We start from the raw sequence: 71,526 nt of genomic DNA on the forward strand, positions 1-71,526 counted from the left end.
AACTCTGCCATACAATGCGGTTGTCTGTGCCGAATATGATGAAGTTGCCGGACTCTGACATGACTGCATATTCTATGCGGGCACCAGAGGTACTGTTGGACATCCAGACGGTGGTGTCCCCATCAAAGAGGACAAGGTTTCCGGTGATGTCGAACTCCAGGATTGCTTTGTTGGTGACCGGAGAATTTCTATATTGGATTGAGATCAGAAAATGAAATTTGTTGCTTAAGTACTGATCATGGGATCATATTACCTGCGAAAGCCTTAGTAAAGACTAGTGATGGAGAATTGGATTGTGAACTTTTCTTTTCACGTTACATAGCCAGTAATTAACCATGCCCACTACACTCTATGATACATATTCATAGAGCGTGCAACACAAAATTGTCGGAGGATACTTGCTTTCTTAGTTAATGCAAAGCAAAAGCCAGTGATCGTTATAAGACTAATTAATTTATTACGTTAAAGACTGCTGAGAAGTCTTTTAATAAACTTTATTTTAGTGGAAAAAGGGATTGAGAGCTTTTAATATAGTGAGAAAAAGTAAATTACTTTGGCCGGCCATACGACTATTGGTTTTTGATCATCATGTGCAACATCATACTGTTTATAATAGACATTTATTTCTTCTAGTACTACTGCATGCTTTAGAATAAAAATATAGTATAATAGGTGAGCATTGCGGTTTTAGGACGACAGTGGGATCGATATAATTAAGATCATTAACTAAGCCAATACTAGGCTTACGTACATGCACAAAGAAAAAAAAACAGTACCCGATTTAGTGTGGTGTTTGAACTAAGTTACGTACCTAGCTGACCAAACTAATGTTCGATCTCCCGGAAGCTCCGCAAACCAAATACCAACTTGAAGTCGATCATCACGTCCATCGGCCGGAGTAAACCCAAAAACGAACGTGCCATTATCGGAAACCCAGCTTTGATTCTGACTAGCCAGCAGCCTTGAACCCAAACCAATCTGGCTAGCCATGCAAGCACCAAAACTAGCTAGAAACAAGTAGAACATGATCAAAGAAGAAGAAAAAGAAGCCATGGTCATGATATCTAATAGCCAAAGGTCGTACTTGCCTGCAGTGGTATCGATATCTATATAGCTATATATGTCTTTTGTATGGGCAAAAGATAATGAAATAAGAGGAGCAAGAGTTGGTGTGGGCCGGAAAGAACTAAGAAGTATGGATACTGAATTATAACACGTGTACAGAGGTGGGTGAGCTAAACATTGAAAAAAGTGGCATCTAAGTATTGGTCGGCTGAGAGAGATAATTGGAATTTCTTTGTTGTGGCACGTGTTTATTGATCTGTGGTCTTCAAATTAATGGACTATGGAGTATGGGTGAGTGAGGAGCCGAAAGGCCACATGACGTTCTCTGCTAAATTATTTGCATGATCGATATTCAGATATTCACACTTTCGTATGGTGGAGACTCACGACTTTGTACAAACAGGCATCACTTTATGGCCGGAGATTGGAATATCTGCCTATTACTGTATACTGTTTGTTTGTTTGTTTTTTTTTTTTTTCTTCTTCGCATATTCTATTATTGTACATCAACAGTATGATAAACAGTAACAAATAATACCTTTGGTGCTGCAATCATGCGTAGAAAATGCCAATGTGCGACGTAATACCGCAATCGTGCGTAGAGAATGAGAGAAAGGAATTATAAAGAAAAAATGAAAAAAAATATTGATTTTTGAGTTTTAAATGAACAATAAAGAAGATGTTTTTTTTTTCTTCGTATGTTTTTATTGCATATCCTATTACTGTTTATTATATCATATACTAAAAATCAATTTTAATTTATAAAATACTAATTTTTCATCATTAAATAAATGTTGAAATTTTACTGAATATTTTTAAGAGAAAAAAACTATCTAATTATTTTGAATTTTTAATTATATGTGTACTGTTCATCAACAGTAATGAGCAGTAAATCCGCTGTTTTTTTTTTTTTTTTTTTCCGCATATCCTATTAATGTTCATCAACAGTATGCTCATGAACAGTAAATATATATATATATATATATTTTTTTTTATGTTAATGCCAATGTGCGACCTAATACCGCAATCATACGTAGGGAATGAGAGAGAGGAATAAAGAAAAAGTGGAAAAAAAATATTAATTTTTTAATTTTAAATGAACAATAAAGAAGCTGATTTTTTTTTCTTTGCATGTTTTTTTTTTGCATATCCTGTTACTGTTTATTATATCATACACTAAAAAAAAACTTTAATTTATAAAATACTAATTTTTCATCATTAAATAAATGATGAAACTTTACTGTACATTTTTAAGAGAAAAAAACTATCTAATTAATTTGAATTTTTAATATAATTTAAATTTCATAATAAATGATGAATATAAATAAATAATAATTTTATTCTTATACATTAGACTATTTTAATATTTGAAATTACACTTTATTTTTTTCTTCAATTTGACAGATGTGGCAAACGTGCTTTTTTTTATCAATTAGAAAATCTTACGCCATACAGGATTTTACACAAGTACCACTAATTTCAAAGTAACCAAGCCCATTATAGAGATCAGCACAATCACTGAATCAAATAAATAGCAAAAATAGAAAAAAAAAATAAAAAAATATGAACTAATTAATTACTGTCTTCTGGCCGATCTGACGCTTCTGTCATTACTGACCTTACTATACTAGGATGCCAATTAACCTTTTATATATGTGTGCGTATATATATATATCTCTTTATATTTAAAAGTGTGTATCGTCTGATGAACAGTAATGAACAAGGATAAACAGTATTCTTAGTTTACGCTTCCCTTTTTCGTCCATCTCTACATTCTCACAGCAATCCTCTTTACAAAATCACCACAAAATATCACAAAAATTATTACAAGAGAACTGCTACCGAAAAAGTAGTCCGAAAATATGTCCTGAATGTGTATTTCACTTTTTTATTTTTTTTATGTATTTTTTTAATCATCATAAACATTTAAAAAAAAATAAAAAATTCACAACATCATTAAAAAACAATTCCTTAATCACTAGGTAAAAAAAAAAAAAGGGAGAGAGGGAGAAAAAGAAAGCGAGACGAAAATGAAATTTTTTAAGATTTAAATCTAACCCTTCATCATAACTCTCCAAATTTGATCAAATGGTAAAAATTTAAATACTGATTTAAATTAATTTAAAATAGATAATTAACATATAAATATCATATCATAAATAAATTATCAAATTTAATTTATAAAATACTAATATTTCATCATTAAATAAATGATAAAATTTTGTTAAATATTTTTTAAAAAGTATAACTATATAAATAATTAGAGTTTTAACATAATTTAAATATGATAATATTCTTAATTAACTAAAGAAAACTGTTACAACTAACGAAAAAGTAGCCCGAAAATATGTCTTGAATGTGTATTTCATTTTTTTATTTTTATTTTTTATTTTTCATGTATTTTTTAATCATCATAAACATTTTTAAAAAAATAAAAAATTTACAACATCATTAAAAAAATATTTCCTCAATCTCTAAATAAAAAAAAAATAAAAAAGAAAATTAGGCAAACATCCCTTGGACGTTACCTACTGCTAGTGTGTATATATATATATATATATATATATATATATATATATATATATATATGGTGCCAAGTACTTGAGCTTAAAGATCATATCGTATGTTTATATATACATACATATATATATATATAAATATACACATATATATATATATATATCAATTAACATGACATGACTTGGATTGCTTAATCTGAAACTGTTATAATTTAGCTGAGGGTAAAGTCTAATTGGTGTCATGATTCACGCTGATCATGATATATATGCATAATGTTAACTGGACTAGTAGTTATAAAGGATTGTTTTTGTGTCATGAATTGGAGAGGGGAAGAGGTTAGCCAACTTTCGGACTTCTAAGCGTAAATGAACTTCTTGATCAGATGATTCCATAAAAAAAAACTTCTTGATCAGATGATGATGCATCATGTTCTTGCGTGTATTGGCTGCATGCCAGCACTACATATATCAGAGACGGCCTCATCTTCAGTACTTTGACATTAACAACGAACATGCTCATCAAAGTTGACAAAATACAATGATCGAAGTCGAAAGCTGCCGAGTTCACATGCATCTGTGAATTACTATTTTCAACATTTATATAAATATATATATATATATAAATATATATATATCTATATATATCCACTTGGTAAGGTAGACGCGCGGCCTTCTCTAAGTGGACGGCCAGCAGGTAAAATCACCTGTTGAATTTCAAGCACTTGCAATGTATATATGATTACGATCGAGCCGGGACCATAAACTTAAAGCATATTAATTCGAATTTGACTTTTAGATCATACGGGCTCTACAATATTATATTTGCTTTGCATTTCAAGGGGCATCATTCAATTTCAAGCAGAAAATCCTAGCTAGCTAGCCCATGATCATATTCAAATTGATCATGACCATGCAGAAGTGCTACAAGATCGATGAAACTTCAAGTTGTGAAGAAAAAAAAAAAGCATCAAAATCGTTGTCAAGAATATACCACATGCGTCCCATCAATATGAAATTATTTTCATTGCTATATATATATATATAATAAGTACATGCATAAATCTATCATCATTTAATAGATTCTTGTTAATGATTACAAGGTGAAGGCGCCTCCTCCCCCCTCCTTCCTCATTCACACGTGATTTTGTCTATCAAGATTTTTTTTACTTAATTTTATTTTACTTTCTTCAAAATCGAAAAAAACAAATCTATAATTTTCCGATAACTCCCAAGAGACACGCGCTGCATAAGCAGATTCAAAGACAAAATTGTTCAGAGGAAAGTTATGGTTTTACGAAAATCATCGCGCTTGGTTCTCACGAGTCGCCCAAATCTGTGCGTGGTCCTCATGTATCACCCCTTCCGGCGTCTCTTCTCGACACACTAGTCAGATCACCGGATTTGCTACCACCAGACCTTTCAGATCTTACCTTTATGGTTGAAAAGAGACAAGTGTGTTGCCTTAATGGGTGTCACAGATTCTGAAATTTATTGAAGTTGGTTCAGACTGTAATTCATCCTTTTTTTGCATATATCTTACTATTTTTCTTTTTGATTTCCTTATTGTTAATTAAAAAAAAAAATTCGTCTCTCGAACTTTTGTCTGTAGAGGTTGAGTCCTCTCTTTCTATAAAGAGTGAGGTTGAGTCCCTATTTAGGTATAGAGGTTGCTTCGACGTTTGTCTGTAAAGAGTATTAGCAATAGTGAAGACCAAACTCGTCATAAAAAGAAATAGTATATTGGTAGAGCTCCAAATGCATTATGATGTCATGTTTGATATGAGAACATCACAGAATGTATCCGGTCATAGATGTAAGTTTCTCTGATGAATGAATGGTGACATTTTTCCTTAAAAAAATATTATTGTTAATGAGATTCAATTCTTTTTGGTGCTTTTGGCAAGTGATTTAATTACCAATATATATCTTTATATATTATGCTGCGTGGAAATTAAGTACTATATATATACACTCACACATAAGAATAATACTAATATGTCTCTTCATTTTGACTGTTTATGTATTTAATTTTTTTTATTTATTGATTAAGAAAGTAACTATTAGTGTATTGATTAGGTTTTTGGGCATTTTCTTTTTATAGATTAGGTTTTTGAGTGTACATCGGCTTTGATGGATTTTGAAAGAATTTTCATCTCATGATTTTTCTCCATTTTTTTTTTCTCTCATGAACATAGGAAAAGTGCTCGAAGAGTTACGAGCTTTTGTTTTTAACGAATTTGACTCATCTGAAGGAGCTAGCGTCAACCACAATGTAAATGACAGCGTGATCTAAAAAGAGAGAGAGATGTGAGAGATCTGGGCTGAAATGGGATTCCATCGTCCTCTGCTTGTTCTTACTCTTTCTTCTTATTTTTTTTTGGTCCCACCGCCACAGCCGTGCTCGCAAATCCGTCCGCGAATTCACCTGTACCAAAGCTAAAATCTGAAATTTAGGTTGTGTTTGGATGTTGAGTTGAGTTGAGTTAAGATGATAAAATATTGTTAGAAAATTATTTTTTAATATTATTATTATTTTAGGATTTGAAAAAGTTGAATTGTTTATTATATTTTGTATTGGAATTTGAAAAAGTTGTAATGATGATTTGAGATGAGTTGAGATGAGTTTGTTAACCAAACTCACCTTAGAGTAGGTTTGAGGGGTGAGATGAAAATTTTGTATTTTGTTTTGAAGTTTAAAATATTAAGTTTTAATATTATTATTGTTTTGAAATTTGAAAAAAGTGTATTGAGATTTGAAAAAGTTGAATTGTTTATTATATTTTATATAGAGATTTGAAAAATGTGTAATAATGAGATGAGATGAGATGTGAATTTTATATTTTATTTTATGTGCCCCAAACCTGCCCTTAGTGTAGTGCGGAGAGAATAATTATTTTTATATATTTTATTGATGTAATTGATTAAAATAATTATTTTATATTTAAAAAAATGACGTAATTAAACATATTAGTGAAATTCGTAACGAGTATGCAAAAATTACTGCATTCAAAGTTCTTTATTATAAATATTGTTGAGAAGTTTTTAACTTTTGTTAAAATACACATTTTGTTTTCTAATTAACATGGATTTTGTAATGTATTAATGTGCATTCTAAACTATAAAATTAATACATCGTGTAAGGGAATTTTTTCCTCACTCTTAAACTCACTAGGTGCTCAGTCGAGAGTAATGAGTTTTGGCCCGATATACAGCCCCAAGGTCCAAATTTGCCCACGAAACAACTCGTCTGTAAGGGAAAGTAAGCAATACTGACTGATGGGATGGATAGGTCTGATGCCGCTCGGCCGCATCTTGCTCATGGGAACTTGTACAGAGCTGAATGGGAAAGACAGAAAACCTTTATTTTTTGATAAAGGAACATCGACGAACGGCCAATTAGACCCGCAGAATAAAAAAATCAGGAAGTCTCTACTGGATTTAGCATCGGAGACTCCCGGCCCCAAGGCTACCCTCTCCTAGCTTCTTTCTTTTTCGTTTTCGCAGACTCAATTTTAAAGACCTAAGTTGTTGAAACCTGATCCAAGATGTACGAAACATAATGTTAACACATTGTTTCACTCAATTATTTCCCACTATCAAATTGTAATTCTCATCTAACACTAGCTATTAAAATAATTACAAATAGGTGATGTGCCATAATATTTGACAATTAAATCCACAAATAGTGCTCATTATAATTTTTTAATATTTTGAAGAATACAATATGTTTTTTTAACTAATATGTCAATTCTATTTCTCCCACATTAAAATTACTATATAATTTTTTTGGGAATTTTAGTACATTTCTTCTACACAGAGTAATGATATCCCATATATTCCATAATATGACTGTAATGTTTAGAGACAATTTTTTTTTTTCCTATTAAGTGATGTGAATGTTACTCTATGTTTTATGAAATATAATTATGGGTTATGCAAGTGACATGCATTTATTTTGAAAAAAGAGTAAAATTTATTATTAAAAAAATTAATTTTTTTTATGTAAATTTCATATTTATTTATTTTTTTTAAAAAAAAAATGCGTGACACTTGTGCTCTCTATTCCTGTCAGGGTAATTATACCCTTATAAATTTTTTTTATTCCTGCATGCTTTACTATCTAGCTTTTTTTTTTTTGTTATTTGAATCTAGATTAATTAAAAATCTCATAACATGATATTCTTGCATAATTTAAAAGAAAATAAATTCAATTATCTAACGTAATCATGTAATTTAATTAAAAATAAATCTAATTTTATAAAAATTGATATTCTTTTAATCTTTGAGTAAATTTTTATAAAATTGAATTTATTTTTAATTAATTTACATGATTATGTTGGTTGATTGAATTTATTTTTTTTAAATTATGTAAAAAATTCATATTCTAAAATTTTAATATAAATTCAAATAATTAAAAAAAATAGTTAGATATTAAAACAAAAATAATGAGACGTAGAAATATCATTACCGCAAATATCATTTAAAAAATACCTCAAGTCCATTAGCGATGTTATGTTAAGGTTTGGATATATAACAAGTTGATGTAAATTAAAAATTGAATAAAATATTATTTTATTTTAAAATTAAAAAATATTAAAAAATTTATTATATATTTTTGTGAGAATTTAAAAAAATTATTATAATAAAATGAGATGAGTTGAGATTCTTTGAATCCTAAACGACATCGCAGAGTTCGCCGTCTTCGTTGAACCTTCAACGCTCAACAATTCATCTGGGGTGGTCCTGTAGCGTTCATGCTTGTTCTTCTTCCGCCAAATGGCCCAAATTCAATCCCATCAAATAATAGAAAAGTAGTATTTGGCGTTTATTTCTACACTGATGCTAAATCGGAGCCCCCATTTGGACCCCCGGATTCCTACCAATCCGGCACGATGTCAACCGGGCCCTGTTGCCAGTCTTTCTCCCTTCACCACCCCCCTCTCATTTATAGGGTTTGCGGTAAGGCTTTACAGCCTCCAAGGCCAACCGATGTCTCTCTCCATCGAAGCCTACGCTTCATTGGCTCTCTCTCTTGCTCTCCAACAACTGTGAGCTCTCTCTCTCTCTCTCTCTCTCTCCCTCGCACAGCATCCTCACTTACGAAGACCACTTTTTTTCCACTCGTTACCCTTGGCTCTACAAGCTGTGACGTTAAGTCCTTTTCTCTTTGCCTATCTTGGAACATGTTTCTCCATGTCAAAGGCTCTGCAAATAAGTCTTTCTCCAATCATATCCACTGTTCTGTGGGTATAATTACCTAAATTTCCATGACAATGTCAATCCGTATACATGCCAATTGGAGCCTTCAGCAACACGCTTCTTTCTCGTCCAATGAAATCCTCTCGTTGATACGTTCAATCTTCCCTAGTTTACTTGGGGGGAAACAAACCCTGGTTTGTGAAGCTGAATTTTCTGATGTCTTACATGTGACTACGAAGATGTAAAAAACTCTACTTTTGTTTTCTTTGATGCTGTGTTTGGAAGAGAGATTTGAAGGTGAAATTTTAATTCAACATTGGAAGTTTTGAACTGGTAATGTTGGTTTCCCTAAAAAAAATATCCTATCAAAATGTCGGTTTCCCTCACTTCAGATTTTAAGCATTTTTAAATCTTTAATGCAAATTGTATCAATATTATCATTCTCATACCACCATAATTACTTAACACTAATCACCATGGTTGTTGCCACCTTGGTCACCATCGCCACTGCCACTGCCACTGCCACTATCATTATCATTACAGTTACTTCTGCCGCCACCACCATCACCACTACCAATACCATGACAATATACTGCCACCACCATCAATACCACGACTTTATTGATTATACCAGCACCCCCACCACTTGAGGTGATGGATTCTGAAAAAAAAGTGACGGATTCTCAATCAGAATGAAAACTTAAGATTTTTTTTTTTTCAAAATTTCATCTAAACAGAAACTAAATTTTCTGGGAAAGTAACCCAAATGTTTGTTTTCTAAGAATAAACCTCCACATAGCTTGCCCTGGCACTATCATTTTCCTCTGTTGGGGGTGAGACTTTTATATAAAACACTTGAGAATTCAAATGTTCCAGCGCTGTAATTTTCATGAAATTTCTCAGCAGCCAAGTTGGTTACATTGTCGCTGGACTTGGAATGAATTGATTTGTCAGGCTGTGTTGCTTATTTGTATAGTTTTATTCAATTTTAAGTTGAATTGTTAGTCTGTTTTTCTTTGTCATTATTCTCAGCTAATTCATTATTGTTTCATAGAAAAGCAGACTTTCGTGTTTTAGGCATGAAGAATCTTCATCTGCGATACCTGAGTCCGAGCTTGTAGAAGATAAATTATCGGAACTTGTGAAGCCTGAACTCAGTCAAAAAGATTATCTGAGGAAAGATTGGCTTTGGAGACTTAAAAAGGTTAAATCTTCAGTTTTATTTCTTTTTCTATATATGGTGAGCATGATTGTTCACTTGTCATTATTATTATTATTATTATTTTTTATCTATAAACAAAATTTTATTAATAATAAGGATAGGCAATAGCCCGAGTACACGGGACATATACAAGTGCATCACCTACTCTTGATGATTTAGGGCATGCTTGGACACTATGAGAATTCTCAAAATTCTCAAAACTTCTCATAATTTCATTTCCAAACATCAGTTAAACACACAACACTTTTCAGTTTCAAATTTTTCGATTTTTTTATCTAATCATTACCTGATTATTATTCAAATACAAAAATCAATACAACTTTTACAAACTTCAAAACAAGAAAAATATTAAATAAATTATATTCAAACAATTTTTTGACTTTATAATATTTTTATTCAACTTTTTCTCTCTCTTTTCCTAAAACCCAACAAAACATCTTCACTCAAATCATTTCACTACTATTCGCAAAATTATGAGATTCTTCAAGTGTCCTAACATGCCCTCAGTGATACAAGAAATTCATGTAAGTTCATACCACTAAAATCTATTACAAAAGTCCAATGGAGTAAAGTATTAAAAAAGAAATTTCTAAGCTCATCTATTGACCGCACACAATCTTCAAAGCCTCTATCATTCCTCTCCCTCCAAATGCACCACCATAGGCATATCAGAACCATATTTCATATTGTTGTGATCCATGAATTGCCCCGAATCTTCCTGTGTACATGGGCTATACTTACTTCACTCATATATATAATATTGATCTTTTACTTATCAAAAAAAAGAATTGCCCCGAATGCCTTTCCAAGAAGCTAGAAGATTGATCACTTTTCTCGGCATCACCCAAGCTAATCCCATTCTGGCAAAGATTTCATTCCATAGGGCCGTGGCAATCTCACAATGAAGTAGTAGATTATCAATAGACTTCCCACTCTTTTTGCACATACAATGCCAATCCATGACAATTATTCGACGTTTCCAGTTATCTTAGGTGAGGATCTTCCCTACGAAACATATTGCCTTTAGAGGATCCTTAGGGTTCGTTTGGATACTAAGAATATATGTGAATAGTAGTAAATTAGTTTGTGAATAGTGGTGAAATAGTCTTAGAATATCTAAGAACAATTGTGTTCCCAAACGGGCCCTTAGTCTTCCATATACTCTTCCATGGAAATGGACTTGCATTATGGATAGTAAGGGATTGGTAAAATGAGCGAACATTGAACTTCCCTTTCTTAGTAGGATGCCAAGAAATCTTATCTTCAAGTTCCCCTCTCATTCGAATAGAATGCACAAGATTGTAGAACTCCGAGAAGGTGTCAACTTTCCAATCTTGAGCATATCTAGAGAATGTAATATTCCATTGGAGAACACTGTTGGTTGAGGCTCCTTGCATTCTTGTTATACCAAATATTTTTGGGTAAACTTCCTTCAGCACCCTGTCACCACACCAAATGTCATGCTAGAATTTAATTCTTGATCCATCACCCACCTCAAAATGGGTACATCTAAAATATGTATCCCAACCTCTTCTTATAAACTTCCAAAGGCCCACCCCATGTAACCCACTGACCTCATTTAAACACCATCCTCCCCACTCTCCGCCATATTTTGATTCTAGTGGATTTGATTTTTGAATTCCTTGTAACTGGTAATGTTTGGTGCCTACTTACCTTTATACCTTGTAGTTATGGTTTCTGAACACTGTTTCATTAAAATAATCTAACCAAACTGTATGTACTTTGGTCAGTGCATGATTATTGGACCTATAGGCCATAGCCCTGTATTGAATTAGATGTGATCTTTTCTCAGTCGTGAACTATCACAAGTCATTCTAATGCGGAGTTGAATCAAATGCTTGTTAATTTAATTTAAAGAGGACACAAAAGTGTTTTGCACTTACATATGTTTATTACCATCTGTTTTGCACAATTTCAGGATGGCTCAATAATTTTTTTTATATTTCAGGTTATAGCTGCACTTTTTGATGCAGAACCTTGGATAGTGCCATGGACGGCAAAGACCATAGTTCAGGTGAAGCAGTTTCCTTTTATATTACTTGGAGGTTATGTGATGCTATGCAACACTTATCTTTTAGTTTCATGTTTCTTTATTAGTTAGTGTAGACATTCCTTTGTAAATTGTTATTTTTGAAGCCAATCCACTGACAACTCATGCTTGAATTTCATAGTTTCCACCAAGTCGATAAATCTTTGCTGCTTTCCTTCCCCCACTCTCTCCACCAACACCTCATGCTCGAATTACATAGATCCCACCAAGACTATAAAATCCCCACTTTCTCCACTGACAACTCATGTTTGAATTTCATAATTCCCAACAAGACTATAAATCTTTGCTCTTTTCCTTCCCCCCATTCTCTCTGTTTTCTCTTCCCTTTTATAAGTAGAGGGGCATCCATTAGATATGGTATACACTTATAGTTTTCTATTTGACTATTCCAGCCCTCCGCTGTTGTCAGGGTGTTAGAGTCTACTTTATAATCATCTTCAGTCACGTTTAAGATTAAGAGATATACTGATAAACTTCTTTCATGCTAAAGATATTTGTGAAGGACAGTTACATTTAACAAATACTTGGATATGACCGATTTTACAAGCACCATGTTTGAATCATACAAAACTTAGTGTAAGATGACTCAAAATTAATTGACGTAAACCTAGATTGGTTTCAGTGAATTAAAATTCGGAGTATAATTTTTATATTTAAAGAATTTTTATAACTTTTCTAAGTGCATGAAAGATTTTGGATATAATTTACCGTTCAGTGCTCCTAGACAGTGATGGTTTCATTATGTAGGTGGTAGTGTGGTCTGAGAAAGTGTGTATCTTTTAAATAACTTTTCTACCCAATGTATTTTATAAAGAACACGTATGTTGGAGTGGGGATACCTTTTTAGAACTTTTGAACATTTTCGATCCCTTTTTTTGCTGATCAAATTTAGGATTTCATCTCATCAATCATATATGTTATTGATGAATAAAGGTTTTAACAATTTTAATAATGTTGGATTGTTGACTTTAAAACTTAAATTTCTTGAGAGCATAAATGAACAATCACTTTGCTGTTAGCTTCATCCATATGAATGGAAAATGATTATAGGAAATAAGAAAGTGAGACTTTTTGGTGCTGCAGGTTATGCTTCTCTGGATTGCCTCATTCTGGTTTGTAGGATCTTGGATAGTTCCAATCATAGCCCACATAGCAGGGTTTAGAAAGGAATCCTTGACATACAGAGGGCAGGCCCTGTATAGCCTCTTGACCGATCTGGCTGAAGGTCTTGCTGGGATAGCAATGCTGCGTCGCTGCCTCTCAAGGTTTCATCCCCTTCCATCCGACTGGTTCAAGTTTAGCCTTGAAGGAAAGTGGCAATTTGATGTTGGTTTGGGCTGCCTTATGTTTCCCCTTATCAACCGACTCTCCCAGATCAACCTAAATTTGTTGCCTGTTCTTCCCTCTACACCTGTTGCCATCTCTAGTGTTGAGCAATCCATTGTATCTCGAGACCCGGTGGCAATGGCCCTTTATGCAGTGGTAGTTTCAGTTTGTGCCCCCATCTGGGAAGAAATTGTTTTCCGCGGGTTTCTTCTTCCTTCGTTGTCCAAGTACATGCCCATATGGTGCTCAATTTTAGTGAGTTCAATAGCCTTTGCCTTGGCACATTTTAATATGCAAAGGATGCTACCACTTGTGTTTCTTGGGGTGGTAATGGGTGCTGTCTTTGCACGGTCAAGGAACCTGTTACCATCGATGTTGTTGCATAGTTTGTGGAATGCTTTTGTGTTTTTAGATCTCATGAAGTAAAATTATTATGTACTTTATTTGTCTCAAATCAATCTTCAATTGCCGTTGCTTTTCTCATCATGAAAAATTATTTAGTTGGTTTAATTCGGGTAGCCCCTCTTTTTGGTTTAAAATTTTCTCATCATGAAGGTCTTGGTCTTGAAGTATCACTCTCTTCAGGGTCTAAGGTTCAACACCTCATGAGTGTAAACAATCATTTGGAGTCACAACCTCTGATGAAAAGCTAACGATTTAACCAAATTCGTGTAGGGAAACTTTCGAAAGTGCGGTGTACGGGACCGGGATTTATTTTTCAAGGGTAGGTTCAAAAAGTCCTGCCTTGGAGAGGTTCTCGACATAAAATAATAATGATGATGATGATGATGATAAAAAAAAAAATTAAAAAAAAAAAAAAAAAAACTGCAGCTGTTTGCAACAAACTTGAACAGTGCATGCAACACAAATGCACGGGTTTCGGCCAATGTGCTAATTGCAGCTCCTTTTCATTCGCTGCAACTGAAATCATTTTACACGTGGCTGTGCAAACTACCATCATTCTCCTCCTTGATTAGATTCACTGCGATTTAATTTTTGAAGGACAGCTTTTTTGGGTTATGATGGTAACAATCTTCTATGGTAATATTATTTGGGTCCATTTCTCTTTCCACAGAAGAAGGAAGTGTTGTTATGCTTTTGAAGAATCTCGGCATGCACTAACCTTTCATTGAGCAAATAGAGACTCATGCATCTATGTATTTGTTCATGAATAAGTTGCACATATGATTGATGAGAAGAGTAGATTAGTAAGTTTGATCATCACGCACAATCCTCCATGGCAACTCCTAATTCCTAGGACCAATCTGCTAGATATTGATTATGGTGATCCTGAAAAAAATCCTCGGAATAATGTTAGCCATGTGTACAGAACAGTATTATCTTTCTACTCTGATGTATCTCAAGAGAAGTCATAGACTGCATTATTATATTAAACAGCATTTATGATAGTTTGGATTATGGTACAAGTGCTTATTGTCCTGATGGGGCACATGAGGGGGGACCAATTGATTTCAAGTCACCTCTAGTTCTGTTTTTTGTCCCAAAAGCCTTGATCAGTGTTCATTGCTTTCTGCGACAACCCCGGGACCATTGTCTCTTATATTTCTTTTTTTTTTTTGTCAACTGTTTGTAAATGCTATAATTAGTTCGATTGTGAATGAAAATGACATAACTTTATCTAACATTGAAGCTAGAGGAGATTCGAACTGAACACCACCAACTGTTAGTGGATGGAAAAGCCTGAAATTTCCTTACCAATAACTTTGTGATATTTTCATTTCTTATTCTTCAGATTTTATATATATCATCTCTTTATCTGATTCAAGGAGTACAATGTAGCTACGTATAACAATTGGTATCACTTGTCTTCTTATATATTTTCTTCTGGAGGTTGTCAAGTAATGAAGGGAAGGACTTAGAGCATTGTTTTTTTTTTTTGAATTTACCTTTTGCTGATCTGACAAATATTAGGGGCATAATTATATTCAAGCCTTTTTCTTTTCTGCTTCTTTACTTTTTTTTGAACTCTCTTTAGCCAGGCATGGAGTATCTTTACATTTTTTTTCCCTCTCATATTCATTATGTTGGTTTGTCGTGTATTGTGCTAGAACATGACTAAAGTACTTTTGGATATGGTATCAATGGTGGAAAAGTTGCTCTATGCACAAGGCAGCTTTGATTAGTCTGTTGATAATGGCCGTTATTAGCCGTTAATACATAGATATCAATTATTACTGGTTGTTACATGGGCATATATCATCATTAGGCTTGTGCAAAAAACCCGTTAGATCGAGCAGCCCGTCTCACCCGATCAGATCCGTCCGAGAAAATACGGTTTGTCATTACTTGTCAATATCGAACAGTGGTGGTAATGGACTAATTGCAAATGTAAGTTGTACAAGTGGTTTATAAAGATGATCTTCCTGCTGCTTTTTTTTTTTTTTTTTTTCATTTTCAAATTGTGAAAGTATTGTTACATATATTTTATTCTTTGAAAAAATTGCACTATTATTTTATCCAGAGCAACACTTGATTCCTGGACAATAATATTAGACCATTTAGGTTGAGGCTTGTCCTGCAGTGGTTAGGATGTAAGCATCAGAATGATGAAATCATCCTTTAAACTGGTTATGCCCACTCAAAGTTTGACACAAAAGTAGCATTAAAAAGATAATAACAAAACAGAGCAAGCTAAGCTAGCATCATCAACATTGTCCAGGATGTATAGAATATAGAATTGCTAGAGATCATTAATAAATTATTTACACTTATTGTACTCTCTTTATTCTTGTTTTTAGATCAGCTTTAGATAAATTAATGTAGCAATGTAGCATGCTGTTGTGCTATGTGCGGCAATATGATGAATGGTACGGAAAAGAGAAAACAAGAAAATACAAAATTTAACGTGGTTCGGCGGTGTGCCTACATCCACAAGAGCAAGGGCTGAATTTTTTCTATGTATAAAATTAGGGTTACATTATATTTATTTAGACTAAACCCTAGATGTACAAGAGGTATAGAAAATTCCAATAATTACATCATATGTATTTGGACTAAGCCCTACTTGTTCTGCTCCGCTCGGTACGCTACGCTCCCCTCAATCTGCTCTGCTTCACTCCTGGCATCAGCCAACTTTCTCTATATATGTGTTCCACTCAATATGAGCCACATACCACAACACATGCAATGAACCTGCTCCAAATAAACACTGATTTCCTTCTCATTACTTTCCTCTTGTGAAGTTTAGGTTTATAAGAATGCAAAAAACATGACATTCAATCGAGTACTCTCTTCTTACTTTAATACCTAACGACGGCTTGGAATTGGAAAGGAAAAAATGGAGTATGCATGAACCTGAGTCATTTCCTCGTTTAGTTGCTTCTAATAGATTGTGAAATAAAATATATTTGTGAAAGAGAAACCATCATCTTTGTGAATTTACAAAGGAAAAACAATGATTGAAAGGGGAAAAAAAAGTAGGGTAAACTAGTGATAGGAACAGTACATTATGGGTCTTGATGGGGCTCACATTTCTGTTTCTTCTCCCTTCTCTTTTTCAATTATTAAAATTCGTTGTCTCTAAGGCAGACAACCACACAAGCAATTCCTTGGAGAATTTGATATTAAAATGTGTGTGTTTGTGTATGCATATATATATATATATATATATATATATATATACACATATATATACACACACTATGTGCATAAAATACTATGTAGTATGTACAGTAGTAGGGAGGTCCTTTGCATGCTATTAACCTTGTGCATTTCCTCTTGTAGTGTATATATTTATTCTTCTTCTGTCTCTTATACCCTACATAGAGTGACATTCATGGAAGCTTCACAGCCTCTTTCGATTGAAAGCTTTTCATACAGTTGGTTAGTAAACCTAAAACCATCCTTGGAAAGCTTAGACAACTCCTTCAGAGCCTCATTCGACGCATCCGATGAAGCTTCCTTCATCGAGATGGACCCAACAATGCCACCCTCCAAGAGATTTTTCAGAAACTCTCAGGACTTCAAGTTTGATTTCCCTATTTCACAGTCTCCTCTCACTCTTCTTCATGCAGACGAGCTTTTCTCCAATGGCTATCTTACTCCTCTCTTTGTCGACCCGGTGAAGATGGATACATATTATGCGGCCTCGGATTCCACTCCTGCTCTGCCATCCTCTGCACATGCACCAAAAGTCCTTGTTCCAGCTGAAAACAATCCTTATTGCACGTCCTATAGAAGGTGTCGAAGACTATCAAAGCACATCTTTCAGAAGTACTTGGATTTTCTGAAGCCTTTCTTTCGAAAACTGAGAGGAAACAAGTCAAATTCTAAGCCTGAATTTGTTGATAAAGGAGTTCATGAGGCCATGAAGAACTGGGTATACTCGTCCCAAACATCTCCAAGAATAAGTGTAGCTTATTCAGCCGATGATTGGCGCAGATCTTGTGACTCTGAGAGCTCAATTTATGAGGCAGTTCTCCATTGCAAAAGATCCATAGGTAGGCCCTTCTTAATATGTTATTGCTATCATATTAGTTATTAGTGATCATCCTGCAAACATTTTGGGCACCAATTAACATCTTTTTATATTCTGTAATTTCAGAAAAATGAACAGAGGGTGTTGTACAAAACAAGGACCTGAAGACAAGAAAAGGAAAGAAAGGAAGAGGAAGAAGTGGAAAATTTTAAAGGAGCAATTCAAGATACACATGGAAACAGAGGAAATGTAAGGTGACCAGAAGATCATCAGCCACATGTTCTTTGTCCCTTTGCATTATATTTCTGGGCTGATAGTGTAAAGTGGAAGCTGCGTGAAAGGTCGGCAATGAGAATTATGGACTTAGATAGAGGGGAAAATTGACACATTACAATTTGTATGTATTTTTTCATCATGGGAGGAAAACTTCCTACTGCAAACAATCTGCCTCCATTATTATTACTGTGCAGTTTTTACATCATGATAAAAATAAGATCTCCCGAATACTATATTTCCACTTATGCTTCGGTAATCGGTCAAAATCTAGCACGGAATTTACTAGGATGAACGTATGAACAAGAGATTTACTTTTTTATTTCTTTATTTTGCAAGTGTTGTCTGCAAATGACCATGTCCAGATTAGCTTTTACTGCTTAGAGGCCTTATTTTTCTTTCTTAAATGATGAATATGTTCATTAAAATGCGACTTCATCCAAAAATGCTAAGGTTTTGAGAGTGAGATAAGATTCAATTATTCATCTTCAGAGTCTGATGCGTGAAGTAAGGTTGCGTAAAACGTAGGGAGATTCAAGTCCATACACCTTAGATCTACAACTCTAATTGAAGTGACTAGAAGAAAACTAGGCTTGTTTGTGTCACTAGCTCTGAATATATAGCAGCCACTCGAACCAAATGCTACTCTTTCGTACCCACAAGATGAGGATCAATTGATCTCTAAATAATTTTCACAACTTTGTATTTTATTTTCAAGAAATGCAGCAATTCAATAAAATAATATATATTTAACCTTTGCTGTAAATTGTATTAATTCCATCAATACTTTATACATTAATAAACTTCACCAGCTTGCTCAAAACCATTATTATTGTTGATTTCTGTGTTTTCGCATTATTACCCATCATTAATAAACAATAAAGCTAGATTGACTTCTTATAATTTTTAGTTAAATTAGTTTGTAAAAATTATATTTACAAGTCGTTGTGAAGGACATACCCTCTACATTAGTGACATAGTAAGATTTAATTTGTATGCTAATTAAATTCTAAATTTTTCTAATAAATCGTATATTGTCACGTGATCAACGACAACGTGATAGAATGACTCATGATTTTATTATTAATATTCTTATACATGGAATATAGTTATATTGACTAGAGTTGTCAACCTTTTATATATTCTTCACATCTATTTCAATTATCTATTATAACATGTAATTTTGGAGGTATAGAGTGACTACTATGATTTCCAAAGTGAAAGTAAGAGCCTCAAACGAGAATGACTTATTTTATCTTTTGAAGATCCCATATAAGGGTTTTCTTTTTTACATATAATGGCAAAACAAATAAGTGAATAAGACTATTGATGTAGGGGGATTCAAGTTTGATGATGCTAAGATGACATATTCTACGTTGGTAGTGCTAGACTCCCTCAAGAGGGCAAATTAGCACAAATATGACAGGAAAATGTGAAGATTTCTCAAATTTGGACGATATTGCACACGAGTCAGTATTTTAGATATAATTTTGATTACAGGTATTAGAATTACGCACATGATCCAATTCAAAAAGCTCTTTTCGGTGCATATGTCGTGGTCATCAACGATCAAACTAAGCTTGGTGATCTCGTTTCGACTCTGAAATAAGTTATTTTGTCCTCTCAATCACAGACAAATTAGCCAAGTTGGACTCTAATGGTCAAGAGGCAATCTTTGAGAATAATAATAGCCTTTCGAAAGACATTCTGGGAGCCATTCGATTGGATCAAGTTGGTTTACACGTAATTCGACATAGATAAAAAAAAAGGTTTTATGCAGGTTATTTAGATTTAGTTGAATTATTAAGGCATGTATTCTATTTTGCTTTTGATTTATATGCTTATTTTAGTATATTGTATAGTATTTGAGTTATTCTATATTTTATTTTGATACCTGGGTTTGGATTTTATATTTATATGTAATCCCTAGATGTTCGATTGCAACCACAGTATTCTTTCGCCATAAATGAGGGCTATCAATAAAATTGGGGTGCCGTCCTCTTTCTAAAAATAAGTTATTTTTCCTTTTATGATAATGTTTTGTTTTCACTTTTAGAGATGATTCTTATTTCGGTTTAAGCCAGATTTTTGGTGAGATACTGAAGTTACTACATATGTTATTTCCATGCAATAATTTGAATTTCGCATTTTCGAGCAAAATTCTCAAATCTCAAATTTTTTACTATTTAAACCCGGCTTGTAAGCAACTAGTTTTCAACTTTTACTAATAAATCCTATTCTCAGTGTTTCATATTTTCTCAGGATGATCAATTCCTAGTTTCTGTTGATTAACTTTGATTAAACATTATTTCGTTCGGCTAACATGACAGCTTTTAATAACCAATAGATCAATCGTCGATAAAATTTATGAAAATTTAAGAGTAATTAAATACTCTCATGTCAATAGAATTGAATAATGGTGGGTAATAATGTAATATCCAACCTTGCAGTAGAAACTTGCAAAATAGACTGCTTAATTTCATTATTAACTGAAATCTAACAATCGTTTGGAGGGCTGTAGCAAAGGACTGCAGAGAAAAAGTAGATAAATCTTGTGCTTGGAACAATCTTTGATTCCATCGATCGAGCTAGCTAGCTAGCTGTATATACTCTCTGCCGTGGGAGCGACAGCCAGCGTGTATATTCGCGTTAACATAAGCATCCCTCAAACCAAACATTATTAATTATTCGTGTAGGTACTACGTATCCATACAGCAATACTGTAGTACCTACACATGATGTCTGTTCAATAATTATTCTTCACTCATTGTGCAGCCAAATAAATTATTAAACTAATGCCTTTGATGCTTAAATCCAACATTATTTGATGTCAAAGTTGTCATACCCAAAAAGAAAGACAAGGCAAGCCGCATCATGCCACAGCATCCATCCCAAATGTAGATCTTTCTATAATTCTAGTGCAGACCTAAACTCCCCAGAAGTTTACTGCATTGTTTACAGAGTGATCAGTCATAATCTGTCATGTACTAGATCTTTCTAAATGCTATTTAAAACTGATGTGGTCAGTAGATATATATATATATATATATATATATATATATTTAAAAAAAAAAAAAAAAAAAACAGAACTACTTCGAGTACCATTTTGTTTTGATCAGACCCAACAACCATGTTTACTTGTGAAATTAGGTCTTTATTTTGTCCAAAAATTCAAAGTGGACAATAAAATTGTGATACTATCCTCTTAAAATACAGTAGATAAAAAAAAAAAAAAAAAAAAGAGCCATGGAGGTTTCAAGTTCCCTAAGCCATGCATGTGGTCCAGTATGTACGTGACAGGACTTTGTCTTCCAAATTATGTGCATATATATTCTTCTAATGATCTTTGTTGATGATGTATTTTGCAGCCCGAATAACTCTGTGAGGGGTTGACTTGTTCTTGTGAATATGGGTAAATGAGAGCTTAGGATGGTGAGAAACACCTCCGTCTACGACTTAAGAGAACTCAAATGAAAATGCATAGAGAGCTTTTAGCCCCAACGAGGTTGGGGGGGGGATATATATACCCGGCTGGAATGGTCCCCTGGCAAGCCGATCATGGCGATGTCACTCCGTACTCAGGTCGTGCTTTCTTTTCATGTTTTTCCATGCCCGATCGTGGCAACCATTGACAATCCAGGGTGCACGTTGTAGCGTGCCTGTCTCTGACCTTCATTAAATGTGGCGTGGTCTAGGCTTGGCGCGCCCACCTCTCAGGTCTATTTAGCCGTCAGTGTCCAGGGACAAAGGGTTTTCCCTAACATTGTGTATGGGGATTGTCGACTTGTAGTGGTGTCAGATCTTCTGACTCAAGGATCCTCGTTCCACAAGTCCGACTCTGCTGCTCCTCTCAAAGCTTCTTGGGCCAACCTTGCCATCTTATCCTTTCATATCGATTTTTTACTACCGGGCTACCCTTAGACCGATCGACGCCTCATGGGCTAGGCCCATGTGGTTCGGCCCGACCTTGGGAACGACCTCCCTCACAATCTTGAATCTCGATCAATCCCTTGCAAGTCATGGTCATAGAACCTAATTAATTTGAGTTTTGCACGTTGTCCCAATTTTAGCCAGTGGAACTGGGAAAGAGAAAGGGCTAAGAGCAAGAAGTTTGTCACATGAGAAGAAGCAGGATAAGGAGACATGGACAAAATGTGCTATAAGATATGCCAAAGCTTGATAGTTGAAAACACTGCTTTTGCATTTCTTTCTACTTCTTTTTTGTCTTCCCTGTTGGATCTTCCGCTTCACATCGGAGGAAGCAGCTCAACCGAGAGCTGAGAGTAGCTTTATTTTATAGAATTTTGTGTTTTCACTTGTTGCTGTAATTAAAATATATACCCTCAATTAGGTTGTGGGTGGGGGACCATAATGCCTCATATATACATGCTAGCTACTTGTCGCTGCTATTGATCCTTCAGTCACTGTAACTTGTAACAAGAGTACTACCCAAGTGATAACATCTCTGTGCTTGTCACCATTACACAATATTGCATAAAATTGCATTTGGAGGATAAGTTTTTGTAATGTACGTTGATAGGGGAATTGTGAGAAATGAATGAACCAAATTAATAAGAGTAGTTATAAACAGCTATTTAATATATATATATATATATATATTAAGGCGCGTAGCTGTGTTGCTTTTCTTGAAATAGTATTTGGCCCAACTTTGATCAAATATTTGAGTCCACCGAGCCAAGACAAATTAGTGTTGATTTGGATTTAAAGATGAAATGAGATAATTTTAGATGAAAGTTGAAAAAAGTATTGTTAGAATATTATTTTTTAATATTATTATTATTTTGAGATTTAAAAAAGTTGAATTATTTATTATATTTTGTGTGAGAATTTCGAAAAGTTATAATGATGAGATGAGATGAAATACTTTTCGAATCCTAACGGGGCCTTAGTCTCTATATAATAGTACTTAACGAAACCAAACCATAACACCTAGCTAGCTAAACTTGATTATTTAGTATGAGATATTTGAGTCCACGCGTCACTACGTTACCGTGCACGTTCTACTGCTACACGCGATAGAAATGGGATCAACAACCTTGGATTTTATAGATCCAACCAACTTCTTGTCACCAGCAATGGCGCGTGATCCTCATGCATGCACCTTCACAACCATATATTGATTTCCGTCTGCTGGCGAATCAAACCATCTACCGGATGCTATTTTTCTATGTTACTGATTGTCCTAACCAAATATTATGAGAAAGAGGAAGTGGAAGCTTCTATCAACCAAGTTGAGCCAGCCAAGTGCAGCATAACACAATCTATTGCGACTTTTAGTCGTAGTGTCATAGTTTGATTTTTAGACTACAAAAAATTTGCTTCACATAGCTTCCCCTCGTGGAAAATGGATGGGAGCCAATTCATTAGCTCTAAATTCTGCTTTTTCTTGTGTTATATTAACTATTTTAAGTTGATTGTTGGAGCCTTCCATCCTTTTAACCCTTGTATCCTATAACTGTCTATAATATATATACACACGATGCTTGCTTAGGAGAAAAAAACCAACTGGTCCCAAAAAGAGGAAAATGAAATTAAAACAGAAAAATACAAATAGACAAAGCTTGTAATTCATAATGAATTGACTCTAGTGCCCAAAAAAATGAAGAATCTAATTTGGTTCTCTTATTAATATATATATATGGTGGGGAAGCATGCTAACTATTCCACTATTACTATAAGAAAAATGAGTATTTATCATAAATTATTTGCGATGAAAATAATTATTTGTGATGATTAGAATAGACTCATTTTGATAGCAAATAAATAATTTTCTTGTAGTGCTTACTGAGAGGAACACAAACAATTATGGTATAGGATATATAACATCAATTTAAGGCACAAAAATAAATAAAAGAATTATAACTATGTGCTATAAATGTATCAATTAAGGATCTCAGTCACCATCAACTCATCATGATGCTATGTCCTTAATTTAGTCATGTAGGCAAATCTAATATTTGCAATTCACACATGATAGATTAGTTTCGGAAGAAAAATACATTAATGAACTGATTATGATGAAGGGCTTGTGCATTGAGAAGGGCTTCTTACAACTTGTAGACATGACATTGACCCAAAGAGACCAGCTAGCTAGGGGGCCAAAACCTTGTTACATTCCACATGTCGGAAGCATGCATGCATTCTGGGTACGTATGACCCGTTCTATCCATGAGTACTTCAACGACAATATATATTATTGAATTCAAAATTTCTGATGTAGGGGCATTAGTGTTTGACGATGCTAAGCTGGCAAATTCTATATTGATGGTGTTGGACTACTTCAAGAAGGCAGATCAGTATAAATATGGTAGGTAAAGATGAAGATTGCGCGAATTGGAGAAATATTATGCATGTGTCAATATTTTGAACATAATTTTAGCTGCAGGTATATCAGAATCTCACATATGATCCTAATTCAAAAAGTTCTTTTTGACATGCACATCGTGATCCCCAAGCTATGCCTAGTGGTCCCCGTTTCGATCCTGAAATTAGCCGTTTCACCCTTTGAATCATTGATTTAAATCTTTTTTTTTTTCTCTTATGATAATGTTATGTTGTCACTTTTAGGGATGAGTCTTATTCTAATTTGGGCCTGATTTTTGGCAAGATACTAATTTTATTTCGTATTTTATTTTTACGCAATAATTAGAATTTTGGCTTTTGGAACAAAATTTTCAAAATCTTGAATTTCCTTAATTATTTAAACCCAGTTGGTAGGTTTCAAAACTAGTTTTCGACATTTATGAATAAACTCTTTCTCTGAGTTTTCTCTTCGTGTTACATCTTTAAGTCCTGATTTCTGTTGATCAACCAACTGCCAGAATAATCTTTATTCTACCTGGCGTCAATTTCACTTAGGCGTACATATTAGCTAGCAAAGGTGCAGCGAAAGTTTCATTTAGTGGCAATCTTATATTAATTAAAAGGCTTAATAACTAGACAATGTGGAATCAGTAACTAGAGTTTTTAATTTTTTTTTTGAGTATATAAATGGTGGTTTTCCTTTGGATTTTAGAGTCATTATAACCAAGATTTTCCTCCGCCACTAGTGAGGTTTTCCAATAAAGTCAGGCAGTTTTGTCAAAAAAAAAAAGAACTAGACAATGTGGAATCCACCCATGAAACCATTGTAGAATGAAGTGTGTATGTACGTACTGGTGCCCTAAATGACCAAAATCTTTCTAAACAGGAATCACATATATATTGGCCCTGTTAGTTAATCCTACTCCGGCCAGCAGGGTTTAGAATGAAGCGTGTGACCAATACGACGATATTCAAAGCCATGGTTTTTTCTCTCAGCTATACATTACTGAACGTTTTAGAAGAAAATACAAAAATATTAGTTTTTACCCAATACCCATATATCTCTAACAATTTACAATAACTCAGCTACTGTTTTTCATCACTCGGCGCATGAGTAGTACTAGATCATCGTCCATTCACTCTGTACACATGTTCATTGGAACTGTCAAATTAAGCCCTAAATTTTGTTCCTCCCGTGTGTGTGAATCGCGAAAGACATTGAACGATGTCACCATGCAAACTCTCAAGGCCATAGAAACATGGGCCTAATTATAATAGAAGCTAAAGCCTTAGGCCTATCTGCAAAATTAAGAGCTTGGAATATTTCGAGAGGCTTCTAAATCGTTGTTGCCAACTGAGCCTGCAAATTTTAAGAAATTTTCTCTATCTCTGGAATCTGAGCTGCCATGTCTTAAATGGAACCACTTCCCCAACGGTTTTGGTTTCTTGTCACTGATGGCAATAGCAATGTCATTAGGGAAAAGGTCTCGGAGAACAAAGGCGTGCAAGATGGTTGTTATAAGCAGACCCGTAACTGTAAGGGTAGCAACGGCAGATAGTATGACAGACAGAACTTGGGTTACTACACTTGGTACTTCATTTGAGTACCTGATAGTTGCAATGGCAGCACCAGTCATTGGGAAAGTGTAGGCCCACCATGCCAGTGAGAACCTATACATGGAATCAAATGAAAAAAGGAATGTCAGAAAATCTATTCAAAGCTGCAAATGGATTAACAATATATACTTTCTCAAGGGAGAAATATAAGTCATGTCATACTTGAACCCTCGGAAAAAGTTAAGCCGAACTCCCTGCAAAAGAGCAGAAAAATCATTTGCGTTAGACTTGAAGTAAAGATTTATGTTCATTTGCGTTAGAGGGGAGGGATACCAACCAGTGACAAATATAGGAACAGGGCGATGAAGTAAGTAATCCGTGCACCATAATCAAAGGTGCCTTGAATCTTTGCCCATGCCATTGAAGCAACGCTTGGTACTGCTACAAACAGAAAGAACACTGGATGGAGCTCTTTTGGGAGAGTATCATTTGTTGGAAGTCTCTGGTAGAGAGTTACAAATAGGACCAAGTAGTGAGCCAAACCAACAGAAAAGAAGAATATAGGCCCTTCTTTTAGCCCCATTGACGCACCCAGTAATGCCCCCACAAAATTTCCGACTACAGAGAGATGGTTTGAAGGATTGGCCACCCTTGATAGCCTCCTGTGGCCTCCTGACATCCACTGTCCATAGATCTTAACCTCAAGACAGAAAATTGGTATCATGAGAAAATACCAAAGAGCTGGAGGCAGGTTGTTAGCAACTGAAGGTGGCACTCCCAGAGCTAAGAACAGGAGGGCTATCCACGGGGCAAAGAAGAAGTTGATTCGGATAGGGTGGTAGTACTCACGGCGAACTGCTTCAAAGTAGAGAATCACTTTCAGAAGGTAGGTGGAAGCAACTGTGGCAGTAAGAGTAATAGAAATGCACCATAAAACGAGATTTACTGCGGGGCTTATGTGAAGAAATTTTGTGGAGGCAGAAGTGGCCAGGGCTTTCCACATAATTGCTTGGCTGCTAACTCCAAGACAGATACCAAATGAAGAGATGGGATAACGTAGAAGAAATGGCCATGTCTTATCATTCGGAAGCACTATTTCCTCTGAAGCCTGTAAAAAAGACTGCACAATGATGAAGAAGCACAAAGCACAACAAGTTTGAAAGAAAATCTAAAATCAATATACAAATCTGATAGTGAAACATATAGGTTGCAAGGTAACCACAATTATAGTAGCATCTAAGATTTACTAAATTACTCTTTATGTAGAAAAACAGTCCATTAATCAGAAAGAAGCACGATCAATATATAAAGGTAAAAATACCAGTCTAACCAAGTTTCCTCATAATCATTGTTACTTTCAGACTTGCACTGGCAATGTCCCAAGGCAACAGAGAAGGAACTGAACACTTGCAAAAGCTAGCAATAGCAGTACGTGATTGCTTTGTTAGATTAGAGAAGTTATTTTGATGACATGTATATATGGAAATTAAGGTTGCAGGCCTTAATCATATAAACCGAAGCCTGCAATCTCCAAGCTAGAAACAAACATCTTGCTCACTTCAAAACCAAAATTCATTAGAGGATAGCCCGACTTTATGAACTGTGTAAAATGCTCCGAAAGGTTGGGAAAGGAAAGCATATACCTTAAGGGTCTCCAGCTCTGGCCCTTCCAAGGCATCGAAGTACCGATCCACAGGTAAATTTATTTCGACTTCTCTACTCCGCCCTGTGTCCTCCTCGGGTCCGGCTTCCAGTGTTGGCTTTCCACGCAGTAATGTGATCTGCCTCTCAAGTTTCCCAGACCATGTTTTGAAAGAATCAAATCTCTTGTCCTTCAACCTTTCAATACTTTGGTGGTAAGCAAATTGTCCGCCCTTATCATATGCAGCATTTGTTGGCATTGGCTGAGAATGATGTTTTAGCTGTTTTGGTGGATCACTGCCAGCAGTTTTGGATACACAAGAAGAATCTGCAATCCCATCCTTAAAAATGGTTTCACCACTGAAGAGAACTCTTCTGGTTTTCTGTAAGTGGACTCCAACTGGAGATGGAGGCATGCTGATAGAAATAGAACGCCCCCTTTGATGATGGCAGATGGGTTCAGTTTCATCGCCCTGTTTTTCAGAGACGCTTACAGTAGTTGATGGACTGAGAGATTGAGATTCGCTTGGCTGACAATGATCATTGATGAAGTTAGCCAACTTAATGTCATCAAAGCCGGCCACTTCATTTGATGATATATACTTGATGAGAGATGGAACTTCAGGGGAATCCTGCTGAGCAATACCAAGATGTCTCTCGTTTTCCATTAATACAAAAGCACCTGAAAGAATCCACAATTAATGGGGGGGGTAAAATCAGTGCAGTTGTTTGAGGCTCTCAGAATGAGTGAATACTTTGAATAAAATCATTTCCAAGTAAGAAACTAGGTACATATAATCAGGGATAATTGCATAATCAGTCATGAGTTATAACTTTTAACCTTTCAAAATAATTACACAATCAATCACATTAATAACGTACATAAAAGTACCTATAAATAGAATTTTTGAATATAAATTGATCCGAAACTTGATTCAAAACTGGAATAATACTTTTAGGTAAATAATAATAAATGTATTAATTAATTGATTCTACCTGATCATGAATACCGTCGTGGCCCGATGAGCACCACGAAGGTGTCATCCAACGAGATTACTGCGTACCAGAGTGGTTCTACTTCTCTCGGGAAACTTCCTATTACAGCTTGTCTTTTATTTTTAATATTCTGTAATTGAGTTTTTTCTTTATTTATTTTTTTCTATTTAAACAATATTTTTGTTTGTATACATATATACCTTTACCCTTTTTTTGCTTTCATTAATTGATAATTATATTTATCCTTTTCTTTTCTATAATTTTTCATGTTTATTGAATTTTGGTTTTAAAACCCTTTTTTTAATTTTATATAGTTTTTACTTTTCAATATTGGGTTGGTAACCTATTGATAAAGATGTAGACGACGCATGTGAGCTTTTTCCACTGGCCACGTACTGCCGCAATTGCAAAGAAATTTTTATAAGTTCCTCTCATCCCCTCTTTTGCTATTATATATTTATATATATATATAGAAAGTGATATTTACCTCATGCTCATTATATTATTATCCTATGGTATCATATCATTCAATAGTTGATGGATATGTCTCGGTAGAATGCATTATGAGATAAATATATATGATTTACAAGAAAAATGGATTTTTGTGACCATTTAATTGTAACAAAAAAGTTATTTGTGATAAAAATAGACTCATTTTAACTGTAAATAATCATTTTACTGGAATTAAATGATCACAAATAAACAGTTTTTTTGTAATATATGTAGTATATAGCATGACTCGGTATAATTATAAAAATAATTGTTTATTTATTATCAGCTATTTTATATTAAAATATTTTTTTTTGTTAAAATTGGTCTATTATTATTGCAAATAGTCTTTTTTATTATAAATATTTATCATAAATATTTATTTTTTTTGTAATACGGTGTATGTGAGTATATATATATATATATATATATATATATATCAGATTTTTCATTAATATCAGATTTGCGTAAATGCAAGCATTACTGTCCTAATCTCTTCTCATCTTGAACATCTTTTGAAGTGGATCAGTATTAATCAACTGCTAATTAAGTCACCTGAGTGCCCTTACTGCTAGAATTTTGAATAATAAGAATTATGCCATATTCAAAGCCAAGCAAGGACAAGTTATAACCAATATCTAAACTGGAATACCGAGAAAAAAAAAATGGTTGCTGTAATCAAAGATTGAGAATCCGAACCTCAAAGCTTCGGCTATCTGAAAGCTGATTTCTTGCGCAAGCTAGCAGTACTACTTGTTGCTGCTCAGGCTGCAGAAACTCCGATGGAATTGCATTCAAGCTGAACCAAAGAGACAAGTCTGATCCGTTTGTCTTCTCCACCAGCTAGCAGATCCGTTTGGTTAAAAACTTGTAAAAAGAAGTATGGGACTCAGAAAACAAAATAACCGCAACCGGCCGCACCCAGATCGATCTTCCAACCATGAGAAGCGCGCAGCATATAATACATATATAACAGTCTAACGCAGGTCCGGACCATGTGTGCACGTCAAAAGCATTTCATGATGTTTGGTGAGTCTGGCTAGTTGTTTGGGGTCGGATTGAGACGTTCGTGCAAAAGACAAACAAGCTAGCAAAATTTAAATGATCTAATATTCCAGATGCATGGTTTAGGTGAGAATATGGTATGGTAGGTGAACAGGAAATTAAGCAAAGACAGGCTTGCATGATTTGTCATGATTCCATTACCCTTAAATTAATGAGTCCTATCCTTTGATATATATCAAGATTATATATATATAATAGCTTGACTAGATTAGCAGCAACAACGGCTGCACCATTTTTATAAATAAATTAACCTAAAATAGTTGTATGAATATTGTCTGGGTATAGTAATACTGCGGCCAATAGGTAGCTGCGCATGCATGCTAGCTCATGTAGCAGGCATTGAATGTGAAAGGAAACGACACACTGTATAATTGAAAATTAGAAAAGCAGCGTATCTCAGTTAATACTAGAAGCCGTCTCTAAACGATCCGAGCTAGGGACGTCAAATGTCCTTCAAAAAAGTTATATAGCATATAGTATATATTGGTTCAAAAAAGTTGAACCAATATCTTGTAATCCGACGTAATCCATGGTCCATGGAACGTCAGATATATATCAAGACAAGTTTTAATTAAGTTTTAGACTTAAATTACAGGATTAAGAAAACCCTTAATTAATTAGCACAAATAATTAAACATCTATATATATAATATATTATATATTAAGTCCTAATTAATACAGATCACAGCAAGTAATTAAGACAGGCCGGCCAGGTTGGTTGATGAGTTCAAAACTTAATCAATTGGGAGCTAGCTAGGATATAAGATGTCCCAATAGATTACAGTTGTTCGCAACGTACCAGCTAGCTAAAAGAAATATCTATCATGTCAACCATTAATTAAGCTGAAAATATAGAACATGAATTAATGAAAAAGTAATTAATTTATTCCTTTAAATTTCAAATTCAACGTCCTAGAAACGTATGAATGTGGTCTGCCAGATACGTACTGTACTAATTAAGAAGCTAGCGAATATGTAGGATAATCTCGATCGATCGATAACTAATGATAAAATAAATAAATGCTTAATTTATTTAATTTGATATATATATATATATTTATATAAGCCGTTCATATATATGTTCTTCGTTGTTCATTAGAATTAAACGCATGCAGGTATGATCATCAGTAGCTTGCACCGTCAGTTTCGGAGATTTGTCAAATTATGACAAGAATGAATGTATCTACAATAAAAATGAATATTTATAACTGATTATTTATAATTATAATAATTATTTGTGATCAAAATAGATTTTTTTTAATAAAAAATAATTATTTTTATAAAAAATAAATGATTACAAATAAATAATTTTCTTGTTATAGCGTGTGATGTAACCATGCACATGCATGACCAACATGTCAAATATATATTTTTTATTTAAGAAAAGAAAATTCGAAGATGCTTGCAGATGTGTTGCAAATTGTGATCACACGAGTAGTCGTCCTCGATCGATGATCCTCCTCCACAAGATACAGCTAGAAGATGCAGATCATCATGCATGTGACATTAATTTATCAATAAATGTTTACAGAAAATTATCTGATGGCTCCGACGCCGGTGACCCTAGCTAGCTGTGACTCCTTTTTCTAATTTATTTAAGTGACGAATAAGTTGGTTAATTTCCATTATGTACGTGGGGTATGCTAGAGCTTATAGCCCTGATTGATCCGATCGAAATCTCTCAGAATAATGTTCCGTAAGCTAACAAAGAGTAATATTTAACCTAACAAATTAATTAAGGTTCTTCAATATATATTAATTGCAGCTAAGTGCATTAGTATTATAATTTTTTTAATTATAATATTTAATGATCTTTAATTAATATAAATAATATGATTAGAACATGAGGATCAATTTTATATATATATATAATTCAAAAGTTTATGAAATCAATGCATGCACGAGTAATATTCCTAGCTAGCTACTACCAGACTAGAAAGTAAGTAGTACTACTGCATGCATAAAGATATCGAGAGAGAGAGATCAGTGGTACTGTCCCACATATAATATGCAGCCAGATGATCAAGGCCGGCGGAGTAGGCCGAGACTACATGTGTAGGGACGATACTGAACTCAACCACATACAAATTCTTCTAAAATATCCAACACTACTACTAAGAGGCCGAATCAGACCGATATTTTCCTTTTAGGGAAACCAGTAGTACTTAAAAGTCTCCATACAAGGGAAATGCTCAAGTTGAAATAAGAGATTCCTGAGAATAATTATAGATTTTGCTCTCGTCTCTTTATGTTGTTTCCGACATATAAGAAACATGCATGCCTAACTTACCAGAAGATCAGATCATGCATCACAACCTCTAGACACAATGTCCAACTTCAAGACATGATATGTATTAATTATATATATATATATATATATATATTTATATATGGCTTGAACTCTAGCTTCCATTGTTGTCCTTGAACGGACGCGGTCTCCTTAGAAGACACATGTTTTCCAAACACTACTTTCTCTGCTTTTGCTCTTGGGAATGATAATTATAAGGAAGATGAGAGCTCAATATATACATGCATGCAGGTGATTGAGATCAATCATTTGAGAAGAAAGAAATCTCATGATTTGCTTCTAATTAATTATCGGCCCTGATCTGATCTGGCCATATACTGAATGAAGGGTCCATCTAATTTTCACGATCTTCCAATTTGACAAAAGCTTGTATTATATTATTTAGTGATATATATAAACAGTAAGCTTGGCCCTCTCTCCATTCATGGGTTGGGTTCGGCCATCGACTAGTAATTTCGTGCTCGGCTAGCTAGCTAGGTGGCCAACAACATAAAAGATCGATCCAGTCCAAATTAAAACACTAATTAATTAAAGAGAGAGACATATAAGCCGAAAAGAACAAACTCTAAAAAGAGATCCACTCACAATATCGATCATCGGTGCTAGCCGCAACGTCCAATTTCGTTTTCATCATTCTGTAATTCTTTCTTGCGCACATGATGCATGGTGTACTTTAATTTTTGTATGACTTTCGTACATATATATATATATATATAATTATATATGTACGTGTGTGTGTGAAAATAATGAGCTTAAATGTGAAAAGAGAAAGATCCCTCCAACTCAATCAAGGAAAGCTATGGCCCTAATTAAGCTGGCCCAATTTAGTAATGGTACTGTATAATTAGGTTTTGAGTCCCAATCTTGTAGCCCAAGCTTAGGATGGAACATGCATTCTCCCAATTAATTAAAATAATTTTATAAATTATTGATATAATTTTATATGATATATTAGATCTAATATATAACAAAAATCATTTTACATGTAGTATGATGTATTACATTAATTCACGTCAATTTTTATATTTATTTTTTATGAAATTTCTTTATAATTAAATTATTTTTCGTTATAAATTAATGTCAACTCAACTGGTGAGCTGTTGTGCTCAATGTTTGCCATTCTGGCTCCTCGATGCATAAATGTTGCAAGAAATTGTGAAGATAAAAGATCAAAAAAAAAAAAAAAAAGATAAGATGATCGTTATATTAAAACATATATGAGCAAGGTATCAGAACAGAACATGATACCATGGATTAATTGATTCTTCTTCTTATTTTGCTTTTGCTTTTGCTTTTTCTATGCTTCCTTTATGGAGTGAGAGACAGAGATGGGTCCACTGATGATATAGAAAAGGGGAAAAGGTTAAAAAAATGACATTTAATGAGATGGAAGTTATTCGTTTATTTTATTGATCAGCAGTGCTACACCTTCGAGACGGGTCTTGAGAGGACTAAATTTTTATTTTCATTCGGTTTTTTTTATACTCTTAAATAATTAAAAAAAATAAATTCATAACATCATTAAAAAATATTTCCTTAATTACTAAGTAAAAAAAATAAAAAATTTCCGAACCCAACTGCAGATGAGAATATCACTTTTATATTTTATTATATGAAAGAAATGGGAGATAATTATTAAGAATCTTAAATTACTACTGCAAGAATTTTAAACAGCTGTTTAATTAGAACTACTACTTATTTGCATTTCATATGAAAACTGATGCATGCATGTTCATTGCACAGAACAAATTCAATAATTAGAAAGCAATTTTATGGGGAAGGTACGTTCGAGATGTAGTCGTACCTTAGGTTAAATGTATTTGTAGTCGGAAACATACAAAAAAAACAAAAACAAAAAAAAGCTTGCTGTTGCCTACCCGACATTAATGGGTCCCAAAGTGGCTTCTGCTAGCCCAAAAAACTAAACATTGGGTTAGGTCTAGAGCCGCAGCTCAAGTTGGACCACCCTACTTCTGAATTATGCCCTGTGCTTGAGAGTTATACATTATATCCATGTGCCCCACATCATCATTCTGCCTTCCTACCTTTCTCAAACCACAAAAAAAAAAAAAATAATTAATAATAATTAAAAGGGTTATGATCGCCTTTTCTTTTCTTTTCTTTTTCATCCTATGCTTTTAAATTTGGGTTACTTACCTAATTTCCTTTATAATTCATTTTAAGTTAATTAATATAATTGTGATTCTTTATTAAAAAATAATTTTAATTTCACGTAACTACCCTTTGTGATAAAATAGTTATAGATTAATTATTAGCTAATTGTCATTTTCCTTAAATTTTATACATGAAAATGATTACTTCTACAATTATTTATCATTCAGATAGAAGAATATCATAGGCAAATCTCATGTACAACATTAGATCATGCTGTGTGAATAATATAAATTCTAATATTAATTACAATGACAATATGAGATATTGCATATATTTTATATACATATATATCTTTTTTTTCCTTTTTTTGTTTGTTCTCTGTATCCCAACATTAATTGTTAATGTTATTGATAGTTGATTAATTAAAAATAAATTATTGATATCTAGCGTGTAAATTAGTTTGCATCTTTTAATTTAGTTTCTAAAGCGGATATTCATTATTTAGGTATTAAGTTTTCAGATAAAATCACGTCAATTTGTAAAATTATTTTTAAATAATCTATTTGTAGATGTAGCACACCTCTTAATTTATAAAGACAGACATTCACACATTGATGCAAGACACGTCCCTTGCGCACTATATATCTTAGTACATGATCACAATCAAATAAAAATTATAAGTACGTACGTAGTTAGCATATATATACAAGATTAAAAATATTACGCGCACTCTTTCCTTAATTAATTAATTAAGTTGCTACAACTATTTTATTAATGCACAGCTTGTAAATAAAGATATATATATATATATATATATTAATGTGTAGTACTGTGTTGTCTTAATTAATAAGTGCGCGTGACAGCTTTGTAGTATATCAACCACATCCTTTTCAAATAAATACAAAAAAGTACAGTAAGAGCCCTGTTATAAAGAATGTGCTCGAACCACAAATCTCGTCGATCCATTCTGTCAATCATTCCAGAGACATTATTTGAGCATATCTAAGAAGCATTTATATAGCATTTTCTTACATGATTTGTCACACTTCATGACGTACAGCCCTACCTCATGTTGGTGCGATTTAATTGTGACAAATTAAACTATATATATATATATACACATATAATATATATGATTGAAAAGAATTAAATTCACAATTCCTAACGAAGAGATCAATTTATGATATCAGTTCGATACTTTTTACAATGGCCAAAAGAATCATGAAGAAACGTACGCCTGCATGCAGATCGACTTGCATATATATTTTTCTTTGTAATTTAAGCTGATGATCATGATCTCTTTAATATTGGCCGCCGGTTATGCTTTCAAGAATCATTGCCATTTCTTTCTTTAAGCTTGAACTGCATGCATGCCTACCCCCACCAAAACTTCCAGCCTTATAATTTGGGAGAATAAAATATAATTTACATCCTCGAGAAAATGACAAGAAAACTAGGAGAACCTAACCAATTATATATGCAATTGACAACTGGATCGGAGCACTAATAAACACATGATGATGAATGCGAAATCATTCAAAAGTACTATTATATATATATATTAATATAAAATACATCTCATGATCCGAGTTGATCGATGAATGATAATCCAATTATAGCATATATATATATATATATACAATGTGCAGTAGTACTCATGTCATGTGTCATGAACGAGTAGTGAAGAAATTCATAAAGAGATCGTACTACCAATTTCTCTTCGTTTAAATCAGCTACGTACCTATCATATATGCATGGGAAGAAAATTAATGTCAAAAAAGCAAGAACTATATATATATATATACCCTAATACCCTCTTAATTAGTTACCTTGAGTATGACAGTACTTGTCTTGCATTATTTTGGCTAAACTGCTCGTCTGCTACAGCATTAATATGTGGGGTCTAATTTAGGAGCGCGCAATTAATACATGCACATGCACAAGCATACGCACAGACATTGACAATGCATTCACATGTGCACGCACAGACAGATCATCTAGACTATATATATATCATGTATATATTGAGCAGATCAAAAAGAAGAAATTATTAATTAAAATGGGACGTTGCATATAATATAATGTTTCTTTGAGTTCATGCAATATATATATAGAGAGATCAGTTTAAAGCTGGATATTGGGAAGGTGTACGGTGGGTGTTAATTATTAGATGGCTGCTAGCACAATGAATTAAATTACGGAGCGAGCGATCGAGCTTTACAACTTTTAAGGGATGCTGGAATATAATTAGAGGCTTGTTTTTTTCTCTAAAGTGATGTCGTTGTCATGCTGTTGTTTGCCCCAACCTTGACCTACTTAACGTGTGCCTCTGCTTTATATGTGTCACTTAGCACCACAATCAACAAATTAAAAGCGGTCGGCAATTCCTAGCTGGGCCAACCTCGTCGTGATGGCCAAATTACTGGTTAGTGATCTCGATCGATCTTCTGGATTTTAGCTGAAGCTAGCCAATTAATTAGCTGGGTTAATTTATTAGTTCTTGCAGCATTTATATATATACACGCGCGGGTGCATGGGCTCGCTCTGGTTTTCATAATTTGTTTACTTATTATACATGAATACGAAGAAGTAGTACGTACTGATCAGGCCAAAAAGGCTAGGGAACATCCATCACGTAAAAATTAAAGGGAAATTAAAATGAACTGATCGATCGAGATCAACCCACTAATTTTATTTCTTTGCCATTAATATTCCATTTTAGTATTATTATTATTATTATTAATAAAGCTGTAAAGTTGTGCGCGCGCACACTTTGCAGAAATTAACGTGAGCGAGCGAGTCTACATCCACCACATATTCCCAAAAAGTTATATACCCAATGACCCTTTTGCCTCATTGGACGAAAATAAGAACATGCAACAATAATAGCTAGCTATTTGCATACAGAGACATCTTTTATTCATGCTATATATAATATTTTCTTTTCTTTTCCTTTTAATTTTCTGTGTTTGATGATCAACTTGCACATGATATTGTTGAGTTTTGCTGGTTTCCATTAATTTACATGATTTTGATTTTAGGTGGTTTCGGTCTCATGATATATCGATCAAAGCTGGATTAATATATATAAGCTAGGTGATCTAAAATATAAGATTTCTCCTTCTAATTTAGTATATATATAACCTGCGATCAAGCAAAACATAATTAATGTCTTTTTATTAATTCTAATTAATATATACATGAGTACTGTTTTAGGTTTTTTTTAGTAAATAAATCATACATGATGATACACAAGATCATCAGGTGATGCTCCACAAGCAACTTAGTGCATGAAAACATAAGTAGTGGACCAATATTTATCCAAATCCTTATTCGTGGGTAAAGTCAAGATCATAAGGGCGGAAGGGAGCCCTAAGTATATATATATTGGTAAATAAGGATGTAGTAGTAGTAGTAGTGTAGCACAATCAACGTAAAACCTAGAGTACTCGAATATCCCATATCGATCAATTTATATAGGTTTGCATCAATTATTCTTATGATGCTTTTGATCATCATGATGAGGTTATCCAGTACTTCGATTTAATATTATCGATCTCTAGATTCACGTAAATTCGTAAAGGTTATAGTCGACTAAATATATAGATCAATGGTTGGCAGGTTATAGTATATATATATATATATATAATAGGTGAAGCTAGCTAGCATATATGCCTATATTAATGTAACTTTAGTACTTATGTTAGAATGTTGTTTGGGTAAGTTTGGGGGTGGCATGAGATATAAAATTCTCATCTTATCTTATCTCATCATTACATATTTTTTAAATTCTCATATAAAATATAATAAATAATTCAATTTTTTAAAATTTCAATTCAATTTTTTAAAATTTCAATACAATAATAATATTAAAATATAATATTTTAAATATTAAAACAAAACATATAATTCTCATCTCATTCCAAACCTGCACTTAGTGGCGCCAGAAATCTTCCGTAATAAAAAGTAGAATATGTTGTAGGGTATATATACTCCATAATTTGGAGACAGAAAAATATATATATAATTATAATTTAGGGGGAATTGGTGGAAAATCTGTGTCCGCTTGTTAAAAAAAGATGTAGGCCAGTAGCTAGCTACGTACGACACTTTTGGCATAGGGAAATTATAATAAAATTATTTGGTCAATTTAAGAGTAGTGATGCGTGGGCCGGCCGTCGGCTAGCAATATATATATGTGTTGTAATTAATAAGGGGCGTGAAAGTACTTTATTTCTTTTCTATCACTTTTTGGTTGGACAGCAAAGTGGTTACTTAGCTTGTCAGTAAAGCTCCATGCAGCAGCAGCTAGCAACCAAAACCAAGACAAAATAAATCACACTCGTATTATATATAACTTTTCTGATGTTCAGTACTATATAGTGCATGACTACTACTACTTGCGCCCGCCCGCCGCTATTGATCACTTTTCATTAAGCATATATATATGCGTTCCTACTACTACTGCCACCTCCTTCTCGCTAGCAGCTTCTAATTATTAATAATTACTTCATCTATATCAATATTAATATTCAATTTTATTAATATATTATTCTGGCCGGCCTATACGTGTTAAAGCAGTGAATAGTTCATATATATATATATATAAAACATCAAAACCAAATAAAGTTTGCTTTCTAATCAGATATTTAAATAAATAACATTATTTCGTTATTGACTAGGACCACCCACACTATCATGTAAAAATAAAATAAAATAAAATAAAATAAAATTATACCTAATGAAAGAGCTTTAATTTGATGTGTGCATGAGAGTAAGGAAAAAAGCATAGTGGCATTGCGTGTAGTCCACAAATCAATTTGTTGAAAAGAAATTTTCAACCAAAGCATGTGATGCTGAGGTGGAAAAGTGCCTCGATCGACGACAAGGATGATCAACCGCGGATGCATGCCCCAGGAATCTCATTTTTTTTGTCGCATTTTATTTAGAGTAATATTAAATATAATTATAGAATATTTAAATATTTCATTTAAAAAAAATAAAATTTATTATTAAAAAAATTAATTTTTTTATATAGATTTCATATTTATATACTTTTTTTAATAGAAGTGCACAATCCTTATATATATTACTTATATACTCTATAATTATATCTAACAATATAATTTTATTTTTACTTATATAATATATATTATATATCTATCTTAGGATGGTCCTGATCTTATGATGGCCTTTTGATAAGAGCTCTCTCTGCTCACATTTTTAAGAAGCTTGCTTTTTAGCACACCAAGTCTAAAAGTTACCAACGTGACCTTAAGCTGCTTTTATAAATTTTATCTTGGACCCAGCACTGCATGCCAATATCGATCCCATCATTGTAACATGTAGGCAATGCATAGATCCCCACTTACCCATCAAATAAAATTAAATTAATCTAAGAATTACTAAATAAGTAGATATATATATTATGATTTTTTTAAAAAAAAATTATATTATTTGAGAATTATTAGGTCTTGTTTGGATATAGAAACGATTTTGTTTCATCTCATCTCATCATTACAATTTTTTCAAATTTCTACACAAGATATAATAAATAATTTAATTTTTTTAAATTTTTAAATAATAATAATATTAAAAAATAATATTTTATTTAATTTTTAATTTTCATCTAAAACCTTCTCATCTCACTACTATTAATGTCTAGCCGCCTCATTTTAGTCTTTTTGCTCTTTATGCATGCAGTGGCTGCTTGCTTGATTATAATATGGAAAGTAATATATTTATATTATTAATAAGATAATAAATATAGTTTAGAAACAAAGAAACCTCTTGGAATTCTCCATGTGCTCTGTAAAGGTAACTACCGAAAGTCATGTGTTGCCATAACATATAATATTAATTAAATTAGTTAATTAAAGTGAGCAAAGGAGATATAGTCACCGTTGGATGGGATCAACTGGGGAGTTGGTTGATTCTGTTTGAATGGGAGGATTATCCTAATCCTATGGTGTAGAAATTAATAGAATATATAGCAATAGTCCTTGAATCGTCACGGAGACGTCAAACGTGTCGACGACGACCCAATTCGGTAACTGTCACTATTATTCAGTGTCCACTCTTTCAGACACGTGGCGTTACAGCTACAGCATGATCTGCTTCTTTTAACACCACTTTAACTTCTGAAATATCATTTATTCCCATAATTAATTAATATTGGGATTTATCCACATGTTACCAGCTTAATGAATTTAAGGAGTTAATGTAGACATAATAAAGTTCATACATGATGAAAATGACATAATTAAAAAACAGAGAAAAGGCGGCTACCAACTTCTGTCCAAGAGACTGAAAAAGAAAAAGAAAAAGAAAAAAAAAAAGTGAAGAAAAAGATGAGTTGAAGAAGGTTACCAAGCGGAGTAAATAAAATTGATTTACGTTTTCTAAGATGCCGGGGAAGGCTTTTAACGTCCATTGGTATGGCATGCTATAAATAGTGGAGGAGGGCCTGACCGCATACAGGAAGCGACTCATTTTACCTGTCCAGAACCTTGCACCAACGTTGTCTTCGGGCGTTTTCTTCTTTGTCCAAAATTCTTCCACCAACCCCTTCTTTTTTCTTGGATTCTTTTTTCAAAGTTCCCAAGCCTGAATCTTTGCTCCATTCTTATGATCATCGACGTATCTTTTTCTTGAATATAGTATCTAGCATCTTGTAAATTCACGTACTCCAGGCCTTGTGAGTATCCATTTCCTTTGATTCTCTTGGAAGGTGTAGGATCTTTGGGTTCCCTTTCTCGAAGCATTTTTCTCGGAATAGTCATTCGAGCTTTTTGAATATTCTCAAGCAAGTTTGTAGCCGAAGAAACCTTCTGTGATGATCATTGATATCGTTTTGGTCAATCTGGACCCAGAAAATGTTGGGGAATGAGTGATATATGCACACATATATAGATATCAGTTGTAATATTATCCTCTAAGAGCGCTTGAAGGGGTCGTTGGAATTGGAAAAAATGGAGCAGAAGCACGTTTTGTTGTCGGCTTTGAGCGTTGGGGTTGGACTTGGGGTGGGGCTGGGCTTAAGCTCTGGACAGACAGTGAGCAAATGGGTCGGCGGGAATTGGCCGCTGGACGAGATTTCAGCGGAGCAGATTGAGCAAGAGCTTATGAGGCAGGTGGTGGATGGGAAAGAAAGCAAAGTCACATTTGATGAGTTTCCTTATTACCTAAGGTAATTGAAGACCTCATCGGATATATATATATATATATATATGACATGATTTTTTATGCTTTACTTGATTAGCTTCTATCCTTATTTGGGGGCCTAAAAGATGTGTGCGATGAAAACATTTTGCACATGGATCTGTTACTAGTTGACTTGTTAATTTGATGATTGCCTGCTCTTATTTCTGCTAGTCTTTCTAGTTGATTTTTATGAAAATGTTGACTTGCTATAGAAGTTTTTGATTAATGGGGTTTCCCAAACTCCTGATATATTATATAATATATAATGGTAACTGACTTTTCCTGATCTTTGTTCCCTGCCAATCCGGAGTTTCCAGCTCTGTTATTTTTTCTTTTATTTTTTTGCTGCTCAAGTGGTTTTATTTGGTTTTTCAATAACGCAACTCAGATTCATACTTTATCTAAATGAGTCAAAAGAACAAGAAGTTCAGATGTTTAAAGGTAATGGTTTGTGTATTCCTTTTTTTTTTTCCTAAGCATGGTTTGTGTATTCTAATAGCATGTATAATAACTGCTTATAACAAACTGAATCTTGTACTGCGTGCCTCATCTGATACTCGAGTAAGATTGCCAGGTTAAAAGCATCTTTCCTTTGCTTTTTCCTGTTTAGAATTTAAGTGTTTTTCCAGTTCCGTCCTATTCATGAAATATGTAGTAGGTGCCACTTCGTATTACATATGCTAGTTAGTCTAATTGCATCTTGAATTCATATCCATTATAGAACTTTTTTTCTTTCAGTATATATCATCAATGGTTTTGTCTTGTTCTTCGTAACCTTGTACCCTTGTGGTACCCCTCAAAACGTGGTTTCTTTTTAAATAGTGGATGGCAAAGCATAACCAATGGAAGCAAATAAGTCATTTCTTCATTGCTCAATTAGCATTTCTTTTGTTACTTAGTCATGCAGAAATTGTTAAACTTTTGTGCAAAACAGGGCCTGTAATTCTTGGTAAGGAAAGTGAGAGGGGTGTGTGGAAAGAGGAAAGAAAGTATGGGACTTCTTAGAGTTAATCTTCTGGCTTTTAACCATCCTGAAGAGAGTTATGTAATGATGTGGACTCTGAAAGTCCATGCTGAAGCAAGATGCTAATATGGGACTCTGTGAGTGAGATAAACATGCAGCCTTGTTGTGAATATTTAGAGTTAACTATCTTTCATTTTCCCGTCCTATATTGTGTGATATCAGTCGTGGAGCTGTTTAGCTTTTAGATTTTATAGTTAAAATACAGTATTTACTGCCTAAATGATTATACTTGATGCTATATTTTCCTCTTCTCATGCCCTCGCTTTTATAATGCCATGACAGTGAGAGAACCCGGGTGTTATTGACAAGTGCTGCATACGTTCATTTAAAGCATATAGACTTTTCCAAACATACACGGAACCTTTCACCTGCAAGTAGGGCTATTTTGCTCTCAGGACCTGCCGGTACGTAATTTGGAAATGTTAACTGATTCTGCACTAAAGCATTTATCTTTTAAAGTTCAACTTTAAACTAATCTGGGTTGCATTTTAAAATTATTAAAGAATTTTACCAGCAAATGCTAGCCAAGGCTTTAGCACATCACTTTGAGTCAAAGTTGCTGTTGCTTGATGTCAGTGACTTTTCTCTAAAGGTAACATTTACAGCCATAGTCTTCCTCATCTTCATGTTGTGATACTGTAATACTTATATTTTAATTTTCACCTTCTTGCAGATGCAGAGCAAATATGGTTGTGCCAGAAAAGAACCTGTAAGCTCTCTCTGCTTTAAACTAAAAAAGAGAGCATTTTTGAGTCTTTTTTAATGCTACTTTTTGTCTTTCAATCCTTGAATGCATATGTCAGACGTATTGGGTAGATGAAGGTTTGTTAACATGAAGTCCAATGTAGTTGCTCCTTGGTCCTATAAACCCATCATCACTCATTTCTGCAGTGCACCTTATTTATTCTTTGCTGCTCTTCATTATTTTGCAAATGTTGAAGGGGAAATTCATCCAACTATTTCTAACTGGAACTTTTCCTTCATTGGCTTTCTGTAGTCTTTCAAGAGGTCCATTTCGGAAATAACATTGGAGCGAATGTCCAGTTTGTTTGGTTCCTTTTCAATCCTTCCTCCAAGGGGGGAAACTAAAGGTAGGAAAAAAAAATTTAAGCTCTTTTCTTATACATGATCGATACAATTTTGTTCAGAGTCTGAAGTAAAGCAGGATCAATTGAATGTTCTTTATAGTCTAAGAGTTTTAGCCTCCTACTTTTATAAACCTTATCCTGAAGTTACTATTTTCCATGGAGTTGTAAGAATGTTGCCTAGCTCTAATTGAGGATATTACTACAGGCACATTGCAGCGGCAAAGCAGTGCTATGGATATTAAATCAAGGTACTTTACATCAGTCACATCCAACACATTATGTTACCAAGCCAATTTTCTGGGATATGTGGCTTTGTTGTGTTTAGTGGGCCACTTTTGACTATTGGCTCACAATCCAATATTGGCAACCTGTCAGTTTCTCTCTAAGCTAATACTAGGGGTGTCAAATCGTGTTAACGGGTCGTGTTCGTGCGTGTCAAGACATGTATATTATACTATATAGGTCAACCCTAACCCGACCCATTAAGCTTATCGTGTCAAAATCTCAAACCCTAACACGACCCAATAACATAACGGGTCGTGTCGTGTCAACCCGTTTTGACCTATTTATGTAAATGGATTGAAACAAACCCAAAATTAACCTCCTTAATCTAGTTAAGTTTAGCATAATTTTATATAAATGTTAAAATCACAATATCTATACAAAATATAAAACTAACTACAAGTCCAAAATTACAATCTAAACAATAAAAATATCTAAATTAAAATCTCAACAATTTTATTTTTTAGGTATAAGGGTATAATTGTAATTTTAACTTTCTTAACGGGTCATAACAGGTTATAACGGGTCATAACGGGTTGACCCGTTATCAACCCGTTAAGCTATCGTGTCTTAACGGGTCAACCCGTTTTGACCCGAACCCGTTAAGAGTAAACCCTAACCCGCTGTTATCGTGTCGTGTTCGTGTTGGGTTAATGGGTCGTGTGACATATTGACACCCCTAGCTAATACCTTCTTTTATCTGCAGGGCTATTGAAGGGTCTAGTAATCCTTCAAAAATTCGGAGGAATGCCTCTGCTATGTCTGATATGAGTAGCATCAGTTCTCAAGGTGCTCCAACAAATCCAGGTTATACATTGGCCTATTTCGTTCTTTTATTTTTCAAAATACTTGCTGAAATGCCTTGTCATTCATTGTTTATTCTGAACTTTTACAGTATGTTATCATAGATGCTTGAATTGTTAGTTCATAAAGAAGCTGCTACTGAATGAGTTTCATGTTCATTAGCATACATTATGTAGTATGACATCTGAAAGCAGTGGTATTTGAAGTTGCCTGATGTTGAAGCTGGGGGACCGTAAAAGAGGCTCCTTTTATATCCTAACTTATGTATCACTCCTAGTTTTAAATGATCAATAGATATTATAATATAAGTTCTTATAGTCATTGTGATTTTCATTTCAGCAAATATAAGCACTAGTTAGTACAAAGGATGACTTTCTGTATACTTTTTTTTTTTTTTTTTTTAGAAAGAGGACAGTACCCCAATTTTATTGATAGCCCTTACTTGTGGTGGAGGAAAATTGTAGTTACAACCAAACACCTGGATAATACAAATAATCATAAAACAAAAACCTAGGTATCAAAAAAACCTAAACAATCAACCAAAATAAAATCATGATCACTAGTTGTTACTCCAGTGCTGTATCTATCCTAGTTGTTGATCCATTTAATTTAGCAAGCATGTTAGTTGACTTGGTCCTTGCAAACACTATCTTTTTCTCAAACACTATCTTTTTCTGAGTAAATTTCTGAATGAGTTGCTAGTATTTTGAATTGAATAAGTACCTAATGTGTAAACTTTATGGGTGTTGTTTTCTTTTAGTGTCAAAAAGTCTAATCCCCAATGCATGTAAGCACAGTTTCCGCTAATTTTATCAAATATCTAGGTAGAAGTATTTCTGCTCTCTTAAAATTTCAACATTATACTACACCTGAATTTCAGCTTTAAGATGCCGTAAATTCCTGCACCTAGATTCTATCATGTTCTATCCTCGAGGTGGAAACTGCTTAGTATTATACTTACTGCACCTAGATTCTTTCAATCAGATACATGGCATATGTAGGCAACTGCTTAGTGTTATACTTACTGCTTCTTTGGGATTCTTTTGCTTTTCAGCTCCACTCAAGCGCACAAGTAGCTGGTGCTTTGATGAAAAGCTTTTTCTACAGTCACTTTACAAGGTAATGTCATCAAGGCAGTTGTTATACTCAAATGCGATGCAAGATGTTGTCCAATGATATTTACAATCAATATAGATAATTTATACTATCTAAGACAACTGGGCTTGTACTCCCAACTACAGGCTTACGGTAGGTTTTATTTATTTATTTTTGTAATTTTTAAGGTTTGGATACAAATGTTCTCAATTCCAGAATAAGTACCTTCTGGATCTATCTTTTGTTCTACCTTTTAACTTTTTCCTTTTGAACCTGCAAGGTAGTTAAATGCATACTGCCTGTTTATGCTGCTTACAACATCTAACATAACAAGCATGGATGTCATTTTCTTACAGGTCTTAGTTTCAATGTCAGAAACTGGTTCCATTATTTTATACCTCAGGGACGTTGAACATCTTTTAATCCCATCACAAAGGTTGTACAATTTGTTCAACAAATTGTTAAAGAAACTCTCGGGCTCAGTGCTGATACTCGGTTCCCGGATGTTGGACCCAGAAGATGGTTGTAGAGAAGTGGATGAGAGACTCACACTTTTATTCCCATACAATATTGAGATTAAACCCCCTGAAGATGAGACTCATCTTGTCAGCTGGAAAGCCCAACTGGAAGAGGATATGAAGATGATCCAGTTTCAAGATAACAAAAACCACATTGCCGAAGTACTAGCAGCAAATGATCTTGAATGCGATGATTTGGGTTCAATCTGCCATGCTGACACAATGGTTCTCAGTAACTACATAGAAGAAATTGTGGTATCAGCAATATCTTATCATTTGATGAATAACAAGGATCCAGAATACCGAAATGGAAAGCTTGTTATATCATCTAAGAGGTAAATATTTCTTTTATGCACCCATGATTTCTCAATTAGCTCTTGTTAAAAAAAAAAATCAACTTCCATCGACTTAACTAAACTGGTTCTGGAAACAGCTTGTCCCATGGATTGAGCATATTTCAGGAGGGCACAAGTGGTGGAAAAGACACTCTTAAAATGGAGACTAATGCTGAATCTTCAAAGGTTCATTTTTCATCTCAGTGTTACTATACTTTTCACAGTATAAGAAAAATTAAACTAATGATACAGTTTCAAATAATCTATTATATATATTCTTCAATTGTAGGAAACTGAAGGGGAAGAGGCTGTTGGTGCAAAGACTGAATCGAAGTCTGAAACCCCTGGACCTGAGAACAAAAATGAGACTGAGAAATCAGTCCCTGGGATGAAGAAGGATGGTGAGAATGCACCAGCACCAAAGCCGGTGAGTTGAAGTTCTTGAATACTTAAAAACTAAAATTGGAAACAATATGCTTCAACTTGGATATGAAAACAGTGGAGTCTGTCAATTCAATTGTGTTAATCAACTTGCATTACCAGATAAAAATCATTCCATACCTTCACGCATATGAGTAATACACATTTATATTTCACTAGTTCTTCCAAAAGGAAATGAGTTATCTTATACAATACACACACACACACACAATGCTTGTTAACCTTTCTTGTTTTATATTGGAGTTACTTGCATTTTGTGGGTATGTGTACCAATCCAACATGACACCCTATGAGTGATTTTAAAAATAATTGAGGAGTATATGATGATGGTCTCGTGAAATCCTGAAGTTACAGGTGCATCACAATGGTCATATTTTTTTAGATTATCTATTTTATTTGTTCCTCAATTTTGTTCCTACAATTGAAGTCTCATGACGTTTCTACAGGAAGTTCCTCCCGACAATGAGTTTGAGAAGCGCATAAGGTCTGAGGTTATCCCTGCCAATGAGATCGGAGTGACATTTGCAGATATCGGTGCCTTGAATGAGATTAAAGAATCACTTCAGGAGTTGGTCATGCTCCCTCTTCGAAGACCAGACCTTTTCAAAGGAGGCCTTCTCAAACCTTGCAGAGGTATATTACTTTTCGGGCCTCCTGGAACTGGAAAAACAATGCTGGCAAAAGCTATTGCTAATGAAGCTGGTGCAAGTTTCATCAATGTCTCAATGTCCACTATCACTTCAAAATGGTTCGGGGAGGATGAAAAGAATGTTCGAGCTTTATTCACACTTGCAGCAAAGGTGTCCCCAACAATTATTTTTGTAGATGAGGTTGACAGCATGCTTGGGCAGAGGACTAGAGTTGGGGAACATGAGGCCATGCGCAAGATTAAAAATGAATTCATGATGCACTGGGATGGGCTGTTGACAAAACCTGGTGAGCGGATCCTTGTTCTTGCTGCAACCAACAGGCCATTTGACCTTGATGAAGCAATTATTAGGCGGTTTGAGCGAAGGTATAACGGCATATTTGTCTAACCATTTGGCATATTCCATCAGCAACACGAACATCATGTCCATGCATGTCTTTTCTTTATCTTGGAAGAGATACATGCCAGAGATATGAGTTCATTACTCTACTTGTGTTCTTTTAGGGCTTTGCCATTTACCTTTATTCTGCAGCTAGCATACGATGCTGCCTCAGGAAAATACATATTTTCCTTTAGCCCTTACCTCTGTTCCACATTACCCTTTCCATTTTTTAAGCAAGATGATCATCACTGTTAAGTAAAATCCTCTCGTGATTAATAAATATTTCAAGATAAAATTACTGTTCTTCTCAAACTTGGGCCCATAAACTCTTTTATTATACCTATTTTAAGCATTGTAGGAGGAAAAATAACTTCTTGTCAATGTTTCTGGCTCCATCACTTGATCCAGGATTCTACTTTTGTCTAGAAAAATATTCCTTAATTACCAAGATTTCTTGAAGCGTTACATCATAATTGAGGAAGTATTTCAAGGATTAATTTCTGACAGATAAAATTGCAGATGAATTCCACGTTTGCTAATTATTAGCTTTCCATGTTGAGCAGAATTATGGTTGGTCTTCCATCCATTGAGAGCAGGGAAATGATCTTGAGGACTCTTCTGGCAAAAGAAAAAGTTGAAAATCTAGACTTTAAGGAGCTTGCAACCATGACAGAAGGATATAGTGGTAGCGATCTAAAGGTTTGTTTTCTTAATATTAATAAACTATACCTTAATTGGCTGCTATAAGCTCATGAAAATGTGGTGCTGGATACAGAATTTGTGCATAACTGCAGCTTATCGACCTGTTAGGGAGTTAATACAGCAGGAGAGATTGAAGGATACGGTAACTACATTTTAGTTTTTCCTCTTTCCTAACATAATCCCTAATCTTCACCCAAAGGCGTAATGTATCTAATAATAATTTTTAACGGTAGGAGAAGAAGCATAAAGATGCAGAAGGCAAGAGCTCAGAAGGTACTTCAGAGACAAAGGAAGAAGATGAAAAGGACCGAGTAATTACCTTGAGGCCTTTGGACATGGAAGATATGAGGCAGGCGAAGAATCAGGTAAAATTACTCGAATTCCTTTTTGATATTAGCTGCTTCCAATATATTTAATCTGATCAGAAACTCGTCTCTCAGCCATCAATTTCCCTACCACTGGTATATGGAACAGGCAATTTGAAAGCTTATTTGATTTTTCTAAATAAAAAACACAAGATAGGGGCCATTCTCTGATCACTCTGTTGCAATGCTAAAACCCTCAGACAGTCTAGTCCAAGTGCACTAGAGCAGTAGGATTGTATGGATAAAGTATGCAGAGATCACTATCTTTGGCTTCTCTGAAATCTCTCCCATCTTGTGTTCACTAGTATCTTCAACCGGACTTCTCCCTTTATAACTTTACACTCGTGGTTTAAGATGCCAAAATGTATGCTCTATTGATCTTTTATCACTGATAATTTGCTATTGGAGATGATCAACTAGATGGATGGTCCTTTCTTTATCTCATATTAATAGCTAAAATATGGTCAGGTATCTAACTTGGGCTCACATTGGTTATTTTTTATGGCATACCTATGGAACTTTCACAATCCTGGATTCTGCTAACAGAATTTTTAACTTTCTCAATATTTGGGGTTGTGAATGCAATGCAGGTTGCTGCAAGTTTTGCTTCGGAGGGATCAATTATGAGTGAGCTGAAGCAGTGGAACGACCTGTATGGGGAAGGAGGTTCAAGGAAGAAGCAACAACTAACTTACTTTCTATAGATTCTGGAAAGCAGGTTTCGCATACTCTCATCAGCACCATCCCTTGTGAATAGTTTTACAGGTTAGGGCTAGCTGAAAAAGCCTTGCGCCTGAAATTCAATGTTGCGTTGAACGGGAAGTTCTAATCATCAAGGAAAGATATCCTAAAAATCCCAGGAAAGTTTACTTGAAGGTGCACTATTGTATCTTACAGATCTATCTGGCATTTGTAAATCATGTTTGAGAGAGTGGATTCTTGGAATCTGTTAGGCCATTTTATATAAACATTTGGCACCAGTCATTGGGATTCCATCATATTCTGTGAATGCTTGGTATTTGAAAATGCATATAGTTTTTGGGAAAGTGAGGAACTTGTACTGTATTTGTTTATATATGTGGTACCTACAAATAACATCCTCATACTGTAGCATTTGTATAATTGTTCTGTGTAAACTTTGATAGATAGAGCACTACGTCTTAATCATGGAGAAATTTCTATAAAATACTGTGACAATTTTCTGTAAAAAGTAATTATGTGACAATGTCTCCTTGCTATGTATGAGAGCCTACGTTGGACCTTTAATGTGAATTGATGTCATGGTTAAGATGTGCTTCATGAAGAGGACAAAGCATATGTACCAAAACAAATGCATTAACTTTTGTACCCTATGAATCAACAATCGTTAACTGGGGGAAGATTTCTTATTGGCCATTGTTCCTATGGGGATGAAGAAAAAGCTTTATCACCCAAAGAATCGTCCTTGTTAAAGATAGTGCTAAGCTATTTTATTTTTATATTTTTTTATAAACATGCAACTAGAACATTATATTAAACAATGAACATTATTTATAACCAGCTCAATATGTCTAGAGGTACAAGAAGTAAGATCTAAAACTCACAGACTATCACACTGAATACCATCGAGGTAAAACATAAATGGTGGCTCTGTGCAGCAGATTAATAAAGTAGAAATACCGATTCTGAGGATACCACTCAGATTATGTTCTAATCCTTCTTCTTGTCTTTTAATGGCATCGAAATTTTGCTCAAAACCTTTGCATCAAACACTGCATACTGCTTGTTGATCTCAGCCACTGTCATCTCGGCAAATGAATCAACCTGGTCCTCATACTTCTCATACAGCACAGGTAGCGTGTGCAGTAATATAAAGCCTGTTTTACAAATGTCAAGTTCCAACCACAATATATAATTAAAATTCCCCCAATATGATATACTTTAACAAGAAACAACTAAGGGTGATAGAATTCCTTGCCTATATAGATCAAGGTCAGGAAGTTGCACCATTTCCCAACAAGTGATAGAATCCACAATCCAGCAACAACCTGATAATAACCAGATTAGCAAAGGGCTTGATTAGACATTATCCGTACAACTGACATTACATGGTAAAAAATGAGTTATCATGTAGCGATACAACTGTCCCACATAACTCCACAAAGTACAAGCTTAGGCTCCATTTGGATGGTAAGAGTATTTCAGATTTGTTAATAGTAGTGAAATAGTTTATAAATAGTAGTAAATTGTTTGTAAATAGTAGTGAACCAGTCTGAGAACAGTTCTTCGAACGCCTCAATAGAAGGCCCAAACATGGCCTATACTCCAAAAAAACTAGTTAATGATACAATTAGAGTCCCATTGGAATATTATAAAGAGCAAGAACTCCTTCCCAAACAATGTGGAATCTCATACACCCCCTACCCTTATCATTATCATATGGGATGTCACAATTCTATTCCCAAACATACCCTTAATCATGTGTCTACAAGTTCTTGAGCACTCTCCCTTTGTCCCACATTAATTGTGGCTTTGTGGTTAGTTCTCAAAAGGGCAACTTGGGGCCTTAGATTAACATGTCTACCTGAGTCGTTCAATAATTGCAGGTAGCTAGAGCCGTCGAAAGAGAAGGAGCTATGTCAATATAGATAAAGTACTGAGCTGCAACATGATAGTATGTTACAATCCAGGTGTCCCGAATGGCTTGAGTGCAGTCTTTAATAATGTGTTTATAATCTTGAGCCTCCTCGCCTAGCAAGCTGGTCTTCAAGGGTGAGTTCCCCCAAGGGTTTGTATCATCTTAGGTTGTGTTTGGTAAGTGAAGTAATCTCAACTATTTACAAATAATTCACTACTTTTTCACTTCTATTCACAGATAATCTGAAATCATCTCAACATCCAAACGCACCCTTTGTGTTTGTTAGTAAGGGTTCTTGCATGCAAGTACAAATTGAACATTTAGCCGATGCTTCCCAATCTTTTTCTTCAAATTTTCTTCAAAGCATGTCTTAAGAGCCAATATCTTTTTTCTTCTCCCAAAAACAATCACCTAATCATTAGTGGACCCCATTACTTTCAGAAAAACTCAAAAATCATAACAGCTTTCACATATTCAAAAGCAAAAAAAAAAAAAAAAAAAAACTTCTATACACCAAAAACATGTGCCAATAATTTTTCTTTCCAAAGATCCTTTCAATAAGCCCCACCCTAAAAAACACAAGAAAAAAAAAAAATGCTCTTAAAACTCAGAAGCAGCAATATTGGTCTGGGGAACAAAAACCCCCCAGAAACCAAGGTTCAACAAGCATGTAGGGGAGAGATTAACATACCCCTAAAAACGTCTTCAAATTTCTTCCAGATGCAATATCCCGCAATACTGCCAATGCCCGATTAATTTCAATTCTCACTGTGGAAGCAACCTCAAGGACACAATTCTCAGGAAGTCGAAATTCTGGGATGCACGGTGGAGACCTGGTCAACGAACACACTGAATAATAGCCAAATAATATTACCTCTGAGAGGTTAATTTATAGAATAAAGTATCTAAAGCCTTACTTTTTAATAAAGGTGGGTGCGTTGGACCAGAAGAAAAGGATTGTCAAAGAGAGTATTATCATATGGCAGACCAGAGTGACTAGGTGATATTCAAGCAACTCAAATAGAACCCACAATGCAGTGGCACCACCAAGCACAACCGTGGATGTTTTCTTGTTCCTCCACAAGACAACATCAGCAGCTGCAAGGAAAAGCTCCATAAGAAATTGATAAAAACAATAGCATTCCCAATACCAGCTTTCACCAAGGCATAGTTAAGGAATGAACATGTATTTTTTTTATAAGTAAAAAAATATACAAACACTACTACGAGCTTTTTGACAAAGATCTTCTCAAATTTATCCTCCTCTTCTTTGGATAAAACTTTTGAAAAATCTCCTGCTCACTTATCTCAACCAATTTGCTACCTAATTTTTCCCATCTAAATCGGTCTGTGTTTAAAATAGTGATTGAACAGAAAAGAGAGGAAGAAGATGATTCTTCCTTCCTACTTATCAAAAAAGATGGTTCTTCCTTCCTGTCTAATTTTATTATATAGAGATCAAAGTTGACCTAATATTTGTTACATACTGTCCCCCTTATACTTTCCTTACTATAAATATATTCTATCAATACTTTTCATTAAAGCTTCCAAGTGGTGAACTCAACAGTCAACATAACAAATCCAGAAAACTATATATTTCTTTCATGTAGGTGCAAAGTTTTCCCAGGTTACAAATAATAAAGTTTCGATTTCTTGTTTCCTATCTAAACTAACCAAAACATATTGAAAACATCCACATGAATGCCACAATTCTAGCATCTCTTTACTCATATGTACATTTCTTCGTCTTTCAAGATAATCATAAAATAAAACTTTTCAAGTAATAATATCCTCCGCGGTTTTGGTTTAGTTGAGCATTCAAAAAACAGAAGTATTCCTAATTGACATTTTTTAGGAACTAGTTATGAGCTACGTTTAGATGTTGAGATGGGTTGAGTTGAATTGTGAATAGTAGTATTTTGCGGGTCTCATTAAGATGGGTTTAACTTTTTAGGTTGAAATATATGAAGTAGGTTGAGACGAGTTTAACGTTTTTATGGAAAGTTGAAAAATTAGTGGGTCCCATCAATAATTGGTTTGAGATAAATTGAGTCTGGTTCAACAATCAAACGCAACCGTCTTTGACACCCAAGTTTGAGCGAAACAACAAAAAGAAACAAAGAGGTAACCAAATGTTGTTGGAGGAGAAAAACAGATATTCTATTCTAGAGGAAAGAGAGGAGAGAATATTTCTAAAACTTCTCTAATTGAATTACTTCTCAAGTGGCTTATTTTGTGCCAATGTATACATGGGTATTTATAGGCTTGTATACTCACCTAGCATTTACTTTAATACATGAACTTCCCTAGTACTTGAACACCCAAGTACATGAACATCCCAAGTACATGAATTACTTCTTTCAAGATGAACCTTCACTCTAGTTCATGAATCTACCAAAAGACACAACTCTTCATCTAACATTTACTAAATTAAGTTTATTATTCAACACCCGCCTTTAAACTTAATTCTTAGTAACTCCGAGCAACATCCGTAACTTGTTAAAAGTATCATACTTGAGAGGCTTCGTAAAAATATATGCAACTTGATCATGGGTCTTCACAAATTTACTTGTACGTCATTCTTAACAATGCATTCTCGAAGAAAATGAAATCTTGTATTAATATGCCAATATGCTTGCTTCTATCATGAAAGGCTGGATTTTTCGCCAATGCAAGTGCCAACTTGTTATCAACAAAAATCTATGTTGCTTCCTCTTGTGGCATGAGTAGCTCCTTCAATAACCTTCTTAGCAAAATTGCATGACAAACACAAGATGTGGCAGCAACATATTTAGCTTCACATGTGGAAAGCATCACAATTGGATGCTTCTTAGAACTCCAAGCAAATGTCGTATTTCCCAAATAAAACACAAAACCGGTAGTGCTCTTCCGGTCATCCAAGTCTTTGGCCCAATCACTATCACTATATCCCACAAGCTTAAATTCATTAGAAAATGAATAAAGAAAGTCGTAATCAATAGTACCTTTCAGATAACATAGAATCCTCTTAGCCGCTTTGAAATGCATTGTGCTTAGTGACTCCATATATCGGCTAACAAATCCAGCTCCATAGAGTATATCGGGTCTTGTACAAGTCAAGTATCTCAAACTTCCAACAAGACTCTTGAACATTGTGGGGTCTACCTTATCTTCGTCTTCATGCTTGGACAATTTCGCTCCACATTCAACCGGAGTGCTCACGGATTGACAATCTTCCATCTTAAACCTTTTGACAATTGTCCTTGCAAAACCTTCTTAAGAGATAAAAATTCCATCCTCCATTTGTTTGATCACAATGCCAAGGTAATAAGACATGAGACCAATATCGGTCATTTCAAATTCTCTCGTCATAGCTTTCTTAAATTCTCCAAACATGCTTGAATTCATTCATAAGAAGATGATGAAAGAATAATAGGAATTGTTGGTAATTGAGGAGGTGTCATGAGTTCTTGTACATCCTTTCCTTGATCTTCATCTTCAGGGAAGGGAAAGAAATCATATCTTTCATTTTCTTGATCATTCCAATCCCACAAACCTTCTTCATCAAATTTTACATCTTTGCTAACGATCATCTTCTTAGTGCTTGGATTATAAAGCTTGTAGCCTTTGGATCTTTCATCATAGCCGATGAAGATGTACTTCTTGCTTTTATCATCAAGCTTGGATATTTCTTGATCAGGCACATGCACATAGCCAATACTTCCAAAAACTCTCAAATGGGAAACACTTGGCTTTCTTCCACTCCATGCTTCTTGGGGAGTTGAGTTCTCTACACTTCTTGTAAAACAAAGATTTGATAAGTAAACACCACAATCAACCGCTTCCGCCCAAAATCTTTAGGCATCATCTTTGTCTTTAACATACTTCGAGCCATATTGAGAATCGTTCTGTTCTTTCTTTCAATCACCATGTTTTGTTGAGGTGATGTCGAAACCGTCAAAACCCGATGAATCCTATGTGCTTCACAAAACTCATTGAATTCATTAGATGTAAACTCACCCTCTCTATCTGATCTCAAAGCCTTAATCTCATAGCCACTTTGCTTTTCAATAAGTGTTTTGAATTTTTTAAAAGCACCAAACACTTTAGATTTTTCTTTCAAAAAATATACCCACGTTTTTCTACTAAAGTCATCAATAAAGAGGAGGAAGTATTGATTTTTACCAAATGAAAAAGGCTTGATCAGTCCACAAACAACGGCATGAACAAGTTGGAGCGGCTCACTTACTCTTGTAAATGATTCTTTTGGAAAGCTCTTCAAGAATTGTTTGCCAAAAAGACACCCTTCGCAATAGTGGCAAGCCTATTGCGCCAATAACTTTAATCCACCAAAATTCACATGCCCAAGCCTCAAATGCCAAAGCCAAGATGTCTCTTTTAGACAAGCTTTGAGGAACTTAATCACATCAGTTTGAATATCAAGCAAAAACATCTTGTTGCTTTTCATGGACACTTTAGCAATCAAATTCTTCTTCTCATCTCTTAGAAAAAGACTACGATTTTTCATTTCAATCTCAGTCTTTTTCCAAGAGTAGCCCGAAACTCAAAATGTTGTTTTTCATATTTGGAACATAATAAACATTTGACATAAATTGATGGCTCCCATTTTTTAACCGAATTAGAATCGTTCATTTCCCTTTGATGGGAACTTTGGACAAATCTCCGAAAGTGACATTCCCACTCACCGATTCGTCAAGCTCCACGAATTTGCTTTTGTCTCTGCACATATGATTGCTTGCAGCATTATCAAGATACCACAAATTCGATTTCTTAGTTTCTTTTCCTTTGTAGGCTAGTAGCAAAATGGGCTCCACTTCCTCATTTTCAACGAGATTTGCCTTCTCTTCAACATTGCTAGGAGAACTCTAGCATTCCGAAGCATAGTGGTCATACTTTTGACAATTGTAGCATTTGATTTTGGACTTGTCATATTGTTGTCCATTCTGCCTTGAGTAATTTTCTCTGCCACGACCTCTTGAGGATTGACGTCTCTTTATGGTTGGCGTTTTGATTGTTTTGTTCGCCTTTTCCTCGTCCTTGTCCTCGTCCACTTCTTCCTCTTCCTTGTCCACGTCCACGTCCACCTCCTCTTCTTTGTTGACTTTTATCATGCTCTTCTTCCTTCTCTTTTATAGAGAGCCTTGTGGCGAGAACCTGCTCAATAGGTTCTTCCTTCTTCTTCTTGAGACTCTCTTCATGGGCTTGAAGAGATTCCATGAATTGATCAACCAACATCGTCTCCAAGTCTTTCGACTCTTCGATAGCCACCACAATATAATTGAACTTTGAATGCAATGAGCGAATAATCTTCTCAACCACTCAGACATCCTCTAGCTTTTCTCCATATGTCCTCATTTGATTCACAATGGCCAACAATTTTGAAAAATAATCCACAATCGTTTCAGATTCTTGCACACGAAGGACTTCAAACTCACCTCTTAGCGTTTGGAGCCGCACCTTTTTCACTTTATTAACTCCTTGATAGGAGTTTTGTAAGATCTCCCATGCTTGCTTGGAAGTAGTGGCATTGGCAACTTTCTTGAACATTGCTTCATCCAAATATTGATGGATGAGTGTGAGAGCTTGTTGGTCCTTCTTCCGCAGCCTTTGCAGAGCCTCCTTTTGATTAAGACTCAACGAAGCTTCATCTCTAGTCTCCTCATAGCCTTTCTCTAAGATCTCCCATGCATCTTGAGATCTAAGCAAAACCTTCATTCGAATACACCAATTCTCATAATTCTCCTTTGTCAAATACGAAAATTGAAACGGAAACAATGAGTTGGCCATCTTCAAGATTTAGAAAATTGTAACTCTAATACCAGTTTGTGGGAGGAGAAAAACAGATATTCTATTCTAGAGGAAAGAGAGGAGAGACTATTTCTAAAATTTCTTTAACTGAATTACTTCTCAAGTGGCTTACTTTGCGCCAATATATAGATGGATATTTATAGGCTTGTAGATTCACCTAGCATTTACTCTAATACATAAAATTTCCTAGTACATGAACATCCAAGTACATGAATATCCCAAATACATGAATTACTTCTTTCAAGATGAACCTTCACTCTAGTTCATGAATCTACCAAAAGACACAACTCTTCATCCAACATTTACTAAATTAAGTTTATTATTCAACAAATGTATCATCGGAAAGAGGCATCAAAGTAATGGTGCGAATATCTGCAAATACGAACTGATTGCTTTATTTTCCATTACACACAACAGGTGCGTGAAAGAACAAATAATCATGCAGAACAAACGGTGAAAAATCTACACCGTAGAATACTAATAAAAAACGAAAAAGATAATAACTTTGAAAAACTGGTTCATGTTCACAAGCAAGTATAATGTATTGATCTGAATTGCATAAAAAATGCTCTTTACATCGGACAACTACTGACAAGTTAAGGAAAAACAAAAACAAAACCCAGATTTAGTTCCTCTTCTCTGTTGCCGCCTTTACTCGTACCAATCAAACAAATCACAGATGTGTGTGTGTGTGTCTCCCTGTTTGATCGCTGACAATACATGGAATCCAGCAAAGGAATTTTTTTTTTTTTTTTTAACGTCAACTAAAACATATTCATTTGCGGTAAATTCAAAACTGAGAAAACCAAAAAAGCAAGAATTGTACTAATTTCAATATAATGAAGCACTTTGTTGACTCAAATTCCTAAAGTCCAGAAATTTCTTCTTCTTTTTTTTTTTTCCTTGAATCAATTTCCAACATTTTATCATCAAGCACAAAATGACGTGACAGAGAGGTAGAGGGAAGGGAAGGTACATTTTCCACCACCGAGTACTTTGTGGACGGGCTGTTCACGGCCGAAGAGCCTGAAAATCTTGGATTTGGATGCTTCGAAGGGCTTGGAGCTGTCGTCGGAATCGGAGTCAGAGGAAGACAACAAGTCATCGTCATGACGGGCGATCTTCTCCAACAGTGATTCCGGCTCGCCTGCATGATCTGCCATTGATCTCCGTCACGTTCACACTAATCACAGAGAGGAAATGTGGGCATGCAGCTTATAGGCGTGGAGGAGACAAGAGGGTGAGGTTCGGGGGATGAGCGAGTGCTTCGGTTTTCGTTGTCAGTGTACGTAACGGAAATTGAGGAAAGGGAGCACCACGTGTCTGTACTGGAGCAGGATTGAGAGGGAAAAATCTAATTTCACCAGAAACTTCATAGTTTATTGGAGGCAACCGTTGTCGCCGGTACACGTGGTGTTATCAGACATGTGTTGCATGGCTGGAGGCCTACCGGGGCGTTGGACAATATGGGCGGGCGGCGTATTGGGAGACGGGCAGCCTTGGGAGGCTATAGCCCAGAGGAGACAGAGCAGTCCACTCCGAGCGGTACGATTTGGGCCCTCTGGCCCATCAATATTAACGTTTTCTTACGTCCACAATTACTAGTGGCCCAAATAAAAAGATGTTTGTTAACATCTCTGCAAAATAGTTTATGCAAATACTAGTTATAGCATATAGCATGCAGTAGTAGTTTATGCAAATGCTATATATATATATATATAGATATATATATAGTCCAATGAAATGCTCACATGCTTAATTCTCATCATCATCATCACAATGGATTAATCTGGTTGAAATCCAAAGGTATCAGTAGATCAGTTAGTAAACTCGATCTGTGTTGGGAAAATTTTGATTGGATTTGGATATAATTTTGTTTAAAGCCCCATGATCCACGTACAATAGCTCTATATATCCTAAACTACTTTAAGATTAATGTCTGTTTCAGCCTATTAACATATTAATTTGTAACCCATAATCAAATCTCCTTATAATATATTCCTCATAATAAAGGAAAATAAAAACGCTATATATATATATATATATATATATATTACTTATTGCTCGTGATCAGTTTGGAGCATTAATTGGTTTGGGGTATTTGAGTATTTCTGAATCAATTTAATTATAGTCTAGAACAACAGTAAAAGGCCCCATTTTTGTTCATTGATCATGTGCTATTAATGCAAGGTTGGTGATCGTTAACCACTTCCGTCCTGCGCAATTAATCTTTTATTAATCGCTAATATATATATACTATGATTCCAAACATAAATGTCCCACCATTTCGTAAATTTCTTGGAGGAATAATTTCGATGACCAACCAGCACTTGTGCATTTTTTTCAAGCCAAAGCCAACAACCAAAGGCAAAAGAAACACAAAAAGGTATCAGTAGATCAGTAGAAAAGGAATTTGGATCGTGGGGCCCGACTATTTTGATCCACATGATCAGTATATATATTAGTTGGTTACAGTCCGATCTCACAACTTGGACATGTTGCCAAAGGGATTGAAATCTCAACTTTATAAGTATCACCTCGTGTCTCCCAATCGATATTGATCATATATACATGAAATAAATGTGGTCATAAAATCATAATATAATGTATAATATGATTGTCGATCGTTCACTAAGATAAATATATTTACTCAAGTCGGCTAACTAATCATGTTTTTTTCTGCCGACCAGTTTGAAATAGAAGTCAGCCAATTAAAGCAGGAGGTCGAAGGCAGCTAGCAGCATATATCGTGCAAGCCATAAACCTTTGTTCTTTCCATACTTATAATATATTTATTTTAATGAAAAGAGAGAACCAAACAATATTGTGATGATCACGTGACCTCGATGGGAGCAGTGAAATGGCTGATGCATGGCTTGGATACCTGAAAGCTAGAATCTTGTCGTCTTCAAAGGAAGAGTAGTAGTACTGAAGCAGTGCAGGACCACATGCAAAGTACGTGGAGGAAATAGCTTATACTAAGTTACATACATGAGCTAGATCAACATTAAACACTTGGCCTGGCTTCAATTTCAAGACAGTACTGAAGGGATTGCAGTTTTGGGCCACACTGCGGAGAGTGATGATGATCAACGACGTTCATGTGGAAGTCAACTTTGTAAATTGTATATTAGTATACAACTACAGCCATTCATTATATTGTCTGAGAGAAGAGATAGGAACTCATATCTTAGCATTGACCTGAATACTTATTTCCAGTACCCATTAGCTTTTGGTAATATTTTTTCTCGGATAAAAGATAAAGCCAGAGAGAAGACTAGAGGTTGATATCCTCTTTTGTGGGGTGTATGGCCATAATATAATATAGTATCTATACTCGGTTAGAGAACGCATCAAGAGAGGAGCCTTGAGCCGGGACTTCCTCGATGCAAATTTAAGCCATATCCTTATCCAAACACCACCAAAATTTAACTGATAGAAGTCGCTGGACGTGAATAATAAGCACGAGTCTCATTCTTTTTACTAAAACGCCCATGAAAACTGAGACTCACAATTTTTCATCCACTAAAACATATTGGAGATAGAGACTCTCACACCGCATAACTAACTCTCACTAATTGTTGTAATTGGGTTATGGAGCCTGGTTTTGAGTTGAGAAGAGATCAAGCCAAGAGTTTACTCAACTTTCGCTCGATAAGGTGCCTAAGCAAAACTTAGATAGAGTTCGCTCGAGGTACGCTCAACAGTTGGCTCAAGCGAAGATCATGCATAAATTTCACTTGAAGTGCACTCAATAGTTGGCTCGAGCAAAACTTAGACAGAGAATTCACTTGAGGCTCACTCAGTGGTTGGCTTGAGTGAATCTTGGACATATTGGTCGCTTGAGGCGCACTTGACACTGTGGCCGAGCGAATAACTATGTTATGCCACCTTAGGATTTTCTACCGTTGTGCACTATATATATGTTATGTTTTATATTTAGAGTACGTAAGATTGAATAGAGTAAAACGACAAAAATAGAGAGAGGTGTCTTGTGAGCATTCTTGAGAGAGAAAGAAGCCCTAGAGAGAGAGAGAGATGAGATTATGAGTAGAGGGAAGCTCTTGTAACTCACTGTGTGTTTGTAATCTCTTCTAAAAAAATCTCATGCAGCTTTATGGACGTAACCACGTTGCCAAACCACATAAATCTTATGTCGTGTGATTGTATGTGATTGATTCCTATGTTTTCACATTTATTTAACTATCTATCTCGTTATCGTTGTTTGTGGGTATGGTATTTTCATAACAACTGGCATCGAGAAGTTCGATGACACATATTTTGGATACTGGAGGATGCATATCGATGATTATCTCTATGGGAAGAAGCTCCACCTTCCTTTGTAAGGAAAGAAGTTGAAAAACTTGGACAATACTGATTGGAATCTGTTGGATCGACAGGTTCTAAGGGTTATACAATGGATCTCATGACGGCTTTGTAAGGTATGTATGAAAAGCCGTTTATGAATAACAAGTTTCATTTGACGAAGAAACTGTTCAATCAGAGAATGCCAGAAGGTACGTCTGTGGCCCGACATTTGAATAATTTTAATATGATAACAAATCAATTTTAACATGATTTTAGATTGAGTTTGATGATGAAATTACAACATTTATTTTGTTGGAATCATTGCCAATTAGTTGGGAGACTGAGAATGTTGGTGAGTAATTCTGCTGGTAAGATGAAATTGAATTACGATGATGTTCGTGATATGATTCTTACCGAGGAGGTATGCAAGAAAGACTATGGAGAGTTTTTTGGTACAAGTTTGGCCTTGAGTGTTGACGATCGGGGCAATGGACATGAAAATTTCAGGAACATGGGCATAAGCAAGTCAAGATCCTGGCAGCAGATCACTTGTTGAAATTGTGGCAAGCCAAGCCACATAAAAAAAGGACTGTAGGAATAAAAAATAAATTAAAAAAGAAAAAGAAAAAAAGTATTAAGGATGATACTATAAACGCGGTGGCTAAAGAGATATAGGACGCTTTTATTTCTTGTAGTGCACAATCCGGTTGAAGATTGAGTATTAGATTCAGGAGTTTTGTTTCATAGCATCTCACATCGAGAGATCATGCAAAACTATGTTGTTGGCGATTTTGGGAAGATGCACATAGATGATAGAGAGGCATTGGATGTAGTGGGAATGGGCGATGTGCGCATCGAACTCTCGAATAGGAGTGTGTAGACTTTTCAGCAGGTTAGACAAATTCCAGATCTGAAGCAAAGTTTGATCTTTGTATGACAGCTTAACGACAATGATACATCAGAGAGCCTATTGTTGACGGCCCTTTCTCTGATCTGGGCGATTCATCCCACATCATTGCTAACATGTTCTGTCTTTAGTTGACGTCCCTTTCTCTAATTTGGGTGATGCAGAAACTGCACAACAGATGGGCACGTCAGCTGAAGACAGAACATGTTAGAGATTGAAGTAGTGCTCGACTTCATTTCGTCTTCTACCTTGAAGACGGGTGCTATGAGCTGCAGAGGTGATAGAACTTGTGCTAGAAACAATGATTGGTATGTGGTGAACCAGTCTCCAAGTAGGAGATTGTTGGATTATGGAGCTTGGTTTTCAGCTGAGAAGTAAAGTTTTGAATTTCGTTCTGGTGACCATTTCGGTTAAGGCATTGGAACAGAATATTTCAGTACTAGTACATTTCAATGTGCTGTTTTGGGATAGACATTTTATGGATAAATTATATATATATAACTATATTCTAAAATAAAATCAATACAAGTCTTAAAATCATACATACCTAATAAACTTAAGCATGTGTCCCCGTGAGGAAAAAATCACAAGATCTATATATATAAATATATATATATATATATATTATCAAGACATTGATCTATAATGTTTTTAAATCTAGTTCAAAAATATTGAAATGACCTCTTTCTTTCTTTTTTTTCTTTTTTTCAAATAAACAGTCAACTTGAGGTTTCTATCTCTTCACTTTTATAAAATGTGTCGAAATATTTTGTAGGATATTGGGTCCACTTGGCCGCCATACAACCCTCATCTAAATAAATTAGTATTCCAGCTAATAATCTAAAACCTGCAATGACGTTAAAGGGGATCATTTGTGACTACAAGACTGCGACTCACGATTCACAACGTGGTAACAAACAACATGAGGGAGCTATGACGTTGTGGAACTGGTGTAGTCGTGTAGGCGCCGGTCGTCGATCACTAGAGATCGGTAAAAGGGGGAGGAATCATAAAACCTAGGACTTTTTTACTTTCTGAGGCTTGAGTTCAAAAGGGGAGGAGGGAGAAATCAAAAAATAAATAAAGGGAAATAAGAAAATGGGGTAAATTACATATATGCCAGGGGATTCAAGATAATGACAAGAAAACCATGAGCTGTTAAATTTTAGATCGAAATAGTCGTTTAGGCCGGAATGACCCGAAACTCACCGGAACAACCATAATGGAATCCAGTACCAAATATCCAACCACACCGTTCTGGAATGGAACAGTTTTAAAAACTTTGCTAAGAAGATGTTAAGCTAAAAGTTCGTTAGACTCTCACTCGACAAGCGATCGAGTAAAACTCAGATAGAGAGTTCACTCGAGATGCGCTCGACAATTGGCTTAAGCGAAAGCCAGTCAGAGAGTTCGTTTGAGACTCACTCGATAGTTGACTCGAGCGAATGTTAGACAGATTGTTCACTCGAGGCGCGCTCGACACTTCACCTTAGGGTTTTCTGACACTATGCACTATATATATGTTATGTTTTATGTTCAGAGTTTGTAAGGTTAAACATAATGCAACAGCAAAAACAGAGAAAGGTGTCCAGTGAGCATTCTTAAGAGAGAAAGAAGCGCTAGAGAGAGAGAGAGTTGAGATTGTGAGTAGATGGAAGCTCTTGTAATTCACTATGTATTTGTAATCTCTTCTTAATGAAATTTTCTGTAATTCTGTAAACGTAAACACACGTTGTTGAACCACGTAAATCTTATATCGTGTGATTGATTTATGTGTTTCTGTATTTATTTTACTGTCTATCTCATTATCCTTGTTTGTGGGTGTGGTGTTTCACAACACTTTGTTGGTCACTTCAATATTAAGGTTAAAAAACTAGGGATTTTTACCCTTTGAACTTTCCCAGGTTCACCAAAGCAGCTAGGCCGTGAAAAAAAGAAACCTAGATGCCTTCCCAAAGCTCTTTCTTTGTGCACCATTCAAAAGTAGCTAGGGCTAAGACAAAGGAAACCCAGTTCACGAGTCAAACCTTTTGTGGAAAAGAGTTTGGACCCGTTTGCCCTAGCTAGCCTGAGCCTGCCCTCCCTCCAAAAGACGAAGACTTGGACCACTTCAAAGGTAAGACTAATTAAGGAGGGTCCCTGAGCAGAACATGCGTGCCCCGTCGGCACCAATTACTTGCCTTGTAAAGGACCCAATTTTCTGACTCAGCAGATCTTTTAATACTTGAGGCTCTGCAAAAAAGTAAAGTAGATTAGCTTACTTGCATGGCTTTGCTCTTCTCTTTTGCGACTCTCTCTCTTTTTGGCCTTTTTCTCTTTTAGTTTTTCTTCATCTCCAGCACCTTTTGGAAGTTTCTCGTCACCACCCCTCCGTCCTTTGTAAGAACTATTTTAATATTTAACCCTTAATAAATTTCTAACAACTTTATCCTACAAATGTGAAATTGTTTTTCCAATTCTTAGGAGACATTCTAAGTTCTAACTTGCCCAACACGTAGTTACTTTAAACGACTTGTGTCAAAATTGTTATCATGATTTTCTTTTTTATATATATAGTTTGAGCATAGACTTTTAATTCTTTATGATCCTTGTAACTTTGTACATACCTATAGTGGAATTCTAGAAGTTGGAACGGTGACATGACAAACGGTATAATTTATTATTATTATTATTATTGACAATTCTACTCTCAAATTCCCCATGACTTGATTTGGGATATTAGAAGCAATGAATGCTACGTTGTTTTCTGTCTGTCCATGCTCAGCTACTTGCTCACACATTCCTTCACATAAGTCTAGTACTTGCTTAATTGGCTTATATGCACGAGAGAGAGAGAGAGAGAGAGAGAGAGAGAGCACTATTTCTCAGGTGCCATCTTTCGTGGTTCTTGGACTTCCACATATATATATATATATATATTTGTGAACTTGAATTAATATGTGAACTGAGGAAGGAATAAAGGAAGAAACACACTTTGGATTGACTTTGAAAATGAAGTCTACTTGGGCCATTAGGGGGCCATTAGGGGGGCAGCGGGGCCCACACCCCGCTACCCCGTCCTGCCCCTGTATGGACGGGTGGGTTATCTCGCACCACTCATGTGGGGGACAAGGGGCGGGATGACCCAGCGGGACCCCGTCCTGCCCCCCCTTTGCTCCGTTATATATAAAAGAATAAATTTTAAATATTTATATAAATTAATATATTGTATATAGATATATACAATTTGTTGAAAATTTGAAGTTGTATTTAAGTTATTGAATTGCCTTGACTTTCTAAATTAACATTTATATAAGAGCTCAAAGTAATATAAGAGTCATACTAATTAAGTAATGTGAGACTTACTATTAAATCTAAAATACAATTCTAATGGGTTTAAATTCTTTTTATATTTATAAACTTTAATTTATAATTTAAATTATATTATAATTTAGATATAAAAAAATATTTTTAAATTCAAAAATAATTTTTAGAGCCAATAGATCAAGGATAAGTATTGGCCTGGATGGAGCGGATGAGATTTTCGACCCCACCTCGCACCATGCGGATACTACCCCTAGCCCGCATCCACGACCTTCTGGGCATTTTGCGTTACCAGTCTCATGTACATGAGAATTGGTCAAACTAAGGCCCGGTCTTCATTACGTTGTTTGTTGATAATAAATTGACTAGGAAAAAACAAGTCAAAGTAGACCATATTGCTTACCTTAACTCGAACATTTCTCTGTAGCCTTTAAACAAAAATGTTATTAATTTGTTTGGGAAGACATATAATATAATAGCAAAGAAATATGAGTCATGCTATCCTTGAATTATTGAGTGCCCTTCTTTGTTTAATTAGAAGGTGGGTCTAAAAGAATAATTTTGCTCAATTCCAACTTCTTTTTAGAATCCCTTTCTCTTGGTCAGATGAGAAATGCTTATATAAGTGAGAAAAGAATATGACAAAGATTTAAAAATTTAAACTCACCAAATCAATTTTATTATGAGAAAAGAACTCACTATTATGAAAGAGAATACAAAATATATATACATATATATATATGAAAATGAATTCATAAATTAACATGAGTTAATGTGATTCGTCAAATTAAAAAGTTATTTTTATTAAAAATAGATATAATATATCATATAAAATTACATTAGTTTGTAAATTTATTTTTACAAAATTATTTCATTGTTATAACATTTTGGAAAGAAAGCATGAAATATAAATTGGAATTAGGACTGGTTTAGTTATTCAAATTATTATAATATTTTTAAATTTTTATATAAAATAAAATAAAAATAATATTTTATTTAAATTTTAAAATAAAATAATATTTTATTTAATTTTTAATTTTTAATTTTTATGTCAACTATTTTCTATAAAAACGATGAGATTGATATTTTTCTCTCCTTTTCACTCATTACACCCTCTCGTAGTCTCGTGTTCCGCTCAGGAAACAAAAGAAAAAACAGAGAACAAAACCGCTTTCACTCGCAACCCTCTCTCTCTCTGTGCGTGTGTCTAAACCCCACTATAAAACCCATCAAAGCTCTTAATAAATCACATCCAGTCCATTCCTGAAAGCCTCTGTCCTAACGATGGAAGCTCTAAACTTCATCAAGTTTTGGAGATCCACCGGCACCTACACCTTTAACGACCATGCATCTCCTAATCCTCTTGTGGTAAAAGAGGATGAACTCGAGGAAGAAGAGGAAGACTCTTTCTTCGATTTGGAGATCAGCGTTTCTGATTTTGACAGCCAGAATACCAAAACCAACGACGACCCAGAAACCAGCAAAGACAAAGAAAACGTAACCAGGCTCGATTCTGCTAAACACAACCACAACCCCGCCCAAAACCCCGGCTTGAATTTCTCAGAGCCAACCCTTTCTCTCTTTCCTAACGATCTTATTTCCAGAAGAAAAATCCTCCCAATTGAGCCCAGAGATACCAAGCCTCACTCCCCTATTGCTCTGCTAAAATCAGCTCCCAGATTCCAAGTCCTCCCGTTCAAGAAGCCAAAGTCAAAGTTAATGCCGACACCAAGAACGGGGAAAACGGAGTCCAAAAGCTCTTCCATACACACCCAGAAGCAGAAAAAGCAAGATAACAATGCTTTCTTCACTGTGAAGCTCAAGGATGAAGAAACTCCAAACAGTTCATTATTCACCAGAGCAAATAGTTTGAGAAAATCCGAGAGCAAGCTACAAGACCACAAGATTTCAGAGGACTCGAAAACAGAGCGATTCTCGAAGGAAATTATACAGAAGTACTTGAACCTAATCAAACCTCTGTACGTCAAGGTCTCGAAAAGATACAGCGAAAAGTTACAGTTCCCGGAAGTCTTACCACCCTCGGCTTCACCGTCTTCGTCTCCGGCGACAATACCGTTTCCTAAGAAGCACTTGAGGAAGAGCAAATCAGCATCGGCTTCGATCGGAGTGACACAGCCAGTTAGTAGGAGAGACGATTCGCTATGGGAGCAGCATGATGGGATTCAAAGTGCCATTCTACATTGCAAGCGATCCTTAAATTCTTCTAGAGGTATTGGGATTCACCTTTAAATGCGTGCAGCGAGTCAAAGGTTCAAAATCTCAGTCTTAAATATGTATTCCGTAATTCCAGTTTTCATAATGTTCTTGCCTTCGTTTCAGAATCTTCATTATCGCGTTCTATTGGCGGCTCGTTACATGAGAAATCAAGGGATTCATTTTCTAAAGGTATAATCCACTCTTTCATTTTCTTTTTAGTGATAAAGTCTTGATTTTCCTCAATGAAGCTTATAGCGTCTGCATTTTCTGTAATTCAACTACAGATTCTTCCCTACTGTCGCGATTTACAAGTGAACCCTCTGACGAGAAATCGGTCGAAAATTGAGTTGGGGAAGGGAACGGAGTTGGCATTTGAGAGAGAAGGCAAGACATGCTCTCTGAAATTGAAAACTACATAGATGAATTAATCTAAGCATGGGACACCCTTCCATCTGCTTCTGTGTTTTGCTGTAAAAAAGGGGGGAAGAAATGGAGAGAATAGGATGGATTTTTGTATTGTTTCGTTTTTTGAATGTTTTGGTGTTTTAGATATGATGACCAGTGGGTGCTATAGACTCACTTGCTGTTGTCTGTAAAGTGATGGGCCATTATGAACAGATTGAAAATATTCTGATTTGGCATCTTTTCTGCGTTCGGTGTCTGTTTGTGGCTTTGGAACGCTGCATTCAAGCTTTCTTACATTTCGAATCATATGTGAGATAGCTTTTCAAATCGTTTATTTGGTCATTTCGATGCGTTCAGAGACTGAAATGACTAGACAGTTTTTATGCTTTTCTGATCTATTTTTCCTTTCATTTTTGGGGGGTATTTTTCTACTTTTTCACGAGAAAATGCTGTACTTAGTATATAAGACTGGACATTTGGTTAGCAAGCTGTAGCGGGAAAAGATGAACAATGAGGCAAAACAATGGTTTTCAGACATTGACACATATAATTTAGCAAGTCAGACTTCAGAGGCCAGTTCAATATATACATTTTGTGGAAGATGAGAAAACAAAGCAGTAAATAAAATCCTAGAAAAGATGAACATGGTCCTTGAAAATTATATATTCCTTTTAAAAGGTGGTTTAGAGCAAAAAGAAAAGCAACTTACATTTGCTTTTTGTCAAAATCTGGGTGTATTTAAAGTTTAAACACGAGAAGAAAAGCAAGCAAAATGCTTTTTTCTTTTTTTCATTCTCTATATGCAACGTCCAGCAAGCCCCTTGTGCAGCTCGAGCGAAAAATGTTCTCTGCTTGCTGCAGCGCTATAAAGTTCGCATATATGCTTATGCTCCCACATGCATATATTTCATAACCATGAGCTTAAATCATTATACACATCCATCAGAATTCAGATCATGTCTGATATTGTTGTCCAAAAATGTCATCGGACAGCCATAGATACTACAGATCTAAGTGCCTTTTTATGTATTTTCATGATTTATTTGTATGTTTTTGGTTTGAAGTTCAACATGCTCACGTGGTTGCTTACGAAGTATCGTATGCCATATCCACATCGTGGAATGTTGAAAAACAAAAACATAGTCTGATTCATGATTCACATGCATGCAGTGTCTGAATGAAAATGCCTTTGGTATTAACGAAAGTAATCAAGCTATCAAAATGTCTCAAAGTACATAATCTATGTTTTACATCATGATACCATCAGCTTCACATTTTCTTTAAGTACTTCAATCATTGCTTTCTGTCGGTTTTTCTTTTTCCTTTCCTTTTAATTTATAATATATATGACCCAACTCCAATTCAAACGTTTTTTTAATTCTGTTTTATCTCTAGTTTTATAATAATAAGGTTAATAATATACCGTATCCAAACTAGGCCTTAACATCCAAATTTAACCTTAAACACATATTCACTCAGTTTGGATATAAGAAAAATCTAATATCTCATTTTATCATTATAACTTTTTCAACTTCTCATATAAAATATATAAATGATTCAATTTTTTTAAATCTTAAAATAATAATAATATTAAAAAATAATATTTTCATTCAACTTTTATCTCAACTCACTGTCTAAACCGAATGTAAGTCTATTTAAGAAAATGTTATAAATAGGGCTAGCTTTGAAACTGGACATGCAACTTTCAACTACGAGCAGGCTAGGAATGGACATTCGCATGTGAAACATCGTGGAAGCAACGGCATTGCTAGGTGCTCCTGATTACGACTATTTCCATGCATCTAATTTTCGCGGAAGATAGCTGGGCATGCCAGCAGCTGAGCTGTGAGCACATACATGCACAAAGATGAAAACAACAATACTCATATATAGTCTCATACACACACAAGTAGTCTAACAGATAATATAAAAGTCATTTTCGGCAACTCGAAATTCAAACGGCCTAGACTCCTAGTGGAGGATTAAAGAATGAGACGGCTCGATTGGCTGATGAGAATTTTCAAACTGAAAAGAGAGGAAGACATGACTGTTTGTTTGAAGTCATAAATGAAATGAGAAGGAAGGCTCATCTGACGCTAGCTGCAGACCAAATAGCAAAAATTATTTCCAATGCGCCATCATAGATGCCAGGAAAAATGCCAAAATGACCAAATTAACAGTGTGACCCATATCCCATTGCGGGACTTCACTGTTCAAACTAGTGGCAGACCTACCCCAGAAAAAGTTAAAAAAAAATCTCAATGCCGTGCCCATTCATGGTGCAGTACCTCATGTTAGACTTATGCATGGTCGTCAATTGATCACCATTTGAGGGATCTCAAATTCACAGCGTAAGATACTAAGACCACTTCAGAATTAGTGGTGTAGTTGGTTCCATATGGTTATAATTAGGAGTGTCAATATGTGATACGATCCGTTAACTTAATATGAATATGACACGATAA

At 34.9% G+C, this 71,526-nt stretch overlaps 7 protein-coding genes across 9 annotated transcripts in view; 4 read left to right on the forward strand and 3 right to left on the reverse strand.

Annotated features, from left to right (window-relative positions):
* Positions 1-1,073, reverse strand: part of LOC109010854 (G-type lectin S-receptor-like serine/threonine-protein kinase At5g24080) — a 3,947-nt gene extending 2,874 nt beyond the window's left edge. The window contains exons 1-2 of one of the 2 annotated variants that reach the window (XM_018991788.2): positions 812-1,073; positions 1-188 (exon numbers count right to left, since the gene is read on the reverse strand). The exon at positions 1-188 is cut by the window's left edge and continues 1,167 nt beyond it. In XM_018991788.2, the coding sequence (XP_018847333.1) occupies positions 1-188; positions 812-1,059 (436 nt within the window). In that variant the 5' untranslated portion in view covers positions 1,060-1,073. Of the gene's footprint in view, positions 254-811 lie in introns of both variants that reach the window. The other variant, XM_018991789.2, reaches the window with a different exon arrangement.
* A 7,196-nt stretch (positions 1,074-8,269) lies between these two features.
* On the forward strand, positions 8,270-13,883 carry LOC109010853. Of its 2 annotated transcripts, none has more exons than XM_018991785.1 (4): positions 8,270-8,632; positions 9,838-9,987; positions 11,975-12,040; positions 13,160-13,883. In XM_018991785.1, the coding sequence occupies exons 1-4, from the start codon at positions 8,339-8,341 to the stop codon at positions 13,826-13,828; spliced, it is 1,179 nt and encodes a 392-aa protein (XP_018847330.1). In that variant the 5' UTR covers positions 8,270-8,338; the 3' UTR covers positions 13,829-13,883. The 2 variants fall into 2 exon arrangements, with proteins under 2 accessions (XP_018847330.1, XP_018847331.1); XM_018991786.2 differs by having other exon boundaries at positions 8,334-8,632; positions 9,846-9,987.
* Positions 13,884-17,072: 3,189 nt separating this feature from the next.
* LOC109010852 (probable membrane-associated kinase regulator 6) lies at positions 17,073-18,353 on the forward strand. Its single transcript, XM_018991783.2, has 2 exons — positions 17,073-17,862; positions 17,967-18,353. Exons 1-2 carry the CDS (start codon positions 17,088-17,090, stop codon positions 17,972-17,974), a joined length of 783 nt encoding a protein of 260 aa, XP_018847328.1. The 5' UTR covers positions 17,073-17,087; the 3' UTR covers positions 17,975-18,353.
* Positions 18,354-25,407: 7,054 nt separating this feature from the next.
* LOC109010850 (S-type anion channel SLAH2-like) lies at positions 25,408-30,063 on the reverse strand. Its single transcript, XM_018991780.2, has 5 exons — positions 29,820-30,063; positions 27,638-28,317; positions 26,332-27,102; positions 26,217-26,248; positions 25,408-26,108 (listed from the first exon to the last, which is right to left on the reverse strand). The coding sequence occupies exons 2-5, from the start codon at positions 28,301-28,303 to the stop codon at positions 25,745-25,747; spliced, it is 1,833 nt and encodes a 610-aa protein (XP_018847325.1). The 5' UTR covers positions 28,304-28,317; positions 29,820-30,063; the 3' UTR covers positions 25,408-25,744.
* An 11,012-nt stretch (positions 30,064-41,075) lies between these two features.
* Positions 41,076-50,597, forward strand: LOC109010848 (nuclear valosin-containing protein-like). Its single transcript, XM_018991778.2, has 16 exons — positions 41,076-41,797; positions 43,118-43,239; positions 43,339-43,427; positions 43,509-43,544; positions 43,833-43,926; positions 44,129-44,171; positions 44,912-45,012; positions 46,064-46,128; positions 46,461-46,957; positions 47,056-47,143; positions 47,247-47,384; positions 47,845-48,413; positions 48,993-49,128; positions 49,205-49,273; positions 49,365-49,496; positions 50,087-50,597. The coding sequence occupies exons 1-16, from the start codon at positions 41,580-41,582 to the stop codon at positions 50,198-50,200; spliced, it is 2,511 nt and encodes an 836-aa protein (XP_018847323.2). The 5' UTR covers positions 41,076-41,579; the 3' UTR covers positions 50,201-50,597.
* A 406-nt stretch (positions 50,598-51,003) lies between these two features.
* On the reverse strand, positions 51,004-59,278 carry LOC109010849 (reticulon-like protein B2). The gene is made up of 5 exons (XM_018991779.2): positions 58,898-59,278; positions 53,031-53,211; positions 52,805-52,946; positions 51,454-51,523; positions 51,004-51,352 (listed from the first exon to the last, which is right to left on the reverse strand). Exons 1-5 carry the CDS (start codon positions 59,082-59,084, stop codon positions 51,186-51,188), a joined length of 747 nt encoding a protein of 248 aa, XP_018847324.1. The 5' UTR covers positions 59,085-59,278; the 3' UTR covers positions 51,004-51,185.
* Positions 59,279-67,590: 8,312 nt separating this feature from the next.
* LOC109010847 (probable membrane-associated kinase regulator 5) lies at positions 67,591-69,452 on the forward strand. Its single transcript, XM_018991777.2, has 3 exons — positions 67,591-68,669; positions 68,780-68,845; positions 68,941-69,452. Exons 1-3 carry the CDS (start codon positions 67,724-67,726, stop codon positions 69,000-69,002), a joined length of 1,074 nt encoding a protein of 357 aa, XP_018847322.1. The 5' UTR covers positions 67,591-67,723; the 3' UTR covers positions 69,003-69,452.
* The last annotated feature ends 2,074 nt before the right edge of the window (positions 69,453-71,526 follow it).

Source organism: Juglans regia, chromosome 13 (assembly GCF_001411555.2).
Source record: "Juglans regia cultivar Chandler chromosome 13, Walnut 2.0, whole genome shotgun sequence".
Classification (NCBI taxonomy): Eukaryota; Viridiplantae; Streptophyta; class Magnoliopsida; order Fagales; family Juglandaceae; genus Juglans; species Juglans regia.

Excerpts from the sequence above, each read along its gene's own strand:
- LOC109010853 (XM_018991785.1), top strand. The coding sequence starts at position 8,339 with ATGCTTGTTCTTCTTCCGCCAAATGGCCCAAATTCAATCCCATCAAAT. Across the intron at positions 9,988-11,974 it reads GGCTTTGGAGACTTAAAAAG|GTTATAGCTGCACTTTTTGA; the intron begins GTTAAATCTTCA and ends TTTATATTTCAG. Across the intron at positions 12,041-13,159 it reads CGGCAAAGACCATAGTTCAG|GTTATGCTTCTCTGGATTGC; the intron begins GTGAAGCAGTTT and ends TTGGTGCTGCAG.
- LOC109010852 (XM_018991783.2), top strand. The coding sequence starts at position 17,088 with ATGTACAGTAGTAGGGAGGTCCTTTGCATGCTATTAACCTTGTGCATT.
- LOC109010850 (XM_018991780.2), bottom strand. The coding sequence starts at position 28,303 with ATGGAAAACGAGAGACATCTTGGTATTGCTCAGCAGGATTCCCCTGAA. Across the intron at positions 26,249-26,331 it reads TGTTCCTATATTTGTCACTG|GGAGTTCGGCTTAACTTTTT; the intron begins GTTGGTATCCCT and ends GCTCTTTTGCAG. Across the intron at positions 26,109-26,216 it reads AACTTTTTCCGAGGGTTCAA|GTTCTCACTGGCATGGTGGG; the intron begins GTATGACATGAC and ends TTCCATGTATAG.
- LOC109010848 (XM_018991778.2), top strand. The coding sequence starts at position 41,580 with ATGGAGCAGAAGCACGTTTTGTTGTCGGCTTTGAGCGTTGGGGTTGGA. Across the intron at positions 48,414-48,992 it reads ATTAGGCGGTTTGAGCGAAG|AATTATGGTTGGTCTTCCAT; the intron begins GTATAACGGCAT and ends CATGTTGAGCAG. Across the intron at positions 49,129-49,204 it reads ATAGTGGTAGCGATCTAAAG|AATTTGTGCATAACTGCAGC; the intron begins GTTTGTTTTCTT and ends TGCTGGATACAG.
- LOC109010849 (XM_018991779.2), bottom strand. The coding sequence starts at position 59,084 with ATGGCAGATCATGCAGGCGAGCCGGAATCACTGTTGGAGAAGATCGCC. Across the intron at positions 53,212-58,897 it reads AGTACTCGGTGGTGGAAAAT|CTGCTGATGTTGTCTTGTGG; the intron begins GTACCTTCCCTT and ends TTTTCCTTGCAG. Across the intron at positions 51,524-52,804 it reads ATTTGAAGACGTTTTTAGGG|GTTGTTGCTGGATTGTGGAT; the intron begins GTATGTTAATCT and ends GGTTATTATCAG.
- LOC109010847 (XM_018991777.2), top strand. The coding sequence starts at position 67,724 with ATGGAAGCTCTAAACTTCATCAAGTTTTGGAGATCCACCGGCACCTAC. Across the intron at positions 68,670-68,779 it reads ATCCTTAAATTCTTCTAGAG|AATCTTCATTATCGCGTTCT; the intron begins GTATTGGGATTC and ends CCTTCGTTTCAG. Across the intron at positions 68,846-68,940 it reads AAGGGATTCATTTTCTAAAG|ATTCTTCCCTACTGTCGCGA; the intron begins GTATAATCCACT and ends ATTCAACTACAG.